The sequence below is a fragment of the Macaca nemestrina genome, chromosome X, assembly GCF_043159975.1.
Source record: "Macaca nemestrina isolate mMacNem1 chromosome X, mMacNem.hap1, whole genome shotgun sequence".
In the NCBI taxonomy this organism is placed as follows: domain Eukaryota; kingdom Metazoa; phylum Chordata; class Mammalia; order Primates; family Cercopithecidae; genus Macaca; species Macaca nemestrina.
This window is the reverse complement of record NC_092145.1, coordinates 104,261,560-104,322,507: the sequence shown is the minus strand read 5'-3', so window position 1 is coordinate 104,322,507 and position 60,948 is coordinate 104,261,560. Positions and strand designations below refer to the sequence as shown.

The window sequence follows — 60,948 nt, the reverse complement described above, 5'->3', positions numbered from 1 at the left end:
TTAATGCCCAACTTAAAAGGCACAGAGTATCAAGCTGGATAAAGAAGCTAGACACAACTGTATGCTGTCTCCAAGAGACCCATCTCATCTGAAATGACACCCATAGTTCAATGTAAAGGAATGAATATAGGTCTCTCAGGAAAACAGAAAGCAAAAGAGAGTAGGGGCTGTTATTCTTATTTCAGACCAAATAGACTTTAAACCAACAATGATAAAAAGAAAAAAAAAAAAAGCAATACATGATATAAAGGTTCAATTCATTCAATTCAACAAGACTTAACAATTCTAAATATGGCCCACTCTCCCTCCATTCTGTCCTGTGGCTGCCCACTGCCCTCCTACTGTTCAGTGTGGCCCTGCTGCACTCCAGCCATGTCCTCTCCAGGATCCCCACTGCCTTCCACCCAGGCCTCACCACCATGGCCTCTGCCAGAGCCAGGTCCTGGTGGACCTGTGTGGAGATGGGACTTCCAGATCCATTCTGGGAGTCACTGAAGCCTTTAAGAGGGACACCAATAGCAAAAAGATGAATCTGGGAGTTTGTGCCTACTAGGATGATAATGGAAAGCCTTACATGCTGCTTAATGTCAACAAGGAAGAGGCCCAGATTACCACAAAAAATTTGGACGAGGAATACCTGCCCATTGGGGGACTGGCTGAATTTTGCACAGCATCTGCAGATCTAGTCCTGGGTGAGAATAGCGAAGTGTTGAAAAGTGGCCAGTTATTCACTGTGCATACCATTTCTGGAACTGGGACCTTAAGGATCAGAGCCAGTTTTCTGCAAAGAATTTTTAAACTCAGCTGGGATGTCCAAACCATCCTGGGGAAATCACACACCCATCTCCAGGGATACTGGCATGCAGCTACAAATTTATTGTTACTATGACCCCAAGACTTGGTGTTTTGACTTCACAGGTCGTATGGAGGACATTTCAAAAATGCCATAGCAAAATGTTTTTCTACATGCCTGTGCCCATAATCCCATTGGAGTGGAACCTCGTCTAGAGCAGTGGAAGGAAATAGCAACAGTGGTGAAGAAAAATAATCTCTTTGCATTCTTTGACATGGCCTAGCAAGGCTTTGCTAGTGGTGATTGTAACAAGGATGGCTGGGCTGTGCGCCACTTCATCAAACAGCATTAATTTTTGTCTCTGCCAATCATATGCCAAGAACATGGAGTTATCCAGCGAGTGTGTGGGAGCCTTCACTGTGGTTTGCATAGATGCAGATGAAGCCAAAAATGTAGAGTCAACAGTTGAAGATCTTGATCCATCCCATGTATTGTAATCCTCCGCTCAGTGGAGCCCAGATTTCTTCTAACATTCTTAACACCCAAATTTGCAAAAACAATGGTTGCAAGAAGTGAAAAGCACAGCCAGCCACATGATTAGCATGCGGACTCAGCTGGTCTCCAACCTCAAGAAGGAGGGTTCTGCCCACATCGGGCAACACATAACTGACCAAATTGGCATGTTTTGTTTCACAGGGCTAAAGCCTGATCAGGTGGAGCAGCTGACCAATGAATTCTCCATCTACATGACAGAGGACAGCCACATCTCTGTGGCAGGGGTCACCTTCAGTAACATGGGCTACCATGCCCATGCCATTCACCAGGTCACCAAGTAATAGCACTGGTGCAAGGAAGCAGAAACAACCTTTCTGTCTTCAGTGTCTGCTGTTGGGAGCTTCACACAGAGGATGACAGAGGGTGGATGGTGGTGAGTAGATCATTTCTTTCAGCCGCATTGTTTAACAACATTCAGCAATTGAATGTTTCTCAGAAAAGAACATGTAGTGACATAGGGCCGAGGCATCCATGGTTGGTGTCTGGAACATCGTGGCTTTAAACCAAACTCTCCCCTGTCCTTTTATCTCCCAACTTCTCTCAAAGAGTTTATACATGCAAGAAAGTCATCACATCAAAAAACATGTCAGTTATACCATTGCAATATTTCAGAAACTTTAACTGAAGTGTAATACAGTGTTGGGGTTCCTCATGGGAAACAGCACACATTGCAGGCTTTGAGAGAAAACCTGCTTCTATCATGAACAGTCAGCATTGTGTCTGTCCTCTCATGATAGAGCAACCTTAACAACAGACCATATTGCATTTTGTGAAAACCAATGAGTCTGCTGACACTACAGCAAGGAAAAAAAAAAAGAGGTTGTTTTCTGTCTTATTTAAGAAAAAGAGAAGGCTCTCTCTTCTCCCTTGTCATTGTTTTTTTCCTTATAGACAAAGATTTTTAACTAATGTAGATTTTCATCCCATTCTACTGCTTGATTGATCATCAACCCCATCCTGTAGCGATTTATTTAAAAATAAAGAACATAATTTTCTGCTGATACCTTACCAACACCTTTCTCAGCAAAGAATAGTGGAGAGGAGGTAACAGCACTTTATCCCAGCATCCTCCTCAATGATTGTATATTTGCCTTCTGTTGAGATGTTGTCTCTGCCCAGTTGGACCTACTCCCTTTGTTGAATGTACTTGTGCAGTAACTCATTTCACATCATGAGTCAGGTGGCACAGGGCAATACCAGGAAATAGGATATTCTAGGCTTTATGTGCTGCCAGCTGGGATCAAACTTCACTCTTTCTAAAGAACGATCATCTGCTCTAATCATATAGACTTATTGCAGCCTGGTTTATCTGTTACAATAAAATTACTGTAGACACTCCACCTCAAAAAATAAAAAAAGGTGAGGGCGGAGCAAGATGGCTGAATAGGAACAGCTCCAGTCTCCAGCACCCGGCCTGAGCAACACAGAAGACAGGTGATTTCTGCATTTTCAACTGAGGTACTGGGTTCATCTCACTAGGGATTGTCAGACAATCTGTGCTGGCCAGCTGCTGCAGCCCAACCAGAGAGACCTGAAGCAGGGCCAGGCATCGCCTCACCTGGGAAGCACAAGGGGGAAGGGAATCCCTTTTCCTAGCCAGGGAAACTGAGACACACAACACCTGGAAAATCGGGTAACTCCCACCCCAATACTGCGCTTTACCAAGGGTCTTAGCAAACGGGCACACTAGGAGACTATATCCCACACCTGGCTGGGAGGGTCCCACACCCACGGAGCCTCCCTCATTGCTAGCACAGCAGTCTGCTATCTAACTGCAAGGCAGCAGCGAGGCTGGGGGAGGGGCGCCCGACATTGCTGAGGATTAAGTAGGTAAACAAAGCCTCTGGGAAGCTCAAACTGGGAGGAGCTCACAGCAGCTCAAGGAAGCCTGCCTGTCTCTGTAGACTCCACCTCTAGGGACAGGGCACAGCTAAACAACAACAACAACAACAAAAACAAAAGCAGTTGAAACCTCTGCAGAAGCAAATGACTCTGTCTGACACCTTTAAAGAGAGCAGTGTATCTCACAACACGGAGGTTGAGATCTGAGAACGGACAGACTACCTGATCAAGTGGGTCCCTGACCCCTGAGTAGCCTAACTGGGAGACACCCCCACTAGGGGCAGACAGACACCCCACACCTCACACGGTGGAGTACACCCCTGAGAGGAAGCCTCCAAAGCAAGAATCAGACAGGTACACTCGCTGTTCAGCAATATTCTATCTTCTGCAGCCCCTGCTGCTGATACCCAGGCAAACAGGGTCTGGAGTGGACCTCAAGCAATCTCCAACAGACATACAGCTGAGGGTCCTGACTGTTAGAAAGAAAACTATCAAACAGGAAGGACACCCACACCAAAACCCCATCAGTACGTCCAAAGTTGAAATGAAGGAAAAAATCTTAAGGGCAGCCAGAGAGAAAGGTTGGGTTACCCACAAAGGGAAGCCCATCAGACTAACAGCAGATCTCTCGGCAGAAACTCTCCAAGCCAGAAGAGAGTGGGGGCCAATATTCAACATTCTTAAAGAAAAGTATTTTCAACCCAGAATTTCATATCCAGCCAAACTAAGTTTCATCAGTGAAGGACAAATAAAATCCTTTACAGATAAGCAAATGCTTAGAGATTTTGTCACCACCAGGCCTGCCTTACAAGGGACCCTAAAGGAAGCACTAAACATGGAAAGGAACAACCAGTACCAGCCATTGCAAAAACATAGCAAAATGTAAAGACCATTGAGGCTAGGAAAAAACTGCATCAACTAACGAGCAAAATAACCAGTTAATATCATAATGGCAGGATCCAGTTCACACATAATATTAACCTTAAATGTAAATGGACTAAATGGTCCAATTAAAAGACACAGACTGGCCAACTGGATAAAGAGTCAAGATCCATCAGTTTGCTGTATTCAGGAGACCCATCTCACACGCAGAGACATATATAGGCTCCAAATAAAGGGATGGAGGAAGATCTACCAAGCAAATGGAGAGCTTAAAAAAGCAAAGGCTGCAATACTAGTCTCTGATAAAACAGACTTTAAACCATCAAAGATCAAAAGAGACAAAGAAGGCCATTACATAATGGTAAAGGGATCAATTCAACAGGAAGAGCTAACTATCCTAAATATATATGCACCCAATACAGGACCACTTAGATTCATAAAGCAAGTCCTTAGAGACTTACAAAGAGACTTAGATGCCCATACAATAATAATGGGAGACTTCAACACCCCACTGTCAACATTAGACAGATCTACAAGACAGAAAGTTAACAAGGATATCCAGGAATTGAACTCATCTCTGCAGCAAGCAGACCTAATAGACATCTACAGAACTCTCCACCCCAAATCAACAGAATATACATTCTTCTCAGCACCACATCACACTTATTCCAAAATTGACCACATAATTGGAAGTAAAGCACTCCTCAGCAAATGTACAAGAACGGAAATTATAACAAAGTGTCTCTCAGACCACAGTGCAATCAAACTAGAACTTAGGACTAAGAAACTCAATCAAAACCACGCGACTACATGGAAACTGAATAACCTGCTCCTGAATGACTACTGGGTACATAACGAAATGAAGGCAGAAATAAAGATGTTCTTTGCAACCAATGAGAACAAAGATACAACCTACCAGAATCTCTGGGACACATTTAAAGCAGTGTGTAGAGGGAAATTTATAGCACTAAATGCCCACAAGAGAAAGCTGGAAAGATCTAAAATTGACACTCTAACATCACAATTAAAAGACCTAGAGAAGCAAGAACAAACACATTGAAAAGCTAGCAGGAGGCAAGAAATAACTAAGATCAGAGCAGAACTCAAGGAGATAGAGACACAAAAAACCCTCCAAAAAAAATCAATGAATCCAGGAGTTGGTTTTTTGAAAAGATCAACAAAATTGATAGACTGCTAGCAAGACTAATAAAGAAGAAAAGAGAGAAGAATCAAATAGACTCAATAAAAAAGGGATAAAGGGGATATCACCACTGACCCCACAGAAATACAAACTACCATCAGAGAATACTATAAACACCTCTATGCAAATAAACTAGAAAATCTAGAAGAAATGGATAATTTCCTGGACACTTACACTCTCCCAAGACTAAACCAGGAAGATGCTGAATCCCTGAATAGACCAATAGCTCTATAATTGAGGCAATAATTAATAGCATACCAACGAAAAAAAGTCCAGGACCCAATGGATTCACAGCTGAATTCTACCAGAGGTACAAGGAGGAGCTGGTACCATTCCTTCTGAAACTATTCCAATCAATAGAAAAAGAGGGAATCCTCCCTAACTCATTTTATGAGGCCAACATCATCCTGATACCAAAGCCTGGCAGAGACACAACAAAAAAAGAGAATTTTAGACCAATATCCCTGATGAACATTGATGCAAAAATCCTCAATAAAATACTGGCAAACCGGATCCAGCAGCACATCAAAAAGCTTATCCACCATGATCAAGTTGGCTTCATCCCTGGGATGCAAGGCTGGTTCAACATATGCAAATCAATAAACGTAATCCAGCATATCAACAGAACCAAAGACAAAAACCACATGATTATCTCAATAGATGCAGAAAAGGCCTTTGACAAAATTGAACAGCCCTTCATGCTAAAAACTTCCAATAAATTCATATTGATGGAACGTATCTCAAAATAATAAGAGCTACTTATGACAAACCCACAGCCAATATCATACTGAATGGGCAAAAACTGGAAAAATCCCTTTGAAAACTGGCACAAGACAGGGATGCCCTCTCTCTCCACTCCTATTCAACATAGTGTTGGAAGTTCTGGCTAGGGCAATCAGACGAGAAAAAGAAATAAAGTGTATTCAGTTAGGAAAAGAAGAATTCAAATTGTCCCTGTTTGCAGATGACATGATTGTATATTTAGGAAACCCCATTGTCTCAGCCCAAAATCTCCTTAAGCTGATAAGAAACTTCAGCAAAGTCTCAGGATACAAAATTAATGTGCAAAACTCACGAGCATTCTTATACACCAGTAACAGACAGACAGAGAGCCAAATCATGAATGAACTTCCATTCACAATTGCTTCAAAGAGAAGAAAATACCTAGGAATCCAACTTACAAGGGATGTCAAGGACCTCTTCAAGGAGAACTACAAACCACTGCTCAGTGAAATAAAAGAAGACACAAACAAATGGAAGAACATACTATGCTCATGAATAGGAAGAATCAATATCATGAAAATGGCCATACTGCCCAAGGTAATTTATAGATTCAGTGCCATCAGCATCAAGCTACCAATGAGTTTCTTCACAGAATTGGAAAAAACGGCTTTAAAGTTCATATGGAACCAAAAAAGAGCCCGCATCTCCAAGACAATCCTAAGTCAAAAGAACAAAGCTGGAGGCATCACGCTACCTGACTTCAAACTATACTACAAGGCTACAGTAACCAAAACAGTATGGTACTGCTACTAAAACAGAGATATAGACCAACGGAACAGAACAGAGTACTCAGAAATAATACCACACATCTACAGCCATCTGATCTTTGACAAACCTGACAAAAACAAGAAATGGGGAAAGGATTCCCTATTTAATAAATGGTGCTGGGAAAATTGGCTAGCCATAAGTAGAAAGCTGAAACTGGATCCTTTCCTTACTCCTTATATGAAAATTAATTCAAGATGGATTAGAGACTTAAATGTTAGACCTAATACCATAAAAACCCTAGAAGGAAACCTAGGTAATACCATTCAGGACCTAGGCATGGGCAAAGACTTCATGTCTAAAACACCAAAAGCAATGGCAACAAAAGCCAAAATTGACAAATGGGATCTAATTAAACCGAAGAGCTTCTGCACAGCAAAAGAAACTACCATCAGAGTGAACAGGCAACCTACAGAATAGGAGAAAATTTTTGCAATCTACTCATCTGACAAAGGGCTAATATCCAGAACCTACAAAGAAATCAATCACATTTACAAGAAAAAAACAGACAACCCCATGAGAAAGTAGGCAAAGGATATGAACAGACATTTCTCAAAAGAAGACATTCATACAGCCAACAGACACATGAAAAAATGCTCATCATCACTGGCCATCAGAGAAATGCAAATCAAAACCACAATGAGATACCATCTCACACCAGTTAGAATGGCAATGATTCAAAAGTCAGGAAACAACAGGTGCTGGAGAGGATGTGGAGAAATAGGAACACTTTTACACTGTTGGTGGGATTGTAAAGTAGTTCAACCATTATGGAAAACAGTGTGGCGATTCCTCAAGGATCTAGAACTAGAAGTACCGTATGACCCAGCCATCCCATTACTGGGTATATACCCAAAGGATTATAAATCATGCTGCTATAAAGACACATGCACATGTATGTTTATTGCGGCACTATTCACAATAGCAAAGACTTGGAATCAACCCAAATGTCCATCAGTGACAGACTGGATTAAGAAAATGTGGCACATTTACACCATGGAATACTATGCAGCCATAAAAAAGGATGAGTTTGTGTCCTTTGTAGGGACATGGATGCAGCTGGAAACCATCATTCTCAGCAAACTATTGCAAGAACAGAAAACCAAACACCACATGTTCTCACTCATAGGTGGGAACTGAACAATGAGATCACTTGGACTTGGAAAGGGGAACATCATACACTGGGGCCTATCATGGGGAGGGGGGAGGGGGGAGGGATTGCACTGGGAGTTATAGCTGATGTAAATCATGAGTTGATGGGTGCTGACGAGTTGATGGGTGCAGCAAACCAACATGGCACAAGTATACATATGTAACAAACCTGCACATTATGCACATGTACCCTTGAACTTAAAGTATAATTTAAAAAAAAAAAAAAACTGGAAAAAAAATTTCAGTAAAATACTGGCAAACCAATTCCAGCAGAACATCAAAAAGCTTACCCACCACAATCAATTTTGCTTCGTTTCCAGGATGCAAGGCAGATTCAACATATGCAAATCAATAAACAGAACTGAGGATAAAACACATGATTATCTCAATAGATGTAGAAAAGGCCTTTGATAAAATTCAACATCCCTTCATATTAAAAATTCTCAGTAAAGTAAATATTGATGGAAGATACCTCAAAATATTAAGAACCATTTATGACAAACCCACAGACAATACCATACTTAATGAACAATAGCTGGAAACATTCCCTTTGAAAACCAGCACAAGACAAGGATGCACTCTCTCAACGCTTTTATTCAACGTAGTATTGGAAGTTCTGGCCAGGGAAATCAGGCAATAGAAAGAAATGAAGGTATTGAAATTGAAGAGAGGAAGTCAAACTGTCTCTATTTGCAGGTGACATGATCCTATATCTAGAAAAACTCATCATCTCAGCGCAAAAGCTTCTTAACCTGATAAGCAACTTCAGTAATATTGGAAAAATCAGTATCTTGACAATGGCCATACTGCCTAAAGTAATTTACATATTCAGTGCTATTCCCATTTAACTACTATTGTCATTTTTCACAGAATTAGAAAAAAACTATTCTAAAATGTATATGGAACCAAAAAAGAGCCCAAATAGCCAAGACAATCCTAACAAAAAGAACAAAGCTGGAGGCATCACGCTAGCTGACTTTAAACTATACTACAAGGCCACACTATCCAAAACAGCATGGTACTGGTACAAAAACAGACACATAGACTAATGGAACAGAGTAGAGAACTCAGAAATAAGACCACCCATCTGATCTGCAATAAACCTGACCAAAACAAGCAATGGGGAAAGGATTCCTGCCCAAGGCCCTGAGAGCCCACCTCTTGCATCAGCAAGACCTGGATGTGAGACATGGAGTCAAAGGAGATTATTTTGGAACTTTAAGGTTTAATGACTGCCCTTTTGGATTTCAGACTTGCATGGGGCCTGTAACCCCTTCGTTCTGGCCAATTTCTTCCACTTGGAACTGATGTATTTATTCAATGCCTGTACCCCCTTTGTATCTAGAAAATAACTAACTTGCTTTCAGTTTTACAGGCTCATAGGTAGAAGGGACTCACCTTTTCTCAGATGAGATTTTGGGCTTGTAATTTTGGGTTAATGCTGGAACGAGCTAAGACCTTGGTACTGTTGGAAAGGCATAGGTTGTGTTTTGAAATGTGAGGACATGAGATCTGGGGGGATCCAAGGGTGGAATGATATGGTTTGGTTTTGTCCCTACCCAAATGTCATCTCATTGAATTGTAGTTTCCTTAATCACCATGTGTCTTGGGAGGGACCGGGTGGAAATAATTGAATCATTGGAGTGGTTTCCTTCTTCCTTTTTTTATTCCTTATGATAGTGAGTTAGTTTTCATGAGATCTGATGGCTTTTTAAGGGGCTTCCCCCTCACTGGGCAGTCATTCTTCTGCTGCTGCCATGTGAAGAATGACATGTGTTCTTCTCCTTCTGCCATGATTGTAAGTTTCCTGAGGCCTCCCCAGCTATGCTGAACTGAGTCAATTCAACGTTTTTCTTTTACGAATTACCCAGTCTTGGGTATGCCTTTATTAGTAGCATGAGAACGGACTAACACTATTCCGTATTTAATAAATGGTGCTGGAAGAACTGGCTAGCCATATGCAGAAAACTGAAACTGGACCCCTTTCTTACACTTTATGTAATAACTAACTCAAAATGGATGAAACACTTAAATGTAAAACCCAAAACTATAAAAATCCTAAAAGAGAATCTAGGCAATACCATTCAGGACATAGGCATGAGCAAAGATTTTATGACAAAAACATCAAAAGCAATTGCAAAAAAAGCAAAAATTGACAAATGGGATTCAGTTAAACTAAAGAGCTTCTGTACAGCAAAAGAAACTATCATCAGAGTAAACAGACAGTCTACAGAATGGGAGAAACTTTTTGCAACCTATCCATCTGACAAAGGTCTATTATCCAAAATCTACAAGAAACTTAAATAAATTTATAAGAAAACAACCTTGTTAAAAAGTGGGCAAAGGACATGAACAGACACTTCTTTAAAGAACACATATGTGTGGCCAACAAATATATGTAAACAAGCTCAACATCACTGATCATTAGAGAAATGCAAATCAAAACCACAATGAGATACCAACTCACACCAGTCAGAATGGCCAATATTAAAAATTCAAGAAACAACAGATGTTGGCAAGACTGCGTAGAAAAAGGAATGTTTTTACACTGTAGGTGGGAATGTCAATTAGTTCAACTTTTGTGGAAGACAGTGTGGCTATTCCTCAAAGACCTAGAACCAGAAATATCATTTGACCCAACAGTCCCATTACTGAGTATATCCCCATAGGAATATAAATTGTTCTATTGTAAGGATACATGCATGCATATGTGCATTGCAGCACTCTTCACAATATCAAAGACATGCAATCAACACAACATGCCCATCAATGATAGACTGGTTAAAGAAAATGTGGTACATGTACACCATGAAATACTGTGTAGCCATAAAAAGCAACAGGATCATGATTTTTTTGTTTTTGTTTTTGTTTGTTTGTTCGTTTGTTTTGCAGAGACATGGATGGAGCTGGAAGCTGTTATACTCAGCAAACTAATGCAGGAACAGAAAACCAAATACTGCAAGTTCTCAGTTATAAGTGGTAGCTGAATGATGAGAACACTTGGACATGGTGAGTGGAGGACAACACGCAGTGGGGCCTGTTGGGGAGTGTGGCAGGAGGGAAAGCATCAGGAAAATTGCTAATGGATGCTGGGCTTAATAACTTGGTGATGGGATGATCTGTGCAGCAAGCCACCATGACACATGTTTACTAATGTAACAAATCTGCACATTCAGCACATGTCCCCCTGAACTTAAAAGTAAAGCAAAATAAAAATAAAAATATAATTTTTCCCCATTCAACATCATGGACTTCCTGAAGTTCTCTAGACCTTGGATTAAGAAGATGAATCTACAGTACATCAGATTTGATATGTCACAACATATATACATCTTTAGCCTGAATCACTCTCCAAGGTTGCTGTCCTAGCTTTCATTCCCACCAGCAGTATTGGAAAATTTGTATTATCTCACACACTCAAACAACCATTTATATTGTTTTCCAACTTGATGGGTTAAAATAACATCACATTTTTGTTATAATGTGAATTTCCTTGGTAACTAATGAGGCTGAACATATTTTTGTCTGTTTGTTGGCAATTTTGGCTTTCTGATTCTGTGAACTGCCTTTGTACATTTTCTATTAGGTCATTGACGGTTTTCCAATAGGAAAATGACATAATCTCTGCCTTGCTCAATACATAGGTCTCTTGTATCTCTAGCACTTTCTGACCTGGTTCTACCATTTTGCTAAAAGTCTAGGTGAGTGGGTTCAAGCAAGGTAAAAGCCATACAGACTGCAGTGGAGGAAGGGTAGAATACCAACAGGGAAAAGAGTTAAGAGGTTATTTAAATAGTTAACTAGTGTATAAAAGGATAACATCAGTGGTGGTGTAGAGAAGGAGACTAATGTAAGAGACCCCACAGGATTTTGTTTGCGGGAAAGGAAGAAAATTAGGAGCCAAAATGGAAGCCACAGAAATATTTTGAGAACAGGGGACAGTTTTGTCTTCTCAGTCTCTATTCCTTTTAAATAAGTAAACTCTTAAATAGCATTTTCTTTCCCAGACCATATGTGTGTATGTGTGTGTCTGTGTGTACAAACTAACTAACAAACAGTAAGCTCTAATTTTGAATGCTTTTTTGGAGCATGTGCTTCTAGAGATTCATACAGTTTCAGCTCAATTTTTGCATGCTGTTGAACCTGGGTTTTGGAACTTGGATTCAAATCTTAGCTTAAGCAGTGACAACTGTGTGATCTTGGGCACATCATTTAGCCTCAATATAATGCTGGCACAACACTGGCTTCTACACAGAAGTATTGTGAGGTAAATATAAGGTAATGTATGTGAAGTATATAACATAGTGCCTGGCACAGAGTGAGTATTCAGCACATTTGTTGAGTAGATCAATCAAAATTGAGATTCCCAATGCTGAAGCCGTAGAAGCTGTCATAGTAGTTTGTATTACTTTGTTTTCCTTCCATTTTAATTGTGATTTTAAATGTAATAATTTCTGGTGATAGACATAGTAATTCTTAGTTAACTAGACTGTAAGACTGATAAGAATCTGCCATTCATTTCCTATGCCAAATGAAAACTTACTGGAAACAATAACAATTCACATTTATTAGACAATATATTCATGCACTCTTAGAAGTACTTTACACTAAATAAGCCATGAATCTTCATTATAACATTATAAGATAGGAACTATTATTATCCCTATCTTATAGATGGGAAACTAAGGTATAAAGCAGTTATTTAACTTATTCAAGGTCAAACAACTACTGTGGTTCCTGAGTCTACATTTTAACTACTGTAGTCAAAGAGGAGGAGTGACCTGCCTAGGTCACTCTAGGACTTATTTCTTCTATCTAACTGTATCTTTGTACCTGTTAACAAGCCCCTCTTCATCCTCCTATCCCCATTATCCTTTTCAGCCTCTGGCAATGACCATTACAAACTCTCTACCTCCATCAAATCAATTGTGTAGCTTCCACATATAAGTGAGAACATGCATTTGTTTTTTGGTGCCTTACTTATTTCACTTAACATAATTTTCTCCCGATTTTTATTAACCTTTATTTCCACATTATTAACTATAAATAAAGATATACTACTTAGAAGAAAAAAGAAACCTATCTTTGACATAGCTCTGAATGAAAGTCATAGTAAAGACTTTTGAGTGTTTTCTGTTTATGTGTATGAGTGTGTATTGAGTTGAAAGAAGAATGAAACTAGTCATAGCAGCTGAATTATGCCCTTTGGGCAAAGTTTGGTTTTCATAGAAACTAGTATGGCCTAACTCTCTGAGGGAAAAATACACACACACACACACACACACACACACACACACACACACACATATCAATATGTTTTATTATATAATACATGGTAATTTACATACATATACATATTATTATATAATATATGCTAATTTGCTATACTATATGTATATATATTCAGTTGAACCATAAAAAATTGGCACTTTTGTAGGTAAAAATTGTTAAATATTAGCAATTCTATATGGTTACACTGGGCATTTGTGTGTGTGTGGTTTAAAACAAATGAGAGAGTAAGAGATTGACAGGAAGAAGGGGAGGGATGTGTGTGTTTGGTGTGTGTATGTCATAATAAAAGTTTCAAGCTGTAGAAATCTATCTAGCTATATTTAGGAAGGATCTCAGAAAAGTGACAAGGATACTCTTTTCAACATATTTTTAAGGAATGAACTTCCACCTTCTTTAGTAGAGCTCTTTGATCATCTCAGTGATTTTAGGCTCTGAAAGCCTTTGCTTTCCAGAAGTTTTGGTCATTTGTTTGGGTGGAATCCTCATATTGCTGTTTAAGTCTGTTCAATCTGCTTTGAATTCTGTATAGAATGAGAAAGGAAACAACTCATCAGCATTATAAAAAAAATAGTAACAGCCAGTTGTATATGATAGTCTCATGGCTACAAAGGAAAAATTAGTATTGGATTTCTCAAATATGTCCAGATCTTCCCAGATAGTCATTTGATATAAAAACCAGTCCCCCTGGAGATTGTTGTATGTTATTAAGCTAGTCTTCAGACTTCTTTTGGAGAATGGATCTTAACTAAACTATGGCTGCTGTTTTAGAATCTTCCTTTCAGAGAGTGCTGAGAATAAATTGCACTTCATTCCCAGAAAATTGTTCGTTGATTGTCTATTTTAAAGATTATTGGATTATCCTCATTAACATTCAGTTGATGTATTGAACACTTGCTCTATGCAGCAAACTCTGCAAAGACCTATGTTTTGGATATTCACAAATACTTTAACATCTCTGTGACAGATTACTGAGAGTGGACTTAATTTTTGGAATAGTCAAAAGCAGAGGTGGGAACATAAAGTTAGCGATGAGGCTTATGTGGTAGGATAAAGTCCTGAGGCTGGTTTTCTTCTATGCACATACAACTTCAGAAGTAGTAGGAGACTTTAATGGTGTTTGGCTCAGAAAAAAAGAATAGTTATCTTGGGCCTATCTTGGTCCTCTCCACAAAGTCCCTGAGGAACACAAGAAAGAATGGTAAGGAAAAGGAACATAACACATAATTAGACAGACTTGTTCCCCAGAACTCTATTCAGAGAACTGTGGTAGGTCAAGCTAGATCTTATAGTTAAGTTTGGAGGCCTGTGAGGCCAATTTCCTCTACCTAAACTCAAACCTTAATCTCAGAGTCTTACTTGACAGTTGACTGCAATGTGACAGAAGGCCACGATGATAAGCTTGATTAATAAAAAGAGAATAGAGAATTGACCACAATCATGTATTGATGTGTCATGGCATCTGACCAGTCAAATAAAAGTTAGGTGGGAGGCACAACAAAGTTTTTAGTTATTATATCCTTTATTCTAGAATTCTACATACACCAAATATGAAAGGAATTCTAAAGCAGCATTTTGAACATAATGGAAATCAGCATGTATTCAGCTGGAGTGATATTTAGGACAGCAATTTTATTTAGGGAAGATAAGGGCTCTGGGGGTGAAAAAGGAAGGATTGTGAAGGGCAATATAAGGCATGCTAAAGATTTTGGTGTTTAGAAACATCCTGCTACAGTAGTGTGGAGCGTGCTTAGAAAAGAGGAGAAACTATCAGCAGAAATACTGTCTAGAGACTTTTGTGATAAGTCCACGTGAAACAGTAGGCCTTAAACTAAGGTAGGAGACACTGGACTGTAGAGAAGCAGGTAGATTCTAAAGTTATAGATGACAAGATAAATAAAAATATACTACTTAGAAGAGAAAAGAAACCTATCTTTGACATAGCTCTGAATGAAAGTCATAGTAAAGATTTTTGAGTGTTTTCTGTTTATGTGTATGAGTGTGTATGATATGGTATCACCAGTATTTGGTTATTGATTGCTTGTGGGAGAAGAGGAAGTAAAGGTGACTCCCAGGATTCTGATTTGGGCAATGGAGTGAAGAATGGTGCCAAGGTACCAAAGGAAGAACAAGTTTTAGTCTGTGGATGCGGTATCAGACTGAAGATATTTTGTTCCAGAGTGTCTATGTTGAGGTGCTTCCGGAACATTCAGATGGATGGCCTATTGTAAATACATATATACAATACATATGGTGAGAGCGGACTTAATTTTGGGAATAAACATGTTAAAACACATTTTTTATTATTATTATTATACTTTAAGTTCTAGGGTACATGTGCATAACGTGCAGGTTTGTTACATATGTATACTTGTGCCATGTTGCTGTGCTGCACCCATCAACTCGTCAGCACCCATCAACTCCTCATTTACATCAGGTATAACTCCCAGTGCAATCCCTCCCCCCTCCCCCCTCCCCATGATAGGCCCCAGTGTGTGATGTTCCCCTTCCCGAGTCCAAGTGATCTCATTGTTCAGTTCCCACCTATGAGTGAGAACATGTGGTGTTTGGTTTTCTGTTCTTGCGATAGTTTGCTGAGAATGATGGTTTCCAGCTGCATCCATGTCCCTACAAAGGACACAAACTCATCCTTTTTTATGGCTGCATAGTATTCCATGGTGTATATGTGCCACATTTTCTTAATCCAGTCTGTCACTGATGGATATTTGAGTTGATTCCAAGTCTTTGCTATTGTGAATAGTGCCGCAGTAAACATACGTGTGCATGTGTCTTTATAGCAGCATAATTTATAATCCTTTGGGTATATACCCAGTAATGGGATGGCTGGGTCATACGGTACTTCTAGTTCTAGATCCTTGAGGAATCGCCATACTATTTTCCATAATGGTTGAACTAGTTTACAATCCCACCAACAGTGTAAAAGTGTTCCTATTTCTCCACATCCTCTCCAGCACCTGTTGTTTCCTGACTTTTTAATGATTGCCATTCTAACTGGTGTGAGATGATATCTCATTGTGGTTTTGACTTGCATTTCTCTGATGGCCAGTGATGATGGGCATTTTTTCATGTGTCTGTAGGCTGTATGAATGTCTTCTTTTGAGAAATGTGTGTTCATATCCTTTACCCACTTTTTGATGGGGTTGTCTGTTTTTTTCTTGTAAATGTGATTGATTTCTTTGTAGGTTCTGGATATTAGCCCTTTGTCAGATGAGTAGATTGCAACAATTTTCTCCCATTCTGTAAGTTGCCTGTTCACTCTGATGGTAGTTTCTTTTGCTGTGCAGAAGCTCTTCAGTTTAATTAGATCCCATTTGTCAATTTTGGCTTTTGTTGCCATTGCTTTTGGTGTTTTAGACATGAAGTCCTTGCCCATGCCTATGTCCTGAATGGTATTACCTAGGTTTCCTTCTAGGGTTTTTATGGTATTAGGTCTAACATTTAAGTCTCTTATCCATCTTGAATTAATTTTCGTATAAGGAGTAAGGAAAGGATCCAGTTTCAGCTTTCTACTTATGGCTAGCCAATTATCCCAGCACCATTTATTAAATAGGGAATCCTTTCCCCATTTCTTGTTTCTCTCAGGTTTGTAAAAGAGCAGATGGTTGTAGATGTGTGGTATTATTTCTGAGTACTCTGTTCTGTTCCATTGGTCTATATCTCTATTTTGGTACCAGTACCATGCTGTTTTGGTTACTGTAGCCTTGTAGTATAGTTTGAAGTCAGGTAGCGTGATGCCTCCAGCATTGTTCTTTTGACTTAGGATTGTCTTGGCAATGCGGGATCTTTTTTGGTTCCATATGAACTTTAAAGCAGTTTTTTCCAATTCTGTGAGGAAACTCATTGGTAGCTTGATGGGGATGGCATTGAATCTATAAATTACCTTAGGCAGTATGGCCATTTTCACGATACTGATTCTTCCTATCCATGAGCATGGTATCTTCTTCCATTTGTTTGTGTCTTCTTTTATTTCACTGAGCAGTGGTTTGTAGTTCTCCTTGAAGAGGTCCTTGACATCCCTTGTAAGTTGGATTCCTAGGTATTTTCTTCTCTTTGAAGCAATTGTGAATGGAAGTTCGTTCATGATTTGGCTCTCTGTTTGTCTGTTACTGGTGTATAAGAATGCTTGTGATTTGTCAAAACACATTTTTAAACTCTTACTATATTCCAGAAATAAAAGGTTTGCTCTACCTCTCCTCTTTTACCTATAAGCATAGCTGTGCTCCTGCCCTACTGAACTACTCGCCATTCCAATAACACAGCACACAGCATGTTTTTCACATCACAGTACCTTTGTACATATTGTTCCCTTTGCCTCAAATGCTTCCTTTCTCTCTCTCTTCAGTCAGAATATGTATGTTTACATTCTGATTTGCTGATATTTATTGTAATATAACATACATATGAAAGAGTACAGAAATTATACATGCACAGTTCAGCAAGTTTTCATAAATTTAGCATACCTGTGTAATTGGCACCAGAAATATGAAACAGATTATTATTTCACACCCCATCTTCTAGAATTATAGATTAGTACCATCTGTTTTTGAAATTTATGTGAATGAAACCATATATCTATTTATTGCTATCTATCTTATTTCATGCAACTTAAGATTTTGAGATTCATTGATGTTGTTGTATGCAGCAGTGATTTGCTCTTTTTTCATTTTCTCAGTAGTATTTCATTGTGTGATTATACCATAATTTATTTACTCTTTCTAAGATTGATGGACATTTGGGTCATGTTCAGTTTTTGGCTCTTAATAATAATCATACTATTAAAATAAAAGCTATATGAGTTTTTATGTAAGTAATTTTTTTGCTACATATGTGCACACCCATTTCTGTTGATTATATATAAAGGGGTGGAATTGCTGTGCCAGAGGTTATGCATATGATTAGTTTTAGTCAGTACTGCCAAATAGATTTCCAAAGCAGTTGTACTGACCCACTCTTTTTTTTTTTTTTTTTTTTTTTTTTTTTTTTTTTTTTACACAACTCCAAAAACACAGTTTTTCCCATTGAATTTTGTTGCAGTTAAATCAGAGATGTCAGAATTATGCTCATCAGGAAACACAAAGTACAGAAATATAATTTCTGTGAGTAGTTTGTAAGTGCTACTAGTAAGTACTGCTAGTGAGTGGTATGTAAGATTGATAGCTTCTAGTGAAAGTCTGGAATCCAAAGCTTGATATGTATCTGAATATATGTTTACCCCACCTTAGCACTGTGCTTTGCCGAGGGAATAGCAGGCCTTGTGCAGGTCCAAGATATTTCTCATAAACACTTCATAGCCTCATTCAGGACATGAAAATTGGGTAATTAATGTCCCAGAAATGTGTGCAGAGGAGAATAATGCAAACAAAATGCATCTTGGAAAAAATTCAAAGCAAGTGCCAACCATATTCATCACAACTTAAACTAAAACAAAATGAAGCAAAAAACCTCACATAAAATCTGAATTTAAGAATACAGTCTGGTGTGTCATCAGTGAAAATGGAGTGAGAACCTGTAGAATATCCCTTATCTATAAAAACCAATGAGAACACTGGCCAAAAAAGAAAATGTGAGAATCAATGTTTTCAGAACTCTAGAAATTAACCAAAGGCTTGCAGAAATCCATGGATTCTTTATTCAAGAAAAATATCTGAGGCCAGGCGCGGTGACTCACACCTGTAATCCCAGCACTTTAGGAGGCCAAGGTGGGTGGATCATGAGGTCAGGAGATTGAGACCATCCTGGCTAACACGGTGAAACTCCGTGCCTACTAAAAATACAAAAAATAAACAGGGCGTGGTGCTGGCGGGTGCCTGTAGTCCCAGCTACTTGGGAGGCTGAGGCAGGAGAATGGCATGAACCCCGGAGGCGGAGGTTGCAGTGAGCTGAGATCGCGCCACTGCACTCCAGCCTGGGCGACAGAGCGAGACTCCGTCTCCCCCCCTCAAAAAAAAAAAAAAAAGAAAAAGAAAGAAAACACACACACACACAAAAAAAAACAAAACAAATCTGAAGCTCAGTAGGAGCATGAGCTTTTTATCATTTTTATTTGTCCTGTTCCCATGCCCTCTCCCCAGTTCCACAGTAGCTCTGAAAATCAACAGCATGCAGTCACAGCGAAAAGCAGCAACGTGGTAACCCCTGAAGAGGGTAGAATGAGGTTGGAGCCTGTATGACAGCTCTCAGGGAGACCTCATGTGCAAGGCTACCTTTAATAGAACTGACTAAAAGCTCTCCCAGGGTGAATAGACCATTCCATGGAACCATTTGTCAGAAATAATCAGAGAAAATTATGTGTGTGTGTGTGTGTGTGTGTATATATATATATATATATATATATATATATATATATAAAATCTACCACCAATAATTTTATATTAGATCACAGCACCTGAGGTGGTAGATAAGGATTGGTGCAAACATTAGGCTAACCAAAAAGCGTACAAAGAAAACATGGGGAATAAAATGTCCATAAGTGTGTTAATGGGCATGCAATATTTAAATATGTAATTTCTAGGACAATTACAACACAAAAGATGAGGAGGGAATTGAGATTTATAGGGGCAAAGTTTTTGTATATTATTGAATTTTAAATTATAAAATACAGTAATAGAAACAAGGGATTAAGATGATATGTTGCAAAATATTTATAAGAAAGAAGACAGCAATGGAAAACAAAAAAGACATAAAACATACAGAAAACAAATAGCAAAATGATAGATGTGAATCCTATTTTATCAGTAATTATATTGAGTTTAAATTGATTAGCTACTCTAACGAAAAGGCAGAGACTAACAGAATGGATTTTTAAAAACAGTGGTCCAACCGTATGCTTTCTGTGAGACACACAAAGACACAAACAGGATGAAAAAGCTATATTTTACATATCATGGCCAAAGTGGCTATGCTAACATCAGACAAAACAGAATTTAGGACATAATTGTTTCTAGATGTAAATAAGGGACTTTTATAAGGAAAAACGGGTCAATGAATCAAGATGATATGATAAATATACATTCACCTAATCTGAACCCCCAAATACAAAGGTTGTTATATATACTGTTATTCATACCTTTTTTATAACACAAACACTCCTTTGATTGTTACAAGAGTTTGATGAATTTTTAGAGTTCTAAAAATGTTGATTTTGAGAATTATTACCAGCATTCTTATTGCTTTTGTGGAAGAAAAGATTTTTGGAGGTCTTTACTCCACTTTTTCAAAAATCTCAACTCTTAGCAGATTTTTCAGTGGATATGAAGAATGTCATTTTATCAACATGCCCTGATGCATTTATTCAGTCACCTGCTGATGGACATTTATTTAGGTTGTTTCTAGTATGTTGCTAGCACAAACAGAACTCCAGCAATATTATTCTACATGTAATTTTATACAACTTTATGAGAATAGCCATACAAGTGGAATTATTTAGATCATAGGATATATACATTTTAATATTTGATAGATATATATTAGTTTTCTCTAAGGAAGCTGTAATAAATTACATGCCCACCAATTTATGAGATTGAATGTTTTCACACATTTAATTTTTTTAAAAATTTATTTTACAACACTGCATACTGACAATATTTTTTTTTAATTTATTTATTATTATACTTTAAGTTGTAGGGTACATGTGCATAACGTGCAGGTTTGTTACATATGTATACTTGTGCCATGTTGCTGTGCTGCACCCATCAACTCATCATTTACATCAGGTATAACTCCCAATGCAATCCCTCCCCCTCTCCCCTCCCCATGATAGGCCCCTGTGTGTGATGTTCCCCTTCCTGAGTCCAAGTGATCTCATTGTTCAGTTCCCACCTATGAGTGAGAACATGCGGTGTTTGTTTTTCTGTTCTTGTGATAGTTTGCTAAGAATGGTGGTTTCCAGCTGCATCCATGTCCCTACAAAGGACGCAAACTCATCCTTTTTGATAGCTGCATAGTATTCCATGGTGTATATGTGCCACATTTTCTTAATCCAATCTGTCACTGATGGACATTTGGGTTGATTCCAAGTCTTTGCTATTGTGAATAGTGCTGCAATAAACATACGTGTGCATGTGTCTTTATAGCAGCATGATTTATAATCCTTTGGGTATATCCCCAGTAATGGGATGGCTGGGTCATATGGTACATCTAGTTCTAGATCCTTGAGGAATCGCCATACTGTTTTCCATAATGGTTGAACTAGTTTACAATCCCACCAACAGTGTAAAAGTGTTCCTATTTCTCCACATCCTCTCCAGCACCTGTTGTTTCCTGACTTTTTAATGATCGCCATTCTAACTGGTGTGAGATGGTATCTCATTGTGGTTTTGATTTGCATTTCTCTGATGGCCAGTGATGATGAGCATTTTTTCATGTGTCTGTTGGCTGTATGAATGTCTTCTTTTGAGAAATGTCTGTTCATATCCTTTGCCCACATTTTGATGGGGTTGTTTGTTTTTTTCTTGTAAATTTGTTTGAGTTCTTTGTAGATTCTGGATATTAGCCCTTTGTCAGATGAGTAGATTGCAAAAATTTTCTCCCATTCTGTAGGTTGCCTGTTCACTCTGAACTGGATCCTTTCCTTACTGCTTATACGAAAATTAATTCAAGATGGATTAGAGACTTAAATGTTAGACCTAATACCATAAAAATCCTAGAGGAAAACCTAGGTAGTACCATACAGGACATAGGCATAGGCAAAGACTTCATGTCTAAAACACCAAAAGCAACGGCAGCAAAAGCCAAAATTGACAAATGGGATCTCATTAAATTAAAGAGCTTCTGCACTGACAATATTTTTAATCTTTATCAATCTGATGGTGAGCAAAATGTCTTTTTAATTTCTTTCTTTTTTTTTTTTTTTGGACATAGAGTCTCTCCGTCACCCAGGCTGGAGTGCAGTAGTGCGATCTTGGCTCACTGTAACCTCTGCCTCCCGAGTTCAAGCTATTCTCTTGCCTCAGCTTCCCAAGTAGCTCGAATTACAGGCTCATGCCACCACGCTGGGCTAATTTTTGTATTTTTAGTAGAGACAGGGTTTTGCCATGTTCGCCAGCCTGATCTGGAACTCCCGGCCTCAAGTTATCTGCCCACCTTTGTAGTAGGACAAGCCATGGACAAAACCTCACAGACACCGAGGTAGCGAAGGAAGTGGCTTTAATCAGCTGGAAGCATCAGCAGGCGAATGTCTCAAAGTCCAAGCTCCCCGCATGCACAATTTCTGTCCCTTTTAAGGGCTCACAACGCTAAAGATTTTACATGAAAGGACAGTGATTGATTGAGCAATCTAGGGGGTATGTGACAGGGGCTGCATGCACTGGTAATCAGAGTGAAACAGAACAGGATGAGAAGTTTCACAAATGGCCTTCCATACAATGTCAGGAATTTATGGATAACATCAGTTGCTAGGTTATGGGTTGAATTTTAACTACCAGGTTCGGTCAGGCAGGCCCAGGCCTGGTTTTGGGTCTGGTTCCTGGCGCCAGGCTGCCTGCCTTTGGTTTCACTTCCTTGTTTCTTTTTAAAACAGGTACTAAGTATAAAACAATATGAGGGGTCTCTTTTTCTCTTCTCTCATTTCCCCCCTTTGAGACTCTCACTTATTAGTGGGAGTTCTCACTTTCATTTTTACTACTTATGTCTTCCTGTGCAATAGATTGATAGTGATTCATATAATATACTTGTGCTGAAGCATTCTGGTGAACTAAGGTAGTGATGAAGCTTTTTATCATTTGAAGAAGTACAGATAGTAAACAAAGAAGTAGTAAGCAGGTTCCTATTACTACTATAACTCCTATTATGAGAGTTTTAAGTCCTCCTATTGCTGGGAACCAATTTCCAAACATGGCCCCAGGATGAAATCCGTGCCACACTTGAACGGGTACATGTGCCAGTTTTGTTATATCTTTGACTATGTCTTCAACTACTTGCCCCTGATCATCTATGCATAGACAGCAATTAATAAGGTGAAATTTTCCACAAATCCCTCCTTCAGCTGCTAGCAAGTAGTCGAGAGCTAGTCTGTTTTGGTAGATAGCATTTCTCATCTGAGTCTCTTGCCGGGCAAGAACAGTCAAGGCTTGACTGGTTTTATTAGTAACAGTTTCTAAAACAGCTTGTAACCATATGATTCAGTTGAGCATGTAGATGGGGGTCCAATATCCCCACGAGCCATCTTGTGCCCAAGTGGCGGGCCCATAGTATTGTATAATTCTTTCAGGGGGCCGTTCATCATCTTTCTAGTTACCTATGGCTATGCTTTGCTTTTCGTGGGAAGCATAGACAGGGAATCCTAGGAGTTCACCTGTTTTTATGGGCAATAGGAAGAAAGATGGTTTAATAGTGCCAATTACACAACTACCTGTCCACTGATCAGGTAGCTTAGCATAGGCTCTATGTCCACATATCCAGTATAACCCAGTAGGGGCTGTCCAGTCCCAGTGGGATTCTGGGTTGGTCCAAACGGCCTGTAATCTTGGAAATTTACTTAACGGATTTTTTTCTGTGTGGTTTGAACTCCACCATGTAACTGTTTTTGTGGTACCATTATACAGTTTCTGTCCAAGACAACTAAGCTGTCCTACAGGATGAGTGAATTCTTTTCCTTCTCTAGCTATGCAATATTGTCCAATAATTGAGAATTTTAGAACCCAGAAATTGTCAGGATGGTTCTTTTGGGCTGGGAATTCATCAGGAACTGGGCCCGTAGGGACTAATTCTCGGGCTTCCCATGGCCATTGATCTCTTATTACAGTTCCTCCACAAACATAACATGAAGTGACTTTTAAAGGCTGTGCTACATGCTCGGCTAACTGCAAAAACAAATTTCTAGTTTTTCCTGGAATCTCAGGTACTGGCACATTTCATTCATCATAGAAAGTCTGAAATACTGGTTCTAGAGAGCATTTTCGAACCTCCCCTTTTATTAAGATATTTATTCTAGGATCTAGTCCCTTTCCATCAATGCCTAGAGATACATGCTCTCCTTTTTCCCACTTTGGGTCTGAGGGATTTGTAATTATTAATTCTAAAGGGTTGCAGCTTCCACTTGTGCAGGAGGGACTGATTTTTCCTTTTTGGAGGCAAACAGGATCTTTTTCATAGTTTTTCCAAGTAGCCCAGATGACACAAGACCAGTATTAACACACATTTGTACATGAATATGATTCATGGCAGATATACTTATTTCTGCTGTGTAACTCTTTTCCCAATCTAGAAAACCACATCCTATTCCTTGCTGATTGCTATTAATAGTGGCACAAGCGTCAAATTTTAGGGTTACATGTTTGAGGAACCCTCTTTCTTCTGTTCTAGCTATTACTTTATTTGTGTCACCTAGAAAAGGACCAGTCCTTAGTCTTATTTCAAATACCGTGATCATGGGAGGTTCACAGGGGTCATAACACACATCACGCTGATCACCTTCTGGATTACATACTTTGTACTGTTATTATATAAACATGTTCCTTTTGGAGTTCCTAGGCACTCATAATAACTATAGAAAAAAAGATTGTTTTAACTTGTTGTCCTACCTCAGTGACCTGATGTATACACTGAAAGCAATCCTCTATGTGAAAAGAAGCAGTGGAAGCTTTTACCACACAAGTCCATGTCTTAAGGAAAATAAGTACCACGATGATTTTCCTTATGCTTCAGCCGTGCGTAGATGAGTCAGCTTCAGGGTGTGACTGGAGCAGGGCTTGTCGTCCTCCTCAGAGTCGCTTTACAGGGATTGTCCAGGCTTGGTTTGGCCTCCCAGGTTTCAGTGGCTGTGGGCTTTACGCGGCTGTGGTGAATCCAGACTGGGATTCCTTCTACCTTTACAGATGTGGGAGTGGTCAGGATAACGGTCTGGGGTCCTTTCCACCATGGCCACAAAGGAACTACTTTCCAGTCCTTGATCCATACATGGTCACCTGGAGAAAAAGGGTGAACTGGGGAGAATAAGCTGACCGGGTACCTCTCATTTACCCAAGTTGAGATTGTCTGGGTAATTTTCCCCAAGGCCTGCAGCTGTCACTGTAATTCAATTTCACCTAACTCTTGGGGAGTACCCGGAAGTCCTCGCAGTATAGGAGGAGGTCTATGATACAATATTTCATAAGAGGAGTATCCTGTTTTCTTAGAGGGGGTGCACCTAATTTTAAACAATACCATAGGAAGGGTCCGTATCCATTTCCCTAAACTATTTTTGATAGTCAAATTCATTCACCCTACCTTTCCGGAACTCTGAGGTCAGTAGGCAGCATGTAACTTCCATATGATTCCCAATACTTTTGCTGTCTTCTGTACTAAGTCAGCCACAAATGCCGGCCCATTATCTGAGCCAATCCATAGAGGCAGTCCAAACCTAGGGACAAGATCTCGAAGAAGCACATGGGTTACTTCATGAGTTTTTCAGTTCGTGTCGGATAAGCCTCTACCCACCCAGAGTAAATACCCACTAGAACCAGTAAATACTAGTTGCCTCTGCATTTGTGCATCTCTGTGAAGTCCATGTGAAGCTTTTCAAAAGGAGCTGCTCCATAGGCTTGCATGCCGGGAGGAACAGAAGGGCCTTGCTTTGCATTGTGCTGTCGACAGGTAACGCATCACTGCGCTACTGTTTTAGCAAGAACTGGCAAGTGTGAGATGTAGAAGTATCGGCGTAACAGCTTTTCAAGTGACTCTTGGCCTAAATGGGTAGTTTCATGTACAGCCAGCACTACTGCGTCTCCTAGCAGCTGTGGCACAGCTGTTCTCTCATCTGGTAACTTTATCCATCCTTCTTTTATTGTTTGTCCTCTCTCTGCCTGAAGAAAGTCTTTTTCCTCTTTAGAATAAGTAGGGACCAGATCAGATTTTGAGGGAGTAGGGGGGCAGTGACTGATGTCTGGTAGGGAGTAGATGCTGCTTTTCATGCCTCTGTGTCTGCTTAGGAGTTTCCTGGACTCACTGAGGTGGTAACTTGCTCGTGTCCCCTGCAATGCATGACTGCTTTTGGGGTTTCTACACTGCCTCTAATAATTGTAGAATATCTTATTGATATTTTATGTCCTTTCCCTCAGAATTTAACAGGCCTTTTTCTTTATATAATGACCCAATAATTTGAAGAGTTAGAAAGGCATATCAAGAGTCAGTATAAATGTTTACAGTCTTACCTTCACTGAGTTCTAGAGCCTGAGTTAAAGCAAAGAGTTCTGCTTTCTGGGTCGAAGTGTCCTGAGGCAATGTCTTGGCTTCAATAAAATTATCCAAGGTTACCACCGCATATCCTGCACATCTTTCTCCTCATGGGTTGATGAAGCTGCTCCCGTCTGCATATAACTCCCAGTCTACTGATGCCCATGGCTGGTCTCAAAGATCGGGTCTGCTAGAATAGACTGAGTCCAACACCTCTACACAGTTGTGTTCAACAGGGCTGTCTGATACTGGGAGGAAGGTGGCAGGATTTAGTGTGTTACAGACTTCAATGGTTATGCAGGGGTTTTCACACAACAAGCTTTGGTACTTGGTTGATCTAGCATTCGTTAGCCAATGGTGTCCTTTGGTGTTCATTAAAGTTACCACCACATGGGGGGATTTATATTTAAGTTTTGCCCAAGAGTTAGCTTATCTGCTTCTTGTGCTAACAGGGCTGTAGCTGCCAGGGCTCTCAGACATGGAGGCCAGCCTTTTGAAACTCCATCTAGCTGTTTTGAGAGGTAGGCCACTGGTCTTGGCCAGGGCCCCACAGTTTGAGTTAAAACTCCGACTGCCATTTTTTCTCTTTCTAACACAGAGTGTGAAGGGCTTGGTCAAATCTGGTGGTCCCAGAGCTGGGGCTGACATAAGTTTTTCTTTTAACTTACAAAAGGCTTGCTGTTGTAGAGGCCCCCATTCAAAGGGCTCTCGGTCGACCCCCTTTGAAACCCTGTACAACGGTTTGACTAGCACCACAAAGTTTGGAATCTATAATCTGCAAAACCACACAGCTCCTAGAAATTCCCTTACTTGCCTTCTGGTTTTAGGTTCCGGTAGGCTGCAGATGACCTGCTTTCTTTCTGACCCCAGGCTGCGTGCTCCCCTTTCTGAATAGTGAATCCCAGGTAGCGTAACTGCTGTCTGCAAATCTGAGCTTTCTTCTTGGACACCTTATAGCCACAGTCCTCCAGGTGCCGAAGTAGGGCATCCATCCCTTTTGCACACCCGACTGCCATGGAGTGTCCTAGCAGAAGGTTGTCCACGTAATGGAGCAAGACACAGCCTAGGTCTTTAGCAGGAAACTTCTGGAGGTCTCGAGCCAACACCTCCCCAAGATGGTGGGGGAATTTTTGAACCCTTGGGGAAGCCGAGTTCAAGCATACTGTGTGGTGACACCTGACCCTGGGTCTTCCCACTGAAAGGCAAACAGCTTTTGGCTCTCAGGAGCTAGTCTGATGCTAAAGAAGGCATCTTTCAGGTCCAGGCAAGTGAACAAGCCATCCTCAGCTGGCAGCAATCCTAACAGTGTGTAAGGGTTAGGAACTGTTGGGAGCAGAGTCATGGTAGCTTGGTTAACCAAGCATAAGTCCTGTACGTGTCGATAGTCCTTGGTCCCTGGCTTGAGGACAGGTAGGAGGGGGTGTTCCATGGAGACTGGCAAGGAACTATAATTCCAAAAGATTTCAAGTGTCTAAGATGTGCCTGTATTCCTTCAAGAGCTTCCCTGGGAACCAGATACTGCTTTTGTCTGATTGACTGGGCCCCAGGCTTAACTTCTATGAGTGTGGGAACTTGATTAATCGCCAGCCCTGGAGGACTGTCCTCTGCCCATACTCGGGGCCATCACTTAGCTAGAGCCAGTTTTATCTCCTGACCTGGCTCGGTTAGAAAAAGCCTCCATTCTTCTCGGGGGACTGTAAGGGCCATGATAACTCCTGTTCCCGGTAACTTCAGCTATAAAGAGCCCTGTTTTGTAAAGGAAATGGTGGCTCTCAGCTTGCTAAGCAAGTCTCTCCCTAACAAAGGCAAGGGGCAGTCAAGGCATATACAGAAATTGATGAGTCACTCTATGTCCTCCTACTGAGCAGGTCCGCCATAGGCAGAAAACCTGCTTGGTGGAGACTCCTGTTGCTCTGATTATATTAATGGTTTTCTTAGATATGGGGGCCACCGGGGTGGTTACTACTGAGTGTTCGGCACCGGTATCTATCAAAAACTTAATGTCCTTGCCCCCTATTGTCATCCTGACCATAGGCTCCTGACCGGGCATTTGAGCCCGGTCCTCTTCAGTCTAGTAGCCCTTCGGCCAGATTGAACAAAGTCCCTTCATCTTTTTCTGTGGTCTTTTGCTCCGCATCACCTTGTATCTCTTTTAGTTGGAGGCATTTATCTTTCGAATGTCCTATTTCTTTACAGTAGGCATATTGGTTATGCTGCAGATGTGAGTGATTGGACTGGGCATTCCTCCTAGAACCCCCCTTTCCCTGTCCCTTTGGGGGGATTTCTCTAATTGCCGCAGCCAGCAAATCAGCGTTCCGCCTGGCCTGGCATTCGCCCTCCTTACGGCTTTCTCGGCGGCTTATTGCATCTCTATTTATGAATACTTGATTAGCTATCTCAAGTAACTGTGAGGTATTCATTCCTGCAAAACCAGCCTGTTTTTGTAATTTCCTTCAGATATCTTCCGCACTTGGACTAATTAAGGCCATGTTAATCATACGCAGATTTTCAGGACTATCCGGATCGAAAAGAGTGTACATACGATAGGCCTCACACAGTCTTTCATAGAATTGGGCTAGGCTTTCCTCCTTTCCTTGGATGACTTCAGAAACTTTACTTACATTGGTGGCCTTTTGAGCCCCTTTTTTCAGACCTTCAGCTAATGCCTCCTGGTATCGTCTGAGCCCCAGTATATCTGGTCCTTCATTCAGATCCCATTGAGGGTCCATTCCTGGCAGCTGAATTCTTATGTATTCCTGGGGATTTTGGTAATCGGCTGGGATGTGCTCTTCTAGCCATTTAGTTGCCACCTGGAGCACCCTTCGCTTTTCATCTTTGTTAAAGAGATACATGAGTAGCTGGTGGCAATCAGCCCTAGTAGGATTATGAGTCTGTATAATAGTTTGGAGCAAGTCAATTAGAGCTTGAGGCTTTTCAGTGTAAGATGGAGTATTATATTTCCAATTGAGGAGGTCAGCAGAGGTGAAAGGGTGATACACGAAGGCACGCCTTTCCACCATGTGTCCATCCTCATCTACCCCAGTATATTGCTGCTCTCTCAGGGGCATTTGGATTCCAGTCTTGGGCCATAAGCGAGCCACCAAGGGAGGAGTTTCTCCTGTAGCTTCACTTCCTTTCTTGTCTACTCTGGGTGGTCCAGGGGCTGTGGGCTCAGGAGTAGGGGGCCTCTCTGCTTGGTAAGGGGAGAGCACTGTTGGTGCCATCTCCTGCCACGAGTCTTCAGGCTCTGGGTCAGACAGAACTTTAGGGGCTGGCTTCCCTCGGCAGGTAAAGCGAGAACCTTCCTTAACTAACTGTCCCTTTGCTGCTAGTACTGCTGCTGCCTGTCCCCTTAACCACTGTGGGGTGTCTAAAACCAGCTGTAACCAGGAATCTATGTATGGGAACTGATCTGGGTGTCCTGGTTTGCCAGTTACTTTGTGACATACCTTTGAAACAAGAGACCTGTCCAGGCTTCCTTCTGATGGCCAGCCTACCTCTAATTCTGGCCAATCTATTTCACACAAAGTTCTAAGTTTTCCTGGAGTCATAGTGACTCCGTAGTCTTCTTTGAATCCTTTCTTGAAATTCTTTAACTTAGTTCCCAATGGGGTGGGCTTACTTTGTGCCTGACCCATGTTTTCTCAAGACAAAATATCATGGTCACACCACACACTTACCACAAAACAAAGAACAGGTAAAGAGGGCACACACACGCCTTTATCATTTATACCAAACCAAAATCAGAGTATCAAGAAATTTAAGCCAAGTCAAAACCAGAACCAAAGTATCAAGCAATTCAAGTCAAGTTAAAACCAGAACAAAAGTGCCGATACAGACACACTGTGGGTGATTAGGCCACGCTTCCACTCAAATGGAGTGGGCAAGTTTCAAAGACTAGTCTTACCAAGTTTCAGATGTCTGGACTCCAAGTGCCAGTTCCTTCCTGGTGTTCAGCCACTGCATTGACCCTCCACGGGGGCCTGCCACACATTGCTCTGGTGAGGTGTTCCACCAGGATAATTGCCTACCCGGGAGCACTCTTTGGATCGCGTCGCTCAGGCGGGCCGGAGTGCCCCGCAAGGATGCTCCGCGGGGCAGGCCTAAGCTGCCTAAGGGGCTGCCCTAGCCATCTGTCAGTCACCTCATTTCCTGGTCAGGGAACCAAGAAATGTAGCAGGACCAGCCATGGGCAAAACCCCACAGACACCAAGGTAGTGAAGGAAGTGGCTTTAATCAGCTGGAAGCATCAGCAGATGAATGTTTCAAAATCCGAGCTCCCTGAGTGGACAATTTCTGTCCCTTTTAAGGGCTCACAACACTAAAGATTTTACATGAAAGGGTCGTGATATCTTGAGCAATCTAGGGGATATGTGACAGGGGCTGCATGCACTGGTAATCAGAGTGAAACAGAACAGAAAGAGAAGTTTCACACTGTCCTTCCATACAATGTCTGGAATCTATGGATAACATCGGTTGCTAGGTCATGGGTTGAATTTTAACTATCAGGTTAGGTCAGGCAGGCCCAGGCCTGGTTTTGGGTCTGGTTTTGGGTCCCATGCCTGGCGCCCGGCTGCCTGCCTTTGGTTTTGCTTCCTTGTTTCTTCTTGAAACAGGTACTGCGTATAAAACAATATAAAACAATATGGGGGGGTCTCTTTTTCTCTTCTCTCACCTTGGCCTCCCAAAGTGCTGGTGATTACAGGCATGAGCCACCATGCCTGGCCATTAAATATTTGTTTTATTTGTTTTTTGTTGTATATGCCTCGAGTCTTTGATTTTTTTTATTGAGGTATAATTTATATTTAGTAAAATTTATTCTTTTTATGTCTACAGTTCTTTGAAATTTGGCAATGTATACAATTCTGTAACCACCACGATAATCAAGATAAAGAACATTTCTGTCACCTGAAAAGGCTCCCTTGTGCTCTTTTGTAATCAACTCCTCTCTCTGATTCCCAGCCTTTATCAACTACTGATGAGATCTCTTTCACTACAGTTTTGTTCATTATAAACTGTTATATAAGTGAAATTATATAGTTTGTAGCCTTTTGATTCTTGCTTCTTTTACTTAACATTTTTCTTGAGATTCTTTTGTGTTGTTGTGCTTGTCAGTAATTATTGTTGTTGTTCAGTAGTTTTCTATTGTATGAATATAGCAATTTGTTTATCCATTCATCTATAGATGGACACTTCAGTAGTTTCCAATATTTAATGACTATGAATAAAGCTTTTATAAACATTTGCAGGCAGATTTTCCTGTGGACAGATTTGTGTTTGTATTTTGGGGTGGGTAAATACCTAAGAGTGGAATTACTAGGTATTATGTTAAATAAATGTTCAACTTTACTACCGACTGCCAAATGGTTTTCCAGACTGGCTTTAAAATTTCATAGTCCTACTAACAATGTATTAGAGTTTCATTGCTCCATGTCCTTGCCACCATTTGTGTTTTTAAATTTTATGATAAATTAACAAATAATAATTCTATATATTTATGTGGAACATATGATATAGATATATAATGCAATATGATTGAACTAAGTGACATATCCATCTCCTCAAATACTTATCATGTATTCTTCCTATCTAACTTAAACTCTGTACCTTTTTAGCAACAACTCCCCATTCCCCAACCCAACCTCTGATAGCCACCATTCTACTCTCTATTTCTATGACTTAGATTATTTTATATTCAAAATAAAAGTGAGATTATTCAGTAGCTTTTTCTGTGGCTGGCATATTTCACTTAGCGTAATGTCCTCCAGGTTCATCCATGGTGTCACAAATGACAGGATTTTTTTCCTTTTCAGTGCTCTTATTCCATTGTGTATACATACTGCATTTTCTTTATCATTTTTTTTTTGATGGGCACTTAGATTGATTTTATATGCTGGCTATTTTGAATAATGATGCAATGAATATAGGAGTGCAGACATTCCTTCAACATACTAGTTTTTAATCCTTTGGATATATACACAGAAGTGGGATTTCTGGATCATATGGTAGTTCTATTTTTAGTTTTTTGAGGAAGCACCACACAGTTTTTTATAATGGCTGTAATATTATAATTCACATTCCCACCAAGAGTGTACCAGGGTTCCTTTTTCTTCACTTGTTATCACTTGTCTTTTTTATAATAACCACCCTCACAGGCATGAGGTTATATTATATTGTGGTTTTAATTTGCATTTCCCTAATGATTAGTAATGCTGAACATTTTTTTCATGTACCTGTTGGCCATTTCTATGTCTTCTTTGAGAAATGTGTTTCAAATTTTTTGTCTGTTTTAAAATAATTAGTTGTTTCTTGCTAGTCATTTGTTTGAATACCTTACATGTTTTGAATACCTTTGTTTGAATACCTTATATATTGAATACCTTACATATTTTGTATAGCAAACCTTTATCAGATGTTGTCTTGCAAATATTTGTTCATTGTTTCCTTTGCTTTACAAAATAATTTTTGTTTGTTACAATCAGATTTGTCTATTTTTGTTTGTGTTGCCTAAGATTTTGGAGTTAAACCCAAAGAATCATTGCCAGACCAATTTCCTGTAGTTTTTCCCACTATGTTTTCTTTTAGTATTTTTACATTTTCAGGTCTTTTTAAAAAATTTTTAATCCATGGTGAGTTGATTTTTGTGTGCAGTGTGAGATAAAGGTCCAATATCATTCTTCAGCATATGGATATTCCGTTTACCCGACATCATTTATTAAAAAGACTGTCCTTTTCCCATTGTATATTATTGGCACCTTTGTCAAAAATCAATTGACTGAAAACACATGTGTTTATTTCTGGAATTTCTATTCCATTTCTTTGTGCATGTGTCTATTTTTATGCCAATACCATGCTGATTTAATTACTGTAGCTTTCTAATATAATGTGAAATCAGATAGTGCCTCCATCTTTGTTCTTTTGCTGAAGTTTGCCTTGGCTATTTGGGCTTTTTAAAGTTTTTACTTTATAATTTATTTTATTTTGTGATTGACACAGTTATGCATATTTATGGGATACATAGTAATATTTTGATACATATAGTGATAAGATCAGGGTAACTAGCATATTTATCATCTCAAACATTTATCATTTGTTTGTGTTGAGAACATTCAATATCCACTTTCTGGCTATTTGAAAAAATAAATTGTTTTTAACTGTAGTCATCTTAGAGTGGGATAGAACACGAACTTATTTCTTTTATCTAGCTATAATTTTATGTCCTTTAAGAAATCTCTCCCTATCCCTCATTCCTTATATGCTTCCCAGCCTCTGGTATCCTCTGTTCTACTCTTTACTTTTATGAAATCACCATTTTTTACCTTCCACATATAACTGAGAACATACATGGTTCAACCTTCAGTTCCTAGTTTATTTTACTTAACATAATATCCTCCAGCTCCATCCATGTTGCTGAGAATTCCAGGATTTTATTCCTTTTCATTGCCAAATAGTATTCCATTGTTTATGTATACCACATTTTCTTTACATAGCCATCTGTTGTTAGATACTTAGGTCAATTCCATACCCTGGCTATTGTGAATAGTACTGCAACAAACATGGGGTAACAGATGTCTCTTTGACATACTGTTTTTATTTCCTTTAAATAAATGCCTAGTAATGGGATTACTGGATCATATAGTAGTTCTACTTATAGTTTGTTGAAAAAACTTCATACCGTTCATTATAGTGGTACTAATTTAAATTCCTACCAAGATTGTAGAAGAATTTCTTTTCTCTTCATCCTTGCCAACATATGTTATTTTTTGTGTTTTTTACAAAGCCTCCTTAATTGAGGTGAAATGATATCTCATTGGGTTTTGATTTGCATTTCTTTGATGATTAGTGATGCTAAACTTTTTTTCATATATTTGTTCGCCATTTATATGTCTTCTTTTGAGAAATGTCTGTTCAGATCATTCACCCATTCACCCCATTTTAATTGGGTTGTTTGGCTTTTTTGCTGTAAAGATGTTTGAGTTTCTTATATATTCTGGATGTTGACCCCCTGTCAGATAAATAATTTGCAAATATTTTATCTCATAATGTAGGTGGTATTTTCACTTTGTTGATTGTTTCATTTGCTGTGCAAAATCTTATTAGTTTGACATAATACTATTTTTAAAATTTTTGCTTTTGTCAGATAGTGTGATGCCTATGGGGAAAGCCTCCAGCTTTGTTTATACTGAAGTTTCCCTTGACTAAATGGACTTTTTAAATCTTATACTTCATTTTTAATTTATTTTATTTTTTAATTGACACATAATAATTATACATATTTATGGGGTACATAGTAATATTTTGATACATATGGTGTTTAGTGATCAGATCAGGGTAACTAGCATATTTATCATCTCATCTGTGCTTTCAAGATTCTATTCATAAATTATTTTGTCAGAACAATTTCCTCAAGCATTTTCCCTATATTTTCTACTAGTAGTTTTATAGTTTTGTTTTTTACATTAAGGTCTCTGATCCATTTTCAGTGGACTTTTGTATAGGGTGAGAGTTTGTGGTCTAATTTTGTTCTTTCATATAGGGATATCCAATTTTCCCAGCACCATTTATTGAAAAGACTGTCCTTTCCCCAATGAATGTTCTTGGCATCTTTGTCAAAAATCAGTTTGGCTGTAGATATGTGGATTCATATTTGTGTTCTGTATTCTATTACATTGCTCTGTGTTTCGGTTTTTATGCCAGTGCCATACTGTTTTGATTACCACAACATTGTAGTATATTTTGAAGTTCAGCAGTGTGCTTCCTGCAGCCTTGTTCTTTTTCTCAAGATTGCTTTAGGTATTTAGAGTCTTTTGCAGTTCCATACATATTTTAGAATTATAAAAATTGTTTCTTTGAAGAATGTTATTGGTGTCAAGTTAGGAGTTGCATTTAATCTGTAGATTCCTTTGGGTAGTACTATCTTTTAACAATAGTAAATTTTCTGATTCATAAGCATGAGATGTCTTTCCATTTTTGTATCGTCTTCATTTTTTATCAGTGTTTTGTAATTTTTCTTGTGGAAATCTGCTACCAACTTCATTAAGTTTATTCCTAATTTTTAAAGCAATTGTAAATGTGATTGCCTTCTTGATTTTCTTTCAGCTAGTTCATTGTTCCTGTATAGCAACACTACTGATTTTTGCATTTTGATTTTTTTATTTTAAATTTTACTGAATTTATCAATTCAAATGATTTTTGCTGAAGTCTTCAGTTTTTTTCTATATATAAGATCATGACATTTGCAAACATGTACAATTTGACACTCTCTTTTCCAATATAGATATCCTTTATTTTTTTCTCTTACCTAGTTACACTGCCTAGGACTTCCAATATTATGTTGAATAAGAGTGGTGAGAATGGGCATCCTTGATTTGCATGTGTTGAACCATCCTTGCATTCCTGGGATAAATCCCACTTGATCGTGGTGTATTATCTTTTTCATTTGTTGGTGGATTCCATTTACTAATATTTTGTTGATGAATTTACATCTATGTTCATCAGGAAGATTGGCCTGTATTTTTTTTATTGTTGTGTCCTTGTCTGGTTTTGATAACAGTGTTATGTTGGCCTCATAGACTGAATTAGGAAGAATTCTCTCTGCTTCAAATTTTTAGAAATAGTTTGAGAATAATTGATATTAATTTTTTTAAAAAAGTTTGGTAGAATTCAGCAGTGAAGCCAGCTGTTTCAGGACTTTCCTTTGTTGGGATTATTTTTATTACTGATTCAATCTTATTACTTGTTTTTTGGACTGTTCGGGTTTTCTATTTATTTTTTCTTGGTTCAATCCTTTTTATTATTTATTTAACTTTTTTCTTTAATTTTTGTGTTTACATAGTAGGTGTATATATTTATGAGATACATGAGATATTGTGATATAGGCATGCAATGTGAAATAAGCACATCAAGGAGAGTGGAGTATCCATCCCCTCAAGCGTTTATCCATTGTGATACAAAAAATTCAATAACACTATTGGATACAGTTGTTATAAAATGTACAATTAAGTTATTATTGACTACAGTCACCCTATTTTGCTGTCAAATAGTAGGTCTTATTTATTTCTTCTAAGTATTTTTTGTATGCATTAACCATCCCACCTCCCCACCACTTCCAGCCCCCTCACTATCCAACCCAGCCTCTGGTAACCATCCTTCTACTCTGTTTATGAGCTCAAATGTTTTGATTTTTAGATACCACAAATAAGTGAGAACATGTGATGTTTGTCTTTCTCTGCCTAGCTTATCTCACTTAGCATAATGATTTTCAGTTCTAACCATGTTGTTGCAAATGACTGGGTCTTATTCTTTTTTTGACTGAATAGTACTCCATTGTGTATATGTACCAAATTTTTTATTATTATTATTTTATTTTAAGTTCATGGGTATATGGTGCAGGATGTGCAGATCTGTTACATAAGTAAACATGTGCCCGTGGTGGTTTGCTACACAGATTATGCCATCACCTAGATATTAAGCCCAGCATCCATTAGCTATTCTTGATGCTCTCACTCACCTCACACACCACCTTCTGACAGGCCCCAGTGTGTGTTCTTCCGTGCCATGTGTCCCTGTGTTCTCATCATTCAGACCACATTTATGAGTGAGAACATGCCATGTTTTTCTGTTCCTGCATTAGTTTGCTGAGGATAATGGCTTCCAACTCCATACATGTCCCTGCAAAGAACGTGATCTCATTACCTTTTATGGCTACATAGCATTCCATAGTGTATATGTACCACATTTTCCTTATCCAGTCTGTCATTGATGGGCATTTGGGTTGATCTTATGTCTTTGCTATTAGTAATAGTGCTTCAATGAACATATGTATGCATGTATCTATAAGAGAACGATTTATATTATTTTCAGTATATACCCAGTAATGGGATTGCTGGGAGAAGTTATATTTCTGTCTCCAGGTCTTTGAGGAACTGCCACACTGTCTTACACAATGATTGAACTAATTTACGTTTCTACCAACAGTGAAAAAGTGTTTCTTTTCCTCCACAACCTCACCAAAATCTGTTGTTCTTGGACTTTTTTAGCCATTCTGACTATCGTGAGATGGTGTCTCATTGTGGTTTTGATTTGCATTTCTGTAATGATCAGTGGTGTTGAGCTTCTTCTTCCTATGTTTGATGGCCCCATGTATGTCTTCTTTTGAGAAGTATCTGTTGAGGTTTTTTGCCCACTTTTTAATGGGATTTTTCTTTTTCTTGTAAATTTGTTTAATATCCTTATAGACTCCAGATATTAGAGTTTTGTCAGAGGGATACGTTGCAAAAACTTTCTACCATTTTGTAGGTTCTTTGTTCACTCTGATGACAGTTACTTTTGCTGTGTAGAAGGTCTTTAGTTAGATTCCATTTTTGTTTGCTTTGTTGCAATTGCTTCTGGTGTTTATGTCATGAAATTTTTGTCCATGCCTATGTCCTAAATGGTATTGCCTAGATTTTCTTCTAGAGTTTTTATAGTTTTGGGTTTTACATTTAAGTCTTTAATCCCTCCTGAGTTAATTTTTGTATATGGTGTAAGGAAGAGGCGTAATTTCAATTTTCTGCCTATGGGTAGCCAGCACTCACAGCACTAATTATTAAATAGGGAATCCTTTCCCCATTGCTTGTCTTTGTCAAGTTTGCCAAAGATCAGATGGGTGTAGGTGTGCAGTCTTATTTCTGAGTTATCTATTCTATTCCATTGGTCGATGTGTCTGTTCTTGTACCAGTGTCATGCTTTTTTGATTATGATAGCCTTGTAGCATAGTTTGAAGTCAGTTAGGATGATGCCCCCAGTTTTGTTATGTTTGCTTAGGATTGTCTTGTCTATTTGGGCTCTTTTTTGGTTCCATATAAGTTTCAGAATAATTTTTTTCTAGTTCTGTGAAGAATGTCAATGGTAGTTTAATGGGAATAACATTGAATCTATAAATTACTATGGGTAGTATGGCCATTTTCAATATATTGATTTTTCCTATACATGAACATGGAGTATTTCTTTGTGTCCTCTCTGATTTCTTTGAGCAGTGATTTTTAGTTCTCCTTGAAGAGGTCCTTCACTTTTCTTGTTAGCTGTATTCCTAGGCATTTTATTATTTTTGTACCAAATGCGAATGAGAGTTCATTCATGATTTGGCTCTCTGCTTGCCTGTTATTGGTGTTTAGGAATAGTAGTGATTTTTGCACATTGCTTTTGTAGCCTGAGACATTACTGATGTTTCTTATCAGCTTAAGAAACTTTTGGGCTGAGACAATGGGGGTTTCAAGATACAGGATCATGTCATCTGCAAACAAAGATAATTTGAGTTCCTCTCTTCCAATTTGTATACCCTTTATTTCTTTCTGTTGCCTGATTGCCCTGGCCAGAACTTCCAATACTGTGTTGAATAGGAGTGGTGGGAGAGGTCATCCTTTTCTCGTGCCAGTTTTCAAGGACAATGCTACTAAATTTTGCCCATTCAGTATGATATTGGCTGTGGGTTTGTCATAGATGATTCTTATTGCTTTGACTTTTGTTCCTTTGATACCTAGTTTATTTAGAGTTTTTAACATGAAGAAATGTTGAATTTTATCAACAGCCTTATCTGCATCTATTTATATAATCATGTGGTTTTTGTCTTTTGTTCTGTTTATGTGATTAATCACATTTATTGATTTATGTATGTTGCACCAACCTTGCGTCACTACCATGAAGCCTACCTGATTGTGGTGGATAAGCTTTTTGATGTGCTTCTGGATTTGGTTATTTTGTTGAGAATATTTGCATCAATGTTCATCAAGAATATTGACCTGAAGTTTTCTTCCATTGTTGTATCTCTTCCAGGTTTTGGTATCAGGATGATGCTGGCCTCATAGAATGACTTAGGGAGGAGTTCCTCCTTTTCAATTTTTTGGTATAGTTTCAGTAGAAATGATACCAACTTTTTTTTTTGTAGGCTATTTATTACTGCCTCAATTTCAGAACTTGTTATCGGTCTACTCAGGGATTCAACTTCCTGGTTCAGTCTTGAGAGGGTGAATGTGTCCAGGAATTTATCCATTTCTTCTAGATTTTCTAGTTTATGTGCATAGAGGTGTTTATTGTATTCTCTGATGGTTGTTTGTATTTCTGTGAGGTCAGTGATGATATCCCCTTTATCCTTTTTTTGTTTTTTCTTTTCTTTTTTGGAGACAGAGTTTCACTCTTGTCGCCCAGGCTGGAGGACAATGGCATGATCTTGGCTCACTACAACCTCCACTCCCGGATTCAAGCAATTCTCCTGCCTCAGCCCCCTAAGTAGCTGGGATTACGGGTGTGCACCACCATTCCCAGCTAATTTTTGTATTATTAGTAAAGACAGGGTTTCACCATGTTGGCCAGCCTGGTCTTGAACTCCTGACCTCAGGTGATCCACCCGCCCAAAGTGCTGGGATTACATGCATGAGCCACCGTGCCCGACCACTTTTATTTTTTTTTTATTGTGTCTATTTGATTATTCTCTCTTTATTAGTCTAGCTAGCAGTTTATCTACTTTTTTTTTCCCAAAAAACCTCTCCTGGATTCATTGACTTTTTGAATGGTTTTTCATGTCTCTGTCTCCTTGAGTTTAGCTCTGATCTTGGTTATTTCTTGTCTTCTGTTAGCTTTGGGATTTGTTTGCTCTTGGTTTTCTAGTTCTTTTAGTTGAGATGTTAGGTTGATAAATTGAGATCTCTCTAGTTTTTGTTGTTGTTGTTGTGATGGAGTCTCGCTCTGTTACCAGGCTGGAGTGCAGTGGCGTGATCTCAGCTCACTGCAACCTCTGCCTCTCAGGTTCAAGTGCTTCTTCTACCTTAGCCTCCCAAATAGCTGGGACTACAGACGCATGCCGCAACACCCAGCTAACTTTTGTATTTTTAGTAGAGATGCGGTTTCACTATGTTGGACAGATGGTCTTGATTTCTTGGCCTCTTGATCTGCCTGCCTCGGCCTCCCAAAGTGCTGGTATTACAGGCATGAGCCACCGTGCCCAGCCCTTTCTATATTTTTAATGTGGGCATTTAGTGCTATAAATTTCTCTCTTAACTTCTTTAGCTGCATCCCAGATATTCTGGTTTGTTGTCCCTTTGTTCTCATTAGTTTCACAGAACTTATTGATTTCTGCCTTAATTTTCTTATTTACCCAGGTGTCATTCAGGAGCAGGTTGTTTAATTTCCATGTAGTTGTATGGTTTTATGTGAATTTCTTTACATTGAGGTTTAATTTGTGTTGTGGTCTGAGAGGCTGTTTGTTATTATTTCAGTTCTTTTGCATTTGTGAGGAGTGTTTTCCTTCTGATTTTATAATGAACTTTTGAGTAAGTACCATGTAGCAATGAGAAGAATGTATATTCTGTTGATTCGGGGTGGAGAGTTCTGTAGCTGTCAGGTCCAATTGATTTAGAGCTGAGTTCAGGTCCTGAATATCTGTTAATTTTCTGTCAGTTGGGGTGTTAAAGTACTCCCACTATTTTTGTGTGGGAGTCTATGACTCTTTGTATTTCTCTGATAAGTTGCTTATGAGTCTGGATGCTCCTGGAATGGGTGCATGTATATTTAGAATAATTAGCTCATCTTGTTAAATTGAACACTTTACCATTGTGTAATGCCCTTCTTTGTCTTTTTAAATCTTTGTTGGTTTAAAGTTTCTTTGGTCACAAACTAGAATTGCAACCCTTGTTGTTTTCTGTTTTTCATTTGCTTATAAAGTTGTCTTCTATTCCTTTATTTTGAGCCTGTGTGTGTGTTTTCACCTGAGATGGGTGGTCTCTTGAAGACAGCAATCAGATGGGTCTTGGCTCTTTATCTTGCCATTCTGTGTCCTTTAGATTGTTTACACTTAAGGTTAGTATTGTTTTGTGTAAATTTGATCCTGTCATCAAGATGCTAGCTGGTTATTTTGCAGACTTGTTTATGTGGTTGCCTCATAGTATCACTGGACTGTGTACTTCAGTGTATTTTTGTAGTGTCTGGTAATGGTTTTGTTCTTTCCATATTTAGTGCTTCCTTCAGGACCTCTTGCAAGACAGGCCTGGTGTTAATGAATTTCCTCAGCATTTGCTTGTCTGAAACATATCTTATTTCTCCTTTGCTTATGAAACTTAGTTTGGCCAAATATGAAATTCTGTTTTGGAAATTCTTTTTTTTTTTTTAAGAATGTTGAATATTGGCCCCCAATCTTTTCCAGCTTATAGGGTTTCCACTGAGAGGTTTGCTGTTAATATGATAGGCTTCCCTTTGTAGGTAATCTGGACTTTCTGGCTGCCCTTAAAATTTTTTTTCGCCATTACGACCTTGGAGAATCTGATGATTATGTGTATTGGAGATGATCTTCTCATGGAGTATCTTACTGGGGTTCTCTGCATTTCTTGGATGTGAATGTTTGCCTGTCTTGCTTGGTTGGGCAAGTTCTCCTGGATGATATCCTGAAGTATATTTTCCAACTTGGTTCCATTCACTTTGTCGGTTTCAGGTATGCCAATCAGTGATAGTTTCAGTGTCTTTATATGAACCCATATTTCTCAGAGGTTTTCTTCATTCCTTTTTTTTTTTGTTCTCTGTTTTTTTCTGCCTTGTTTCAGAAAGATTGTCTTCAGGCTCTGAGTTTCTTTTCTCTGCTTTTTCTATTCTGTGGTTGATACTGGTGATTGCATTGTGAAGTTCTTATGTTGTGTTTTTCATCTCCATCAGGTCGGTTATGTTTCTCTCAAAACTGGTTATTCAGGCTATCAGCTCCCGCATCGTTTTATCATGATTCTTAACTTTTTTGCATTGGGTTACCCCATGCTCCTTTAGCTCAGTGAAGTTCATTATTACCCACATTCTGCAGCCTACTTCTGTCAATTTAGCCATCTCAGTCTCAGCCAGTTTTCTGCCCTTGCTGGAGAGGTGTTGCGGTTATTTGGAGGAGAAGAGGCACTCTGGTTTTTGAGTTTTCAGAATTTTTCTGTTGATTCTTTCTGTCGTTGTGGCTTTATCTGCCTTCTATCTTTGAGGTTGCTGACATTTGAATGAGGTTTTTGTGGGGTCTTTTTTGTTGATATTGTTATTGTTTTGTGTGTGTTTGTATTTTTTGGACAGTCAGGCCACTCTGCCATAGGGCTGCTGCAGTTTGCTTTGCGTTCACTCTAGACCCCAGTTGCCTCACTTTCTTTTGTACCTGGAGGTATCACCAGTGAATACTGAAACAACAAAAATGGCAGCCAGCTCCTTCTTTTGGAAGCTTCATCCCAGCAGGGTACTGACCTGTTCCTGGTCTGTACACACTGTATATGATGGCTGGAGACCCCCGTTAGGACCTTTCATGCAGTAAGGAGGAATGGGTTCAGGCACCCATCCAAAGAAGCAGTCTGGTTGCTTTTTGGGAGAGATAGTGTGTTGTGTTGTGGGTTTATTTTTTGTCCAGACTGCCTGTATTCTTCAAAGCCAGCAGGCTGGAGTTGCTGAGTCAACTGAACTATAGAGATGTCCGCTTCTCATCCCACTGGGAGCTTCGTTCTATGGAGAGATTAAAGCTTTGTCCATAGAAACCTGGCTGGATTAACTGAAGGCCCTGCAGGGAGGTCCCACCCAGTGAGGAAAAAAGGATTGTGCTCTCAGTTAAAGAAACAGTCTCGCCACTATCTGGCAAGGCATCTGTGCTGCACTGTGGGAGACCATTCCTTGTCCATACCATCTTTATTACCCACAGCTGGCAGAATACAGTGGCTTAGTCAACAAAACTGCAGAGATCATGGCTGCTTCTCACCCTGGGAAGTCAGACCCATCTCAGGTAGACTCCAATCCATTGCCATTGGCTGGATGGGATTCCAAGCCAGTGAGTCTTAATTTGTGAGGTGCTGTGGAAGTGGAGCCTTCAGAATGATGCTGCCTGGCTTCCAGGATTCAGCCCCATTTCTGAAGTTATGTATGGACAGATTTCCTGCTTTGCCACTTTTTAGTTTAATTAAGTCCCATCTATTTTTGTTTTTGTTGCATTTGCTTTTAGGTTCTTGGTCATGAACTCTTTGCCTAAGCCAATGTCTAGAAGGGTTTTTCCAACATTATCTTTTAGAATTTTTATTGTTTCAGGTCTTAGATTTAAGTCTTTTGTCCATGTTGAGTTGATTTTTATATAAGGTGAGAGATGAGGATCCAGTTTCATTCGTCTACATATGGCTTGCTAATTATCCCAGCACCATATGTTGAATAGGATGTCCTTTCTCCACTTTATGTTTCTGTTTGTTTTGTCAAAGATCAGTTGGCTGTAAGTATTTGGTTTTATTTCTGTGTTCTTTATTCTGTTCCATTGGTCTATGTGCCTATATTTTTACCAGTACCATGCTGTTTTGGTGACTAGGACTTTATAGTATAGTTTGAAGTTTGGTAATGTGATGCCTCCAAATATGTTCTTTTTGCTTTGTCTTGCTTTGCCCATGAAAACTTTTTTTTTTTCCTTCCGTATGAATTATGGGATTTTTTTTTCTAGTTCTGTGAAGAATGATGGTGGTATTTTTATGGGAATTGCATTGAATTTGTAGATTACTTTTAGCAGTGTGGTCATATTCACAATATTGATTCTACCCATCTATGAAAATAAGATTTGTTTTCATTTGTTTATCTATGATTTCCTTTAACAGTGTTTTTGTTTGTTTTTTGCTTTCGTAGATGTCTTTCATGTCCTTGGTTAGGCATATTACTAAGTATTTTACTTTTTTTGTAGCTATTGTAAAAAGGGATTGAGTTCTTGATTTGATTCTCTGCTAGGTTGCTGTTAGTGTATAGCAGAACTACTGATTTGTATACATTAAGTTTGTGTCCTGAATCTTTGCTGAATTCATTTATCAGATCTAGGAGCTTTTTGGATGAGTCTTTAGGGTTTTCTAGGTACGTGACCATATCATCAGCAAAGATTGCTCTGGCTAGGAATTCCAGTACTGTGTTGAATAGAAGTGGTGAAAGTGGGCATCCTTGTCTCTTTCCAGTTCTCAGGGGGAATGCTTTCATCTTTTCCTTGTTCAGTATAAAGTTGGCTGTGGGTTTGTCAAAAATGGCTTTTTTACCTTAAGTTATGTCCCTTCTATGACAGTTTTGCTGAGAGTTTTCATCACAAAGTGATGCTGTATTTTTTCACATGTTTTTCTGCATCTTTTGAGATGATTGTATGATTTTCGTTTTTAATTCTGTTTATGTGGTGTATCACATTTATTGACTTATGCATGTTAAACCGTCCTTGAATCCCAGGTATGAAACCCACTTGATTATGGTGGATTATATTGCTGATATTCTGTTCAATATTGTTTGCTAGTATTTTGTTGAGGATTTTTGCATCTATGATCATCAGGCATATTAGCCTGCAGTTTTCTTTTTTTGTTATGCCCTTCCCTGGTTTTGGTATTAGGATTAGGGTGATACTACCTACTCTGGTATTAGCACTTTGAAACACTTAGGTCATTTACATTCAATGTTAGTATTGAGATGTGTGGTACTATTCTATTCATTGTGCTGGGGTTTTTTTTGTCTGAATACCCTGTGTATTTTTCATTGTGTTTTTGTTGTATAGGTCCTGTGAGGTTTATGCTTTAAGGAGGTTCTATTTGGGGGTACTTTTAGAAGTTCTTTTAGTACCTGATTGGTAGTGTCATATTCTCTCAGCATTTGCTTTTCTGAGAAAAAAAACTGTATCTTTCTTTCATTTATGAAACTTTGTTTCACTGGATACAAAAATCTTTGCTGATAATTTTTTTGTTTAAGGAGGCTAAATATAGGACCCCAATCTCTTCTAGCTTGTAGGGTTTCTGCTGAGAAATTGGCTGTTAATCTAATACATTTTTTATAGGTTACCTGATGCTTTTACCTCACAGCTCTTAAGATTTTTTTCCTTTGTTTCAACTTTAGATAACCTGATGACTATGTGCCCAGGCGATGATCTTTTAGTGATGAATTTTCCAGGTGTTTTTTGAGCTTCTTTTATTTGACTGTCTAGATCTGTAGCAAGGCCAGGGAAGTTTACCTCGATTATTCTCTCAGATAAGTTTTCCAAACTTTTAAATTTCTTTTCTCTCTTAGGAACACCAGTCATTCTTAGGTTTGGACATTTAACATAGTCCCAAACTTCTTGGAGGCTTAGTTCATTTTTTAATTTTTCTTTTTTGTCTTTGATGATTTGAATTAATTTGAAAGCCTTGTCTTTGAGCTCTGAGTTTCATTCTCCTGCTTATATGAGTCTATTGCTGAGACTTTCCACTACATTTTGCATTTCTCTAAGTGTGTCCTTGATTTCCAGAAGTTGTGATTTTTTTTATTTATGCTATGTATTTCAATGAATAATTTTCCTTTCTTATGCTGTATCATATATTTTATTTATTTAAGTTGGCCTTCATTTTTATTTGCTGCCCCCTTGATTAGCTTAATAATTGACCTTCTAAATTCTTTTTCTGGCAATTCAGAGATTTTGTCATGGTTTCAATACATTGATGGTGAGTTGGTATGATCTTTTGGGGGTGATAAAGAACCTTGCTTTGTAATCTTACCAGAATTGTTTTTCTGGTTCCTTGTCATTTGGGTAGACTATATCAGAGGGAAGATCTGGGATTCAAGAGTTTCTGATCAGATTCTTTTGTCCCATGTGGTGCTCCCTTGACATAGTGTTCTCTCCCTTTCCCTAGGAGTGGGGCTTCCTGATAGCCAAACTGTAGTGATTGTTTTTGCTCTTCTGGGTCTAGCCACCCAGTGGAGCTGTCAGGCTTCAGGCTGGTACTGGGGAGTGTTTGCATAGAGTCCTGTGATATGATTCATCTTCAGGTCTTGCAGTCTTGGATACCAGCACCTGCTCTAGTGGAGGTAGCAGGGGAGTGAAGTGGACTCTGTGAGAGTCTTTGGTTTTGTTTTTGTCTAGTGGACTGATTTTGTGTTGGTTGGCTTCCAGCCACGATGTGGCACGTTCAAGAGCCCATCATCCACAGTCCTATAGGGAGGGTGCAAACTTATCCTAGGGAAACCTGGTTAAGCATTCAGGTTTCTCAGTTGGTGGGCAGGGCCATAAAGGCCCCAGGAGATTTGACCTTTGTCTTCAGCTAGCAGGGTGGGTAGAGAAAGTCCACCAGGAGGGGGCTAGGATAGGCATTTCTGAGCTCAGCCTCTCCTTGGGTGGGGTTTGCTGTGGCTACTATGGGGGATGAGGGTGTGGTTCCCTCCCAGTCCAATGGAGTTATATTCTCAGGGGGATTATATCTGCCTCTTCTGAGTCATACATTGCCAGGGAAGTTGGGGAAAGCTGACAGTCACAGGCCCAGGCAGCCAGTGACCAGGGCTGGGAACTTGCCTCAGCCCACGAACCTCCCCAGTGATAAAGCAAGCAGACTCACAGTTTTTTTTTTTTTGTTGTTGTTGTTTTTTTTTTTTTTTTTTTTGCATCTCAGGGAGACTGCAGCAGTGATCCAGTTCCTTCAAAGGGTCTGTGGATTCTCTCGACTTTCCTGGTATATTCCTGTGTTAGTTCTTGGAGCAAAAATTCGCAATTTGAGTGTCCAGATACTGCTCTGTTTGTCTGAGCAGGAGCTGCAAGCTAGTCTTACCTCCTTTTTTTTCCCCAAAAACACTTGAGAAGTTGTATTTAAAAGGATAAAATACGGAAACAGCAGATTCTCATTTTAAAGTAAAATTAACAGTATCTTCCAGAACATTCCTAGAACTAAGCCATTCTTGTCACTACTGAAAGACAAAACCAAGTTTCAAATCTAAAATAATAAATGAATCTGCTGGTAAACATTCTTTTCATGGTTCTAGCCCCTACCTTAGTTATTTTTCTAAAATTTTTATTTGTACCTTTTCAAGAATGAGTAGCAGTTTTTTAAGTGATTAATATTTACGAAAATAAGACTTTCTTCATACTAAATACAAAATCAAACAAAAACAAAAACCACATGCACCCTACTCAAACTCAGAAAAAATATACATTTGTTCATTAAAGCTCACTTGCTTTAGATAATTGTTTTCTCTTCACACATTAGCACAATAAGCCAAAGGTTGATCCATGCTGCAAAAGCTGTACAAAATGAAAAGCCCTGTTAACTCCCTAGGGAAATCTTAAGGCAAAAGCAAAAGCAAAAACCCTATCCTACAAAAGTAAAACAAAAAGCAGAGGTGTTGGGACTATGGAGCCTGCTCAGATGAATAAGCACCACAAGGATGGAAAACAATTTTTGTACACACAAATGTAAGAGGATAAAGTCCAAAAAATAACATAAAACCTCAGTTATCCTACAGAAATAATTATCATATCAGGTAACTTGACTCCTCAAATAAGCTCTGTTTGGATTTTAATTAACAGAATCTTAATTCTCTCCTATATTTACCAGTACTATCAGAGCTTTGTTTGTGGGCCTCTTTGCTCCCTTTTCATCATAAGACCTTTACTCAGAGGCCTCCCAAACAATTCCTGTAGAAGACAATCTTGGTGTGTTTCGGGTCCTTCTTGGGAAATGTGTCATCTCCCTTTCCACTTTAACACTAACTCCACCTCTGGGCAGTCACTTCATGTTTTTGTGTTGCACTAGAGCACACTTTTTTAGCATGGAGATTTATTTAAGGCTACAAACTTTACAAGCTGGTTCCATTAAACAATGACTACAAGGCACGAGTTTATCAAATGCCATGAATCAAACACTTGCACATTTCAAAAGAATACAGTTTACATTCATCTCTAAATATAAGATTAAGAAACTATTATCTGGTTTCCAACTGCTTTCAATAGTGGTGTGAAGTTTGAATACTTTTACTGTGTAGACATCAAATATTTTGTTTAAATATTAAACATTAAATCTTTTCCTGACTATCCAAACAGAAAGAGAAAGCAGGAAGAGGCCAAAGAAGCAACAATTAATAGACTTGTGACTTCTACGCCATCTGTAGAATGGTGTAGAACATTTAATAGACCAGTTAATAGACTTGTGACTTCTATGCCATCTGTAACAACAGGAGACATTTCAGTAAGGGTTTCAAAATGCCTGGAATGTAGTTTCTAAAAATTCACATTTATGTGGCATAAAACATTTTTTTATTCTACAAATGGTATCTCGTGCCTGCTTACAAAGGGGGAAGAAACCCAGGATACAAAACAAAACTGGGGTGGTGTCCTGTTGTGTGAAGGGAGGGCCAGTATTATACTGTAGCATTCATTTAGTAACCTATAGTTAATATTCTGTAGCAGTAAAGGAATTGTAATTTTACTTTGCCCTGTGAGTCCCTACCACACAGAAGAGCTCTGCCTGAGAAACTAAAAATTTCAAACTTGGCTATCCTCAAAGGACACCTGGAACCTGGCTTAGGTACTCAATAAGATGAAGGCTTTCTGCTAGCAGGAAGCATTGTCCACTACTATTTAGGCCTACTGCACAATAGTCTAAGCACCAGTCAAATTGTCTATGTCAGTAAACCTCAATGTCATTTGCTCCTACATTGTCAATTTCACTGTTCTCTAAATTAACATTTTAAAACAACTTGCTAATATAAGTATAACTTTTTTTTAATTACTAAAGTTATCAATACTGGGTTTAGCTGACAAAGCATTCCTTAGGATGCACTAAAGGATGCTTATCCCATACATAATTTGCACTTGGGTTACCTCATAATCTTTTAGCTATCATTCAAAGTTAATTAATTTGTAAACATTACTGAATAACTGCGCTTATCAATTATGCATGGGAAACCAAGGAGCAACAGTGGCACAAGACAAAAAGCCTTGAAGGAAAAACTTTTTCTCTGTATTTTCATTGCATTTTCAGAGGCAAAGAGGAGAGCCACATGCTGTTGGCTATTTATTCAACAGAGCTATATTGAATTGACAACTAATTTACAAGTTTCAGGGCCTTTATTAAATTTCTTAGCAACAGGCTTAAGCTACTGCCATCTTCCCTCCTTCTCCCCCATTATATATAGTTGCCACTGTAAACAGCTTGTATCTACAGACTAAACTGTGACTTAACTGTCAGGGTACAGTTGTAGTAGGAGCATCCTTCTTTCTTAATCATCCTTTTTAATTCAAGGAGAATATTCTCTAAGTGTCTGAATAGTCTAGACAATGTGACATATGATTTAAGTCACCCTTACACATATAGCTTCTATACTTACCTTTGAAGAGACTGTAATCCAACATTTCTTCAATAAGTCCCACTGAAAACTGTGTTTCCGTTGAGACAAACTTTCTTGGCAAAAAGTTGAATTCAATAAATGTCTACCCAAAATGAGAGTCCCACCCCAAATCACAGGTGGAGATATTATTACACCCATTTCATAAAACTTGCAAGTCCCTATACTATGCAAATTGGCTCATAAATGAACACAGGATTCTCCTAACATTTGACAACTTTAGTGTATAAATTGGTTTCTAGAGTTCCATCTCTGCTTCTGTGCTAGTAGCTATCTCCAAACCATTATAAGGAGACATCCCTGTGTGCCGAAGTTCCCACAACAGTTCAGTTCTCTGAGAGAAGGCAATGCCAGCAGCTGCATGCTTAGCTTAGCTCTCTCCTGTATAGTTCTTAGCATTAGAGGATGGCTTTGGCTCATTGGGGAGGAGTTCAGTGAGGGGTTTCTAGAGAACAAGCTCCGTGGAAGGATGGCTCATAGACTCAATTTTTTTTTTTTTTTTTGTAAAGTTCATCAAATTCCTTCTTCAAACCTGTTTTCATAGTATCAGAAAGGAGAAGACTACGGAGGTGGTTAACATTTCTGTGAGCTTCAACTTCTTCATCAGTTATCCTGTCTTCAATCTCCTGAAGCTTACTTCAGGCAACTTCACACTGGTTCTCCAGTCATCTCATCTATTTCTTCACAAATAGAATCTAATATTCCAGGTAGAGAAAGTCCACTAGTGCATGGCTTTACTCCACACTCCACACCCCTCTACATCTTGGCATGCACAAAGAATTCAGTCATTATGACCAGCACAGAGCTCTGCTTCAATTATCTTTTTTTCCTTTATTTTTTTTTTTATTTTAATTTTTTTTTAGCAGGCAATCCTCCTCCTCCTGCTCCTCTAGCTTGTGTTTCTTTTTACAATGAATGGGAAAATGTCGTGCACCGTTCTCCCGCTGTGGTTGCTTGGGACTGCTCATGGTCCTAGCCATGGTGCCAGCTGGGCGCTGTCTGCCCCCAGGTGGAAAAACCTGCTAGGCAAGGCAAGCGGCCACTGGAGGAAGTCCAAACTGCAGCTCAGGGGGAGGCCGCTGAAAGGCTAGAGGAGCACAGCCATGGCCATGAGAAGGTAGCTGCAGCCACAGCGACTGCTGAGAGGCGTCCAGCTCTGAGCCTGCTCTGGACCCAATGTCACGCCTTCAAGCGCTAGTCCTGCCTCTTATCCGCCATCTTAATCTGAGCTCTCACATGAATTTTAAAATAGTTTTTCCTAGTTCTGTGAAGAATGTCGTTGGTAGTTTGATAGTAATAGCATTGAATCCTGAAACTGCTTTTGGCAATTTGACCATTCTAATGATAATCATTTTTCCTCTCCATGAGCATGAAATGTTTTTCCATTTGTTTGTGTCATCTCTCTCTTTTTTTTTTTTTAAGCAGTGTTTTGCATTCTCTTTGTAGAGATCTTTCACTTTTCTGGTTAGTCATGTTCCTAGTTATTTCATATTTTTTTTGTAGCAGTTGTGACTGGGGTTGCATTCTTGATTTACCTCTGAGCTTTACCGTTGTTGGAGTGTAAGGAATTCTACTGATTTTTTTTGTGGGGATGGAGTCCCGCTCTGTTGCCCATGCTAGAGTGCAGTGGCATGATTACCGTCCACTGTAAACTCCACGTGCCGGCTTCAAGTGATTCTCCTGTCTCATTCTCCCACGTAGATGATCCTACAGGCATGCACCACTACACCTGGCTAATTTTTATATTTTTAGTAGAGGCAGCATTTTGTCATGTTGGCCAGGGCAGGCTGGTCTCGAACTCCTGGCCTCAAGTGATCCACCTGCCTCAGCCTCCCAGTTTGCTGGGATTACAGGTGTGAGCCACCACAACTGGCCTGTGATTTTTTGTACATTGATTTTTTATCCTGAGACTTTGCTTAAGTTGTTTATCAGCTTTAGGAGCTTTTGGGTTGAGACCACAAGGTTTTCTAGATGTAGGATTATGTCATCTGGACACAGGAGTAGGTTGACTTCCTGTCTCCCTATTTGGATTTTTTTTTTTTTAATTTCTCTTACCTAATTGCTCTGCTGAGAACTTCCAGTACTATGTTGAATAGAATTGATGAGAGAGGGCACCTTTGTTTTGCACCAGTTTTCAAGGAGAATGCTTTCAGCTTTGTCCCATTCTTTACGATGTTGGCTCTGGGTCTGTCATACATGGCTCTCATTGTTTTGAGGCATGTTTCTTCAATACCTAATTTATTGAGAATTTTAAGCCTGAAGCGGTGTTTAGTTTTATTAAAAAGCTTTTCTACAGCTATTGAGATAATAATTTGTTTTTTGTTTTTTGTTTTGTTTGTATAATGAATCACATTTTTAAAAATTATACTTTAAGTTCTAGGGTACATATGCACAATGTGAAGGTTTCTTACATATGCCTTGTTGGTGCACTGCACCCATTAACTCGTCATTGACATTAGGTATATCTCCTAATGCTATCCCTCCCCTCTTCCCACACCCCACAACAGGCCCCGGTGTGTGATGTTCCTCTTCCTGTGTCCAAGTGTTCTCATTGTTTAGTTCCCACCTATGAGTGAGAACATGCAGTGTTTGGTCTTTTCTCCTTGCGATAGTTTGGTGAGAATGATGGTTTCCAGCTTCATACATGTTCATACGAAGGACATGAACTCATCCTTTTTCTTTTTCTTTCTTTTTTTTTTTTTTTTAGAAACTGACAAAAAGTATATTGACAATAAAGGCATAAAGATAATTCTCATGCTTTCCTGAAGTAAAAATACTTTAAACTATTAGACAATATATGCAAGAAACGAAGCCATTGTTTAAAGGAATCTTTTTAACCTAAATTATATCATAGGTTTTGTAAGAATTTTATTTATATTGTAGTAAGTACATTGCATACATTTCTTAAATTTGTATTATACTAGATGTGACATTTCTGTTTTGTTGAATACACATTGGATTGTGATTTTCATGTAATGGAACATGTTCAATATTCTTCAGCAAAATACCATATCAGTTATAAATTAAATAACCAGTAACAACCGGATTTAATTACAAAAATGCATTTGAAAAATGCTGAGTATTTTGTCTTTTTTATTATATTACTTTAAGTTCTAGGGTACATGAGCACAACGTGCAGGTTTTTATGGCTGCGTAGTATTCCATGGTGTATATGTGCCACATTTTCTTAATGCTGTCTATCATTGATGGACATTTGGGTTGGTTCCAAGTCTTTGCTATTGTGAAGAGTGCCACAGTAAACATATGTGTGAATGTGTCTTTATAACAGCATGATTTATAATCATTTGGGTATATACCCAGTAATGGGATGGCTGGCTCAAATGGTATTTCTAGTTCTAGATCCTGGAGGAATCGCCACACTGTTTTCCACAATAGTTGAACTAGTTTACAGTCCCACCAACAGTGTAAAAGTGTTCCTATTTCTCCACATCCTCTCCAGCACCTGGTGTTTCCTGACTTTTTAATGATCACCATTCTAACTGGTGTGAGATGGTATCTCATTGTGGTTTTGGTTTGCATTTCTCTGATGGCCAGTGATGATGAGCATTTTTTCATGTGTCTGTTGGCTGCATAAATGTCTTCTTTTGAGAAGTGTCTGTTCATATCCTTTGCCCGCTTTTTGATGGAGTTGTTTGTTTTTTTTCTTGTAAATTTGTTTGAGTTCTTTGTAGATTCTGGATATTAGCCCTTTGTCAGATGAGTAGATTGCAAAAATTGCCTCCCATTCTGTAGGTTGCCTGTTCACTCTGATGGTAGTTTCTTTTGCTGTGCAGAAGCACTTTAGTTTAATGAGATCCCATTTGTCAATTTTGGCTTTTGTTGCCATTGCTTTTGCTGTTTTAGACATGAAGTCCTTGCCCATGCCTATGTCCTGAATGGTATTGCCTAGGTTTTCTTCTAGGGTTTTTATGGTTTTAGGTCTAACATTTAAGTCTGTAATCCATCTTGAATTAATGTTTGTATAAGGTGTAAGGAAGGGATCCAGTTCTACCTTTCTACATATGGCTAGCCAGTTTTCCCAGCACCATTTATTAAATCGGGAATCCTTTCCCCATTTCTTGTTTTTGTCAGGTTTGTCAAAGATCAGATGGTTGTAGATGTGTGGTGTTATTTCTGAGGGCTCTGTTCTGTTCCATTGGTCTATATCTCTATTTTGGTACCAGTACTATGCTGTTTTGATTACTGGATCCTTGTATTATAGTTTGAAGTCAGGTAGCGTGATGCCTCCAGCTTTGTTCTTTTGGCTTAGGATTGTCTTGGCAATGCGGGGTCTTTTTTGGTTCCATATGAACTTTAAAGTTGTTTCTTCTAATTCTGTGAAGAAAGTCATTGGTAGCTTGATGGGAATGTCGTTGAATCTATAAATTACCTTGGGCAGTATGGCCATTTTCACAGTATTGATGAATCACATTTTTTGATTTGTGTATGTTGAACCAACTTTGAATCCTATGAATAAAATGTCACTTGATCTTGGTGGATAGGTTTTTAAATATGCTGCCGGCTTCAATTTGTCAGTATTTTGTTGAGGATACTTGCATCAATTTTCATCAAGGATATTGACTTGGGGTGGTTTTTTTGTTGTTGTTTCCTTGCTAGGTTTTGATGTCAGGATCATGAAATGATTTAGGGAGAAGTCTTTTCTTTGTTGTTTCGGTTTTTTGCTTTTGTTTTCGTTTCTGTTTTCTTTTTTTGAATAGTTTCAGCCGGAATGATACCAGCTCGTCTTTGTATATCTGTTAGTATTTAGTTGTGAATCCATCTGGTCTTGTGCCTTTTTAAATTGGTATGCTATTTATTAGTGATTCACTTTTGGTGCTCATTATTGGTCTGTTCAGAGATTGAATTCTTTCCTGGTTTCATCTTGGGAGGGTGTATGTGTCCAGGAATTCATGTGTCTTTTTCTATATCTTTTTATTTGTATGCATTGTGGGTTATTATACTGTCTAGTGTTTATTTATATTTTTGTGGGGTTTGTGGTAATATCCATTTCGTAATTTTTGATTGTGTTTATTTAGATCTTCTCTCTCTTTATTCTAGCTAGCTATGCACTTATTTTATTATTTTATGTTGAAAAGCCAACTCCTTGAGTTAATCTTTTAATGCTTTTTCATGTCTATCTTCTTCAGTTCTGATTTTTGGTTATTTCTTGTGTTCTGCTACCTTTGGGGTTGGCTTTTTCTTGGTTCTCTAGTTCTTCCAGTTGTGATGTTAAGTTGTTAAATTGAGATCTTTCTAACTTTTCAATAGGGGCATTTAGTGCTATAAATTTTCCTTTTAACAGTGCCTTAGCTGTGTTCTAGAGATTCTGGGATGTTGTATCTTTCTTCTCATTAGTCCGAAGAAACGTTTTGATTTCTATTTTAATTTCATTAGTTATCCAAAAGTCATTCAGGAGCAGTTTATTCCATTTTCATGTAATTGTATGGTTTTGAGTGATTTTTTTTAGTCCTGGTTTTTTATTTGTTTGTGCCGTGGTCTGAGAGATTGGTTGTTACTATTTCTGTTCTTTTGCATTTGTTTAGGACTTTTAAAATTATGATTATGTGATTGATTTTAGAGTATTTGTTATATGCACATAGAAGAATGAATTTATTACTGTTTTTGAGGGGAGAGTATCATTGCTATCTATCAGGTCCAGCTAAGCTAGTGCTGAATTTAGGTCCTGAATGTCTTTGTTAATTTTCTGCCTTGATGATCTTTCTAATAAGCTGAGCGGGGTGTTCAAGTCTCCCACTCTTACTGTGTGTGAGTCTACATCTCTTTGAAGGTCTCTAAGATCTTGCTTTATGGTTCAGAGTACTCCTATGCTTGGTGCATATATATTTATAATAGGTCTTCTTGTTTCATTGAACCCTTTACCATCACATGATGCTCTTCTTTGTCCTTTTTGTTATTTGTTGGTTTAAAGTCTGTTTTGCCTGAAATTAGGGTTGCATTTCATGCTTTCTTTTGTTTTCCATTTCCTTGGTAGATTTTTCTGCAAAGTCTATGTGTGTGATTTCATTTGAGATAGCTTTCTTTTTTTTTAATTTATTTTATTTTTTATTATTATTATACTTTAAGTTCTAGGGTACATGTGCATAACGTGCAGGTTTGTTACCCATGTATACTTGTGCCATGTTGCTGTGCTGCACCCATCAACTCGTCAGAACCCATCAACTCGTCATTTAAATCAGGTGTAACTCCCAATGCAATCCCTCCCCCCTCTCCCCTCCCCCCTCCCCCGTCCCCATGATAGGCCCCGGTGTGTGATGTTCCCCTTCCCAAGTCCAAGTCATCTCATTGTTCAGTTCCCACCTATGAGTGAGAACATGCGGTGTTTGGTTTTCTGTTCTTGCGATAGTTTGCTAAGAATGATGGTTTCCAGCTGCATCCATGTCCCTACAAAGGACACAAACTCATCTTTTTTATGGCTGCATAGTATTCCATGGTGTATACGTGCCACATTTTCTTAATCCAGTCTGTCACTGATGGACATTTGGGTTGATTCCAAGTCTTTGCTATTGTGAATAGTGCCACAATAAACATATGTGTGCATGTGTCTTTATAGCAGCATGATTTATAATCATTTGGGTATATACCCAGTAATGGGATGGCTGGGTAATATGGTACTTCTAGTTCTAGATCCTTGAGGAATCGCCATACTGTTTTCCATAATGGTTGAACTAGTTTACAATCCCACCAACAGTGTAAAAGTGTTCCTATTTCTCCACGTCCTCTCCAGCACCTGTTGTTTCCTGACTTTTTAATGATTGCCATTCTAACTGGTGTGAGATGGTATCTCATTGTGGTTTTGATTTGCATTTCTCTGATGGCCAGTGATGATGAGCATTTTTTCATGTGTCTGTTGGCTGTATGAATGTCTTCTTTTGAGAAATGTCTGTTCATATCCTTTGCCCACTTTTTTATGGGGCTGTTTGTTTTTTTCTTGTAAATTTGTTTGAGTTCTTTGTAGGTTCTGGATATTAGCCCTTTGTCAGATGAGTAGATTGCAACAATTTTCTCCCATTCTGTAGGTTGCCTGTTCACTCTGATGGTAGTTTCTTTTGCTGTGCAGAAGCTCTTTAGTTTAATGAGATCCCATTTGTCAATTTTGGCTTTTGCTGCTGTTGCTTTTGGTGTTTTAGACATGAAGTCTTTGCCCATGCCTATGTCCTGAATGGTACTACCTAGGTTTTCCTCTAGGGTTTTCATGGTATTATGTCTAACATTTAAGTCTCTTATCCATCTTGAATTAATTTTCATATAAGGAGTAAGGAAAGGATCCAGTTTCAGCTTTCTACTTATGGCTAGCCAATTTTCCCAGCACCATTTATTAATCAGGGAATCCTTCCCCATTTCTTGTTTCTCTCAAGTTTGTCAAAGATCAGATGGCTGTAGATGTGTGGTATTATTTCTGAGGACTCTGTTCTGTTCCATTGGTCTATATCTCTGTTTTGGTAGCAGTACCATGCTGTTTTGGTTACTGTAGCCTTGTAGTATAGTTTGAAGTCAGATAGCGTGATGCCTCCAGCTTTGTTCTTTTGACTTAGGATTGTCTTGGAGATGCGGGCTCTTTTTTGGTTCCATATGAACTTTAAAGCAGTTTTTTCCAATTCTGTGAAGAAATTCATTGGTAGCTTGATGGAGATGGCATTGATGCTATAAATAACCTTGGGCAGTATGGCCATTTTCATGATATTGATTCTTCCTATCAATGAGCATGGTATGTTCTTCCATTTGTTTGTGTCCTCTTTGATTTCACTGAGCAGTGGTTTGTAGTTCTCCTTGAAGAGGTCCTTGACATCCCTTGTAAGTTGGATTCCTAGGTATTTTATTGTCTTTGAGGCTGGTTCAACATTCGCAAATCAATAAACATAATCCAGCATATAAACAGAACCAAAGACAAGAACCACATTATTATCTCAATAGATGCAGAAAAGGCTTTTGACAAAATTCAACAGCCCTTCATGCTAAAAACGCTCAATAAATTCGGTATTGATGGAACATACCTCAAAATAGTAAGAGCTATTTATGTCAAACCCACAGCCAATATCATACTGAATGGGCAAAAACTGGAAAAATTCCCTTTCAAACCTGGCACAAGACAGGGATGCCCTCTCTCACAACTCCTATTCAACATAGTGTTGGAAGTTCTGGCTAGGGCAATCAGGCAAGAGAAAGAAATCAAGCGTATTTAGTTAGGAAAAGAAGAAGTCAAATTGTCCCTCTTTGCAGATGACATTATTGTATATTTAGAAAATCCCATTATCTCAGCCCAAAATCTCCTTAAGCTGATAAGCAACTTCAGCAAAGTCTCAGGATACAAAATTAATGTGCAAAAATCACAAGCATTCTTATACACCAGTAACAGTCAAACAGAGAGCCAAATCATGAATGAACTTCCATTCACAATTGCTTCAAAGAGATAGGTTTCTTGAAGACAGCTTGCCAACGGGTCTTGTCATTTAATCCACCTTACTACTCTGTGCCTTTTAATTGGGGCATTTGGCCTGTTTACCTTCAAGGTTGGTATTGATATGTGTAAATTTGATCTTGTCAACATGATATTTGCTGGCTATTTTTCAGACTTGTTTATGTGGTTGCTTTATATTGTTACTGGCCTCTGTATTTCAGTATGTTTTCGTAGTGGCTGGTAATGGGCTTTCTTTTCCATATTTAGTGACTTTTTCAGGAGCTCTTTTAAGGTAGGTTTGATGGTAACAAATTTTCTTAGCATTTGTTCGTCTGAAAATTATCTTATTTTCTTTTTGCTTATGAAGCTTAGTTTGGCCACATAGGAAACTCTGTGTTGGAGTTTATTTTCTTTAAGAATGTTGAATATTGGCTTTCCGGTAGGGTTTCTGCTGAGAAGTTCACTGCCTTTCTGATTGGCTTCCCTTTGTAGGTGACCTGACCTTGTTTTCTAGCTGCCTTTAACATTTGTACTTTTATTTTGTGTTTGGATAATCTGATGATTATGTTGCTTGAGGATGATCTCCTTCAGAAGTATTTTACTGGAATTCTCTGCATTTTTTGAATTTGCATTTTGGCCTCTCTAGCTAGGTTGAAGAAGTTCTCATGGACGACAATCTGAAATATGTTTTCCAAGTTGCTTCCACTCTCTCCATCTTTTTCAGGGACTTCAGTGAAATATTTGGTCTCTTTACATAATCCCTTATTTGTCAGAGATTTTGTTCATTCTTTTTAATTTTTCTTCTCTCTTCTTGTCTGGCTGTCTTATTTCAGAAAGCCTGTCTTCAAGCTCTGAGATTCTTTCCTCCACTTGGTCTATTTTCCTATTAATACTTGTGATTGCATTATGAAATTTTTGTAATGTGATTTTCAGCTCTATTAGTTCAGTTACATTTCTTTCTATGGTGGCTATTTTGTCTTTCAGCTCTTACAGTATTTTACTTTGATTCTTAGCTGATATAGATTGGGTTTTGATGTACTCCTGCATCTCAATGATCTTCCTTTTTATTCATATTCTGAATTTTATTTCCATCATTTCAGCCATCAGCCCTGTTCAGAACCTTTGCTGGAGAGGTGGTGCAGTCATTTTGAGGACCAAGGCACTCTGGCCTTTTGAGTTGTCAGGGTTCTTGTGCTGGTTTTCTCATCTTTATGGGGTTATGTTTTTTTTTAATTTTTAAATTTTTGGTCAAAGTTGCTGAACTTGGAATTTTTTTTCTTGTATTTTATTTATGCCCTTTATGGTTTGATTGTGGTATGAAGTCACTTAAGCCAAATGGCTTCATTTCTGGAAGATTTTAGGAGACCGACACTCTACTTTGAATTCTTGTACCATTTGCTCTTACTCTGGGGGCCTTGTATCAGGCCCCAACGTTGTTCTCTGTCTTTCTGATGTTTGAAATTCACTGCACTGAGGGTCCGAGGTGCTCTCCAACAGCTGGTCACTAGACTCTGATGGGTGGTGTCAGCCAAAGTGTCTTGTAATGTGGTTGCCAAAGAATCTGTTCGTTTTTGCATGTGCCAGCAACAGCAGCAGTCTGGCAGGGTGCACACTTGTCACCTGTGGCAGGGTGCTAACAGGCGCTTTGGGGACTGCCTGTATGTGAGTGTTCATCACAGTGGTGAAGGCAGTTAGGCTTGGGGCCAAGGGGTCCTTGTTTGCAAGGGTCATGATGGTAGTGGTGTTGGCATGGAGGTGGAGCTCTAGGGGGTATAGGTCTGTGTGCATTCTTTTTGTGCCACAGATATGGGTAGTTGCTCAGGATGGAGAATTCCTTGTTCTTTATGCTTAGTTTTTCTCCTGTGACAGTGTCGGTGCAAGGGTGGGGCTTGCTGATTCTGTGCCTACCAAGACTCTGACTGCAATGGCGGTTTGTGGGGAGAGGGCGGTGGTCTGTATATTTGCTGTAGCAGTGGAAGGGTAGGGTCCATGCGTAGAGGTGCACTGACAGGTCAAGGAAAGCAAACATGCCCCTGTACACACTTGTCATCAAAGTGATGTGCGGGGTTGCTGTTGGCCCACGAGAAGCTGCGTTGTGGGGAGGTAGCAGAAAGACTTGTGTGGCCATGGGGGCAGCACTGTTGGAGCTCTCCATCAGTCAGAAACGTTTCACCAGCACAGAAGCCATGATGCAGGTCCCCAGGGCACTCAAGGCTACTTTGCACAAGTGTGACTAGGCTGGGGCCAACTAGAGAGGCCAGGAAATTAAGGGATGCTGATGTCAGACCAGCCCCATCTGGTGGACAAGAACACCCTGGAGAGTTAAGGTTTAATAGTTCCTCCAGGGCTAAGGTCTCCTATGGGAGCAAGTCAAGCCTGGGGTAATGGCTGTCTCTGCCTCTGCTCCACCACAGATGCTGCTGCACGAAACTCTCTAGGCTTCAACTCAGCTGGATTGCTACCCTTACCACTTCTTTAAGCAGCTCTCCCTGCCAACTGGAGTGTCCATGGTGGTTGAGAGGTCTCCTTCTGCTGGCATTCGAGAAACCTATGGAGAGAAAACAGATTGCTTTTTTACCAGTTCAACTCATGCATTCTGGAGTTATTGGCGGCCAGGAACAAGTCCCAGTGTGGAGTAGCCCCGCTTCCTCCCTCTTGCTAGCTACTGTTTCTTTCTTCTCCTCACTCTGATGATGCGTTAGGAGTGTGCCAATCATCTTGGTCCCTCAGTGGCATCGGGGTGCCCCAGTGTTGGGTTTATGTATATACACACACATATACACACACATATAGTGAGTTTTATATGTTTACATATTTTATTTTTTTATATATATTTTAAGTTCTGGGATACCTGTGTAGAACGTGCTGGTTTGTTACATAGATATGCACGTGCCATGGTGGTTTGTTGCACCCATCAGCCCATCACCTACATTAGGTATTTCTCCTAATGCTATCCCTCCCCTAGTCCCCCTGTCACTGCCAACA

The 60,948-nt window shown here is 39.0% G+C and overlaps 2 pseudogenes; one reads left to right on the top strand and one right to left on the bottom strand.

Annotated features, from left to right (window-relative positions):
* Positions 1 to 273: 273 nt before the first annotated feature.
* LOC105465831 (aspartate aminotransferase, mitochondrial-like) lies at positions 274 to 15,798 on the top strand (annotated as a pseudogene).
* A 33,972-nt stretch (positions 15,799 to 49,770) lies between these two features.
* LOC105465830 (coiled-coil domain-containing protein 117 pseudogene) lies at positions 49,771 to 50,652 on the bottom strand (annotated as a pseudogene).
* Between the last annotated feature and the right edge of the window lie 10,296 nt (positions 50,653 to 60,948).